This window comes from Ochotona princeps, chromosome 3, assembly GCF_030435755.1.
Source record: "Ochotona princeps isolate mOchPri1 chromosome 3, mOchPri1.hap1, whole genome shotgun sequence".
Taxonomy (NCBI): Eukaryota; Metazoa; Chordata; class Mammalia; order Lagomorpha; family Ochotonidae; genus Ochotona; species Ochotona princeps.
The window spans coordinates 121,311,885-121,383,973 of NC_080834.1; positions in this window are offsets into that span (position 1 = coordinate 121,311,885).

A 72,089-nucleotide genomic window follows, 5' to 3' on the forward strand; every position below is an offset into this window, starting at 1 on the left:
ACTATGGTGACCCACTTACATGACACTGGACTGCACTAGGGAAACTTCACTGAGAGCCGTGACAGGAAATGGAATGTAAGGTCTGCCTATGGAAATAAGCTTGGCTTGGCTCTTCCACATTACATAGCTTATTCCACACACTACCTCTAATGGAGAACTAGGATTAGATTGGCTCCTTGAAGAGACACAAGGATTCTCATCGACGGAAAATGGGAATGCTTTCATAGTATCGGTGTTGAAAAGGTCCTAGGCTTCAACACATTGTCAGCGGATTTGCAAACTCACATTCAAGGGAAACCCAACCCCACACACTCACGCTCTGCTGGCTTCCATGGAGTCTGCACGTATTCTCTGCTAGGGCCTGTGGCGAGAAGGAACAAAGAAAGCAGAGCTTGAAGCACTCACCATCTTTCTCTGCTTCACAGAGGAGACTGCCTGTCACCATGGCTTTTCTAGAATGCTGAGGCTACAGGATTCCGGGCTGCTATGACCAGGCAGCTGCTGATTGGACAGCTTGTAGGGCCACACAGTCCTGTGAGGTCTTAGAGATGCAGCCAATCAGAATGCTCCCTGTCATCAGGACAGCCACAGGGAGTGACGTGAGTGAAGCAAGAGTGATGCCCGAGCGTGTGCTGGGCAGAATCAGGCTGGACTGCAAGACGCATTGGTTCCAGTGGAAGACAGGCCTGCAAACACAACCAACCCAGCAACTGCAACAACCAGCTGAATGGGCTGATGGGCTGTGCCGGGCCCTCGACTTGCTAGTATAGACAGAATCCGGACTGAGAATACCTCAGACACAGAGGAGATCTTTGGGGATCTCCCCATTGAAACTGCTGCACTCAGAACCCTAACCATGAGAAGACAGAGGACACAACAAGTCAATCACCCACTTCAGCCACGTATTGGCAGAGAAAACCTGGGCAAACGCAGACTCTACGACGGACTGTGTCAATCAGTGTATGCTGCAGAGACCTCATCGTGCTTGCAGTTGCATGATTGGCAGCAATTCATGACTATCAAAACCACTTGAGAAACAAAGAAACAAATAAGAAACCCACTTGAGCAGGACTCTCGCAGCATGCCCCACATCAGGGTCCTGGGGTCGGGAGGAGACTGGGTGGGGCTTCTTTCTTTATCTCCCTCCTCACTTACCCCCAGATACAGTCAAAGAAGAGGATGTGGAAATAATAGCCTTACTCACTGTCCTGTAGCCCTTGAACCTTTTGACCCAAATCAACTATGTAAAGATTGTTAACAATAGAATTCAACAAAAACAAAAGGAGTTAGGGTTAGCTTTAGGAGTCTGATTTGTGTTTGAGCTAGGGAAGCACTTAGTAGTAGTAGTAGAAATCGGGTCATGATTTGGTCTAGGGGTATGATCAGGTAAAGTCTCGGGCTTGGCTTAGAGTTACAGAAAGGGCTAGCCTCAGGGAAGATTAGTTTCAGGAAGCCGGCTGGTTCAGGATGAAGGGAATCTTTAGTGTTGTTTTTGACACTTGGGGCTATGACTCTGCTTGGCTTTCTGTTGAGCTTGAATGCTCTTGTTTCAGTTAGATTGTTGCAAAAATGTTGGGATTACAATTGGCGTAGGACTAAGGTTAGGGCGAGGAGTAGAGATGGACAAGGATTAAGGTTAGTATTTGGGACAGGGTTAAGTCAAAGCAGAGGTCGGTGAGAGTAGCGCTAGGTGTAAGATTAGAATTAGGGCTACTTCTACAGGAAGAGTTGAGACTAACCCTGCCTGTAAGGCTGACTGAGTCGCTTGATTTTTCATAGATATAATCAGCAGACAGGCTATAGGCCTAATCCTAAACCTCACGTTGACCCTTGTCATAATTTCAAACAAGAGTAGCCGTAAATCTTATGCTTTGAAGAATTACGATGTTTCATTGGAAAGATATACAGCACTTACCCAACCCCTATTTCAAAGACTACCACGAATGCTAATTACAACCTAGAGCACACCCAAAGCCAGACAGGTTGATCTCCAACCCTGGCCATCATCCTAACCTGCATGCTGATACTAGCTCTAGCTCTAGCCCCGATCCTAAAAGTGATCCTAGCCCTAAACCCAAACAAATCACTAACCCCAACACCAACTCCAACCCTGACACAGATGGAGACATCACTGTCATACTAAGCCTAGCCCTAACACGGAACCCAATCCTAGCAACTTTTCTAAACCTAAACTGCAATGCTAATTTGAATCATCACCCTCATTACAACACTAAGCCTAAATCCAACTCTAGCCTAAACCTTCACCACAAGATTTGATCCTAACACTAGATTTGGACCTAACCTTAATCCTACAACAACTTTCACACTAGCATTAGCCCACACCCTAACATGAACTCTAGCTCTAAGCATAATCATTCGGACATAGACTAGAACCTCACCATGATACTCAAATTCACACAAAACAACCTCTTCATCCTCAATGGAGCCACAGCTTTCATCCTAACCTCAAGAGTAACCCTAACTGTATTCTGAATCCACACAGTCCTTTCCACAGTCCTAACAATAACCCTCAATCAAAGCACTAACTCAAACCAAGCCTGAACCAGAAATGGAACCCAAACTCTCTATCCAGCATTAATCCAAACACTATTCTTTACCTAGTACTAATCCTCACACAAATCCTACTTCATGCCACATACAAAACCTAAGTCTGGACCTAATCTTATTTGTCAGTTGAACCCTCACCCTCACCCTAATCCTAACCCTAACCCTAACCATTGGGATAACCATAACTCAAATCTCAAAACCTAACAGTAACCTCACTACTAGACTTGACCTTTAGCATTAGACCTAGCTCTCACCTTAATTCCACCTAAGCATAATCCTAGCTCTATTCCTACTAGTAACCCAAATCAGAAACCTCAATTGAACCTTTACACTCCACCTTGCCCTAACCTGAAATCTAGCCTTTGACATCACTGCAACCATAAGCCTAGATAGCATTCTAACCCTGATTCCAACCCTGTATGCAACCATGGTATTGATCCCAACCATCTCCCGCAAGTCATCTCTTTTACACTATGGTGACCCACTTACATGACACTGGACTGCACTAGGGAAACTTCACTGAGAGCCGTGACAGGAAATGGAATGTAAGGTCTGCCTATGGAAATAAGCTTGGCTTGGCTCTTCCACATTACATAGCTTATTCCACACACTACCTCTAATGGAGAACTAGGATTAGATTGGCTCCTTGAAGAGACACAAGGATTCTCATCGACGGAAAATGGGAATGCTTTCATAGTATCGGTGTTGAAAAGGTCCTAGGCTTCAACACATTGTCAGCGGATTTGCAAACTCACATTCAAGGGAAACCCAACCCCACACACTCACGCTCTGCTGGCTTCCATGGAGTCTGCACGTATTCTCTGCTAGGGCCTGTGGCGAGAAGGAACAAAGAAAGCAGAGCTTGAAGCACTCACCATCTTTCTCTGCTTCACAGAGGAGACTGCCTGTCACCATGGCTTTTCTAGAATGCTGAGGCTACAGGATTCCGGGCTGCTATGACCAGGCAGCTGCTGATTGGACAGCTTGTAGGGCCACACAGTCCTGTGAGGTCTTAGAGATGCAGCCAATCAGAATGCTCCCTGTCATCAGGACAGCCACAGGGAGTGACGTGAGTGAAGCAAGAGTGATGCCCGAGCGTGTGCTGGGCAGAATCAGGCTGGACTGCAAGACGCATTGGTTCCAGTGGAAGACAGGCCTGCAAACACAACCAACCCAGCAACTGCAACAACCAGCTGAATGGGCTGATGGGCTGTGCCGGGCCCTCGACTTGCTAGTATAGACAGAATCTGGACTGAGAATGCCTCAGACACAGAGGAGATCTTTGGGGATCTCCCCATTGAAACTGCTGCACTCAGAACCCTAACCATGAGAAGACAGAGAACACAACAAGTCAATCACCCACTTCAGCCACGTATTGGCAGAGAAAACCTGGGCAAACGCAGACTCTACAATGGACTGTGTCAATCAGTGTATGCTGCAGAGACCTCATCGTGCTTGCAGTTGCATGATTGGCAGCAATTCATGACTATCAAAACCACTTGAGAAACAAAGAAACAAATAAGAAACCCACTTGAGCAGGACTCTCGCAGCATGCCCCACATCAGGGTCCTGGGGTCGGGAGGAGACTGGGTGGGGCTTCTTCCTTTATCTCCCTCCTCACTTACCCCCAGATACAGTCAAAGAAGAGGATGTGGAAATAATAGCCTTACTCACTGTCCTGTAGCCCTTGAACCTTTTGACCCAAATCAACTATGTAAAGATTGCTAACAATAGAATTCAACAAAAACAAAAGGAGTTAGGGTTAGCTTTAGGAGTCTGATTTGTGTTTGAGCTAGGGAAGCACTTAGTAGTAGTAGTAGAAATCGGGTCATGATTTGGTCTAGGGGTATGATCAGGTAAAGTCTCGGGCTTGGCTTAGAGTTACAGAAAGGGCTAGCCTCAGGGAAGATTTGTTTCAGGAAGCCGGCTGGTTCAGGATGAAGGAAATCTTTAGTCTTGTTTTTGACACTTGGGGCTATGACTCTGCTTGGCTTTCTGTTGAGCTTGAATGCTCTTGTTTCAGTTAGATTGTTGCAAAAATGTTGGGATTACAATTGGCGTAGGACTAAGGTTAGGGCGAGGAGTAGAGATGGACAAGGATTAAGGTTAGTATTTGGGACAGGGTTAAGTCAAAGCAGAGGTCGGTGAGAGTAGCGCTAGGTGTAAGATTAGAATTAGGGCTACTTCTACAGGAAGAGTTGAGACTAACCCTGCCTGTAAGGCTGACTGAGTCGCTTGATTTTTCATAGATATAATCAGCAGACAGGCTATAGGCCTAATCCTAAACCTCACGTTGACCCTTGTCATAATTTCAAACAAGAGTAGCCGTAAATCTTATGCTTTGAAGAATTACGATGTTTCATTGGAAAGATATACAGCACTTACCCAACCCCTATTTCAAAGACTACCACGAATGCTAATTACAACCTAGAGCACACCCAAAGCCAGACAGGTTGATCTCCAACCCTGGCCATCATCCTAACCTGCATGCTGATACTAGCTCTAGCTCTAGCCCCAATCCTAAAAGTGATCCTAGCCCTAAACCCAAACAAATCACTAACCCCAACACCAACTCCAACCCTGACACAGATGGAGACATCACTGTCATAGTAAGCCTAGCACTAACACTGAACCCAATCCCAGCCACATTTCTAAACCTAAAACGCAATGCTAATGTGAATCATCACCCTCATTAGAACACTAAGCCTAAATCCAACTGTAGCCTAAAACTTCACCGCAAGATTTGCACCTAACACTAGATTTGGACCTAACCTTAATCCTACAACAACTTTCACACTAGCATTAGCCCACACCCTAACATGAACTCTAGCTCGAAGCATAATCATTCGGACATAGACTAGAACCTCACCATGATACTCAAATTCACACAAAACAACCTCTTCATCCTCAATGGAGCCACAGCTTTCATCCTAACCTCAAGAGTAACCCTAACTGTATTCTGAATCCACACAGTCCTTTCCACAGTCCTAACAATAACCCTCAATCAAAGCACTAACTCAAACCAAGCCTGAACCAGAAATGGAACCCAAACTCTCTATCCGGCATTAATCCAAACACTATTCTTTACCTAGTACTAATCCTCACACAAATCCTACTTCATGCCACATACAAAACCTAAGTCTGGACCTAATCTTATTTGTCAGTTGAACCCTCACCCTCACCCTAATCCTAACCCTAACCCTAACCCTAACCCTCACCCTAACCCTAACCCTAACCCTAACCATTGGGATAACCATAACTCAAATCTCAAAACCTAACAGTAACCTCACTACTAGACTTGACCTTTAGCATTAGACCTAGCTCTCACCTTAATTCCACCTAAGCATAATCCTAGCTCTATTCCTACTAGTAACCCAAATCAGAAACCTCAATTGAACCTTTACACTCCACCTTGCCCTAACCTGAAATCTAGCCTTTGACATCACTGCAACCATAAGCCTAGATAGCATTCTAACCCTGATTCCAACCCTGTATGCAACCATGGTATTGATCCCAACCATCTCCCGCAAGTCATCTCTTTTACACTATGGTGACCCACTTACATGACACTGGACTGCACTAGGGAAACTTCACTGAGAGCCGTGACAGGAAATGGAATGTAAGGTCTGCCTATGGAAATAAGCTTGGCTTGGCTCTTCCACATTACATAGCTTATTCCACACACTACCTCTAATGGAGAACTAGGATTAGATTGGCTCCTTGAAGAGACACAAGGATTCTCATCGACGGAAAATGGGAATGCTTTCATAGTATCGGTGTTGAAAAGGTCCTAGGCTTCAACACATTGTCAGCGGATTTGCAAACTCACATTCAAGGGAAACCCAACCCCACACACTCACGCTCTGCTGGCTTCCATGGAGTCTGCACGTCTTCCCTGCTAGGGCCTGTGGCGAGAAGGAACAAAGAAAGCAGAGCTTGAAGCGCTCACCATCTTTCTCTACTCCACAGATGAGGCTGCCTGTCACCATGGCTTTTCTAGAATGCTGAGGCTACAGGATTCCGGGCTGCTATGACCAGGCAGCTGCTGATTGGACAGCTTGTAGGGCCACACAGCCCTGTGAGGTCTTAGAGATGCAGCCAATCAGAATGCTCCCTGTCATCAGGACAGCCACAGGGAGTGACGTGAGTGAAGCAAGAGTGATGCCCGAGCGTGTGCTGGGCAGAATCAGGCTGGACTGCAAGACGCATTGGTTCCAGTGGAAGACAGGAATGCAAACACAACCAACCCAGCAACTGCAACAAGCAGCTGATCGGGCTGATGGGCTGTGCCTGTTCCTGGACTTGCTAGTATAGACAGAATCAGGACTTGGAATGTCTCAGACACAGAGGAGATCTTTGGGGATCTCCCCATTGAAACTGGTGCACTCAGAACCCTAACCATGAAGAGAGAGGACAGAAGAAGTCAATCACCCACTTCAGCCACGCATTGAAAGGACAGCTGATGGCATGTGAAGTTGATGAGGCAGGTGGAGTTGTTTTGGCACTGGAAGAGCTGTGTTGCTGCTTCGGACAGTTGAAATTCTCCACCAAACTAACTTCCTTAGGTGTCATATCCACTTAGAGACATATATGCTGCCAGAGCACTTGGTTTCCACAGAAACGGGAAATGGCTTTGGCGCTGAAATTGTCTTTGGCTGTGCAGTTTTGAGCGCCTTCAGTGAGGTGTTACATGTTAGTTGTGTGTGGGTGCTCAACATGCTTGATTCCATTCTACTGGGCTCAAAGGGAATTGGGCCAGAAGATACCAAAGAGGGTTTCCTTGATAGCTGCCAGGACAGCTGATGGTATATGAAGTTCATGAGCCAGGTGGAGTTGCACATGGTCTCCATGGTAACGGGTAATAGTTTTACACTGAACTCGTCTTTGTTGATGGGTTTTTGAGCGCCTTGAGTGAGGACCACCATGATAATTTTGTGTGGGTGCTCAACATGCTTGATTCAATCCCACTGCTCTCAATAGGCTTTGGACCGCAAGTGACCACACAGCGTTTGCTATATACTTGCCAGGTCATCTGATGGTATGTGAAGATGATGAGCCAGCTGGAGTGGTTTTGGCACTGGAAGAGCTGTACTGCTGCTTCGGTCAGTGGATATTCACTACCACACTTCCTTCCATAGGTGTCATATCCACATACAGACGTATGTTCTGCCACAGTACTTGGTTTCCACAGCAACGGGAAATGGATTGGGCACTGAACTTGTCTTTGACTAAGGGATTTTGAGCGCCTTGAGTGGGCAGCTCCATGTTAGTTGTGTGTGGGTGCTCAACATGCTTGATTCCATTCTACTGGGCTCAAAGGGAATTGGGCCGCAAGTGACCAAACAGGGTGTCCAAAAAGCTGCCAGGACAGCTGATGGTATATGAAGTACATGAGCCAGGTGGAGTTGTTTTGGCGCTGGAAGAGCTGTGCTGCTGCATCGGGCAGTTGCCATTCATCATCACACTACCTTCCTTAGGTGTCATATCCACTTACACACATATGTGCTGCCAGAGTACTTGGTTTCCATGCCTATGGGAAATGGCTTGGGCGCTAAACTTGCCTTATGCTGTGGAGTTTTGAGCGCCTTGAGTGAGGAGCTCCATGTTAGTTTTGAGTGCGTTCTCAACCTGGTTGATTCCATCCTACTGGGCTCAATGGGCATTGGACCAGAAGTGACCAAACAGGGTTTCCTAGATTGCTGCGGGGACAGCTGATGGTATGTGAAGTTCATGTGCCAGGTGGAGTTGTTTTGGCACTGGAAAAGCTGTTCTGCTTCTTCGGACAGTTGAAATTCACTACCACACTGTGTTCTCTATGTGTCACATCCACTTTCACACATATGTGCTGCCAGAGCACTTGGTTTCCATGCCTACGGGAAAAGGCTTTCGGCGATGAACTTGTCTTTTGCTGTGGAGTTTTGAGCGCCTTGAGTGAGCAGCTCCATTTTAGTTGTGTTTCGGTGCTCCACATGCTTGATTCAATCCCATTAGGCTCCATGGGCATTGGGACACAAGTGACCAAACATGGTCTCCGAGATAGCTGCCAGGACAGCTGGTGGTATGTGAAGTTGATGAACCAGGTGGAGTTGTTTTGGCACTGGAAAAGCTGTGCTGCTGCTTTGGGCTGTTGCCATTCATCACCAAACTACCTTCCTTAGTTGTCATATCCACTGTTCCACATATGTGCTGCCAGAGCACTTGGTTTCCATGGCAATGGGAAATGGCTTGGGCGCTGAACTTGTCTTTGGCAATGGAGTTTTGATGGCCTTGAATGAGCAGCTCCATGTTAATTTTCTGTGGGTTCTCAACCTGGTAGATTCCTTCCTTCTGGGCTCAATGGGCATTGGACCGCAAGTGAGCAAACAGGGTTTCTAGATAGCTGCCAGGACAGCTGATGGTATGTGAAGTTCATGAGCCAGGTGGAGTTGTTTTGGCACTGGAAGTGCTGTGCTACTTCTTCGGGCAGTGGCCATTCATCACCGCACTACCTTCCTTAGGTGTCATATCCACTGTTCCACATATGTGCTGCCAGAGCACTTGGTTTCCATGGCAACGGGAAATGGATTGGGAGCTGAACTTGTCTTTGGCTGTGGAGTTTTGAGCGCCTTGAGTGAGGAGCTCCATGTTAGTTGTGTGTGGGTGCTCAACATGCTTGTGTCAATCCCACTGGTCTCAAAGGGCAGTGGAGCGCAAGTGACCAAACAGGGTTTCCTAGATAGTTGCCAGGACAGCTGATGCTATGTGAAATTCTTCAGCCAGGTGGAGTTGTTTTGGCACTGGAAGAGCTGTGTTGCTTCTTCGGGCAGGTGAAGTGAAGTTCACCACCACACTACCTTCCCTATTTGTCATATCCACTTACAGACCTATGTGCTGCCAGAGCACTTGGTTTCCATGGCATCGGGAAATGGCTTGGGAGCTGAACTTGTCTTTGGCTAGGAGCTTTTGAGCGCCTGGAGTGAGGATCTCCATGTTAGTTTTGTGTGGGTTTTCAACCTGGTTGATTCCATCCTACTGGGCTCAATGGACATTGAAGCGCAAGTGACCAAACAGGGTTTCCTAGATAGCTGCCAGGACAGATGATGGTATGTGAAGTTCATGAGCCAGGTGGAGTTGTTTTGGCACTGGAAGAGCTGTGCTACTGCTTCTGGCAGTGGCCCTTCAACACCACCATACCTTCTCTATTTGTCATATCCACTTACACACATATGTGCTTCCAGAGCACTTGGTTTCCATGGCAACGGGAAATGGTTTGGGAGATGAACTTGTCTTTGGCTGTGAGATTTTGAGCGATTTGAGTGGGCAGCTCTATTTTAGTATTGTTTCGGTGCTCAAGCTGCTTGGTTCCATCACACTGAGCCCAATGTGCATTTGACCAGAAGTCACCAAACAGGGTTTCCTAGATAGCTGCCAGGACAGCTGATGGTATGTGAAGTTCATGAGCCAGGTGGAGTTGTTTTGGCAGTGGAAGAGCTGTGCTGCTGCTTTGGGCAGTTGCCATTCATCACCACACTACCTTCCTTAGGTGTGATATCCACTTACACACATATGTGCTGCCAGAGCTCTTGGTTTCCATGGCAACGGGAAATGGCTTGAGCGCTGAACTTGTCTTTGTCTGTGGAGATTTGAGCACCTTGAATGGGCAGCTCCATGTTAGTTTTGTCTGGGTTGTCAATCTGGTTGATTCCATCCCACTGGTCTCAAAGGGCATTGGAGCGCAAGTGACCAAACAGGGTTTCCTAGATAGCTGCCGGGACAGCTGATTGTATGTGAAGTTCATGAGCCAGGTGGAGTTGTTTTGGCACTGGAAGAGCTGTTGCAGCTTCGAGCAGTTGAAATTCCCCACCACGCGGTGTTTTCTATGTGTCACATCCACTGATCCACATACGTACTGCTAGAGCACTTGGTTTCCATGGCAACGGGAAGTGGCTTGGGCACTGAACTTGTCTTTTGCTGTGGAGTTTTGGGCACCTTGAGTGAGGAGCTCCATGTTAGTTTTGTTGGGCGCTCATCATGCTTCATTTCATCACACTGGGCTCCATGGGCATTGGAGCGGAAGTGACCAAACAGGGTTTCTTAGATAGCTGCCTGGATAGCTGATGGTATGTGACGTTGATGAGCCAGGTGGAGTTGATTTGAACTGGACGAGGTGTGCTGCTACTACAGGCACTGGTCATTCACCACCACACTACCTTCCTTAGGTGTCATATCCGCTGTTCCACATATGTGCTGCCAGAGCACTTGGTTTCCATGGCAACGGGAAATGGCTTGGGCGATGAACTTGTCTTTTGCTGTGGAGTTTTGAGCGCCTTGAGTGAGCAGCTCCATTTTAGTTGTGTTTGGGTGCTCAACATGCGTGATTATATCCCACTGGGCTCCATGGGCATTGGGACACAAGTGACCAAACAGGGTCTCCGAGATAGCTGCCAGGACAGCTGATGGTATGTGAAGTTCATGAGCCAGGTGGAGTTGTTTTGGCACTGGAAGAGCTGTGTTGTAGCTTCGAGCAGTTGCCATTCACCACCACATGGTGTTTTGTATGTGTCACATCCACTGTTCCACATATGTGCTGCCAAAGCACTTGGTTTCCATGGTAACGGGAAATGGCTTAGGCGCTGAACTTGTCTTTGGCTGTGAGGTTTGAGCGCTTTCAGTTCGCAGCTCCATCTTAGTTTTGTTTCGGTGCTCAAGCTGCTTGTTTCCATCACACTTAGCCCAATGTGCATTTGAGTGCAAGAGACCAAGCAGGGCTTGCTAGATAGCTGCCAGGACAGCTGATGGTATGTGAAGTTCATGAGCCAGGTGGAGTTGTTTTGGCGCTGGAAGAGCTGTGCTGCTGCATCGGGCAATGCCATTCATCATCACACTACCTTCCTTAGGTGTCATATCCACTGTTCCACATATGTGCTGCCAGAACACTTGGTTTCCACGGCAATGGGAAATGGCTTGCGCGCTGAACTTGTCTTTGGCAATGGAGTTTTGATGGCCTTGAATGAGCAGCTCCATGTTAATTTTCTGTGGGTTGTCAACCTGGTTGATTCCTTCCTTCTGGGCTCAATGGGCATTTGACCGCAAGTGAGCAAACAGGGTTTCTAGATAGCTGCCAGGACAGCTGATGGTATGTGAAGTTCATGAGCCAGGTGGAGTTGTTTTGGCACTGGAAGAGCTGTGTTGTTTCTTCGGGCAGGTGAAGTTCACCACCACACTACCTTCCCTCGGTGTCATATCCACTTACAGACTTATGTGCTGCCAGAGCACTTGGTTTCCATGGCAACCGGAAATGGCTTGGGCGATGAACTTGTCTTTGGGTAGGAACTTTTGAGCGCCTTGAGTGAGGAGCTCCATGGTAGTTTTGTGTGGGTTTTCAACCTGGTTGATTCCATCCTACTGGTCTCAATGGACATTGAAGCGCAAGTGACAAAACAGGGTTTCCAAAACAGCTGCCAGGACAGCTGATGGTATGTGAAGTTCATGAGCCAAGTGGAGTTCTTTTGGCACTGGAACAGCTGTGCTGCTGCTTCGGGCAGTGGCCACTCACACCACACTGTGTTCTCTTCGTGTCACATCCACTGTTTCACATATGTGCTGCCAGAGCACTTGGTTTCCATGCCTACCGGAAATGGCTTGGGCACTGAACTTGTCTTTGGCTGTGGAGTTTTGAGCACCTTGAGCAATGAGTGACATGTTAGTTGTTTGTGGGTGCTCAACATGCTTGATTCCACCACACTGGGGCCAATGGGCATTGGACCGCAAGTAACCGAACAGGGTTTCCTAGATAGCTGCCAGGACAGATGATGGTATGTAAAGTTCATGAGCCAGATGCAGTTGTTTTGGCACTGGAAGAGCTGTGTTGCTGCTCGGGCAGATGAAATTCACCACCACACTACCTTCCTTAGGTGTCATATCCACTTACAGACATATGTGCTGCCAAAACACTTAATACTCTGCTAGCTCTGTCTTCAGACCAGAGAGGGTATACCTAAGAAGACTTTGAACTTGACTGGACAATAAGATGCTGGACTCTATGTTTTGTGTATGCTTGCAATGGGGGAATCTCAACTGAACTTGAGCTTGATTCCATCACCCTGTGATAAATGGGCTTTGAAGCGGAAGTGACCAAACAGGGTTTCCTAGAAAGCTGCCAGGAGAGTTGATGGTATGTGAAGTTCATGATCCAGATAGAGTTGTTTTTTCACTGGAAGAGCTGTGTTGCTATTTCGGGCAGTGGCCATACACCAACACATTTCCTATCATAGGTGTCATATCCACTGTTCCACATATCTTCTGCCAGAACACTTGGTTGCCATGGCAATGGGAAATGACTTGGGCACTGAACATGTCTTTGGCTGTGGAGTTTTGGGCGCCTTGAGAGAGGAACTCCATGTTAGTTTTGTGTGAGTGCTCAAGCTGCTTGATTCCATCCCACTGGGCCCAAAGGGCATTTGACCTCAAGTGACCAAACAGGGTTTCCTAGATAGCTGCAAGGACAGCTGATGGTATGTAAAGTTGATGAGCTAGGGGGAGTTTTTTGCCACTGGAACAGCTGTGTTGGAGCTCGAGCAGTTGAAATTCCCCACCACACTGTGTTCTCTATGTGTCACTTCCACTCTTCCACATCTGTGCTGCCAGAGCACTTGGTTTCCATGGCAATGGGAAATGGTTTGGACGATGAACTTGTCTTTGGCTGTGGGGTTTTGAGCGCCTTGAGTGAGCAGCTCCATGTTAGTTTTGTGTGGGTGCTCAAGCTCCTTGATTCCATCACACTTGGCTCAATGGAAATTTGACCTCAAGTGACCAAACAGGTTTTGCTAGATAGCTGCCAGGACAGCAGATGGTATGTGAAGTTGATGAGCTAGGGGGAGTTGTTTTGGCACTGGAAGAGCTGTGCTGTTGCTTCGAGCAGTTGCCACTCCCCTCCACACTGTGTTCTCTATGTGTCACATCCACTGTTCCACTTATGTGCTGCCAGAGCACTTGGTTTCCATGGCAACGGGAAATGGCTTGGGCGCTGAACATGTCTTTGGCTGTGGAGTTTTGAGCGCCTTGAGTGAGCAGCTACATGTTAGTTGTGTGTGGGTGCTCAACATGCTTGATTCCATCACATTGGTCTTAAAGGGCATTGGAGCGCAAGTGACGAAACAGGGTTTCCTAGAGAGCTGCCAGGATAGCTGATGGTATGTGAAGTTCATGAGCCAGGTGGAGTTGTTTTGGCACTGGAAGAGCTGTGTTGCTGCTCGGGCAGATTAAATTCACGACCACACTACCTTCCTTAGGTGTCATATCCACTTACAGACATATGTGCTGCCAGAATTCTTGGTTTCCATGGCAACAGGAAATGGCTTAGACGCTGAACTTGTCTTTGGCTGTGAAGTTCGGGCGCTTTGAGTGAGGAGCTCCATGCTAGTTTTGTGTGGGTTCTCAACCTGGTTGATTCCATCCCACTGGGCTCAATGGGCATTGGACCAGAAGTGACCAAACAGGGTTTCCTAGATAGCTGCCAGGACAGATGTTGGTATGTGAAGTTCATGAGCCAGGTGGAGTTGTTTTGGCAGTGGAAGTGCTGTTGCAGCTTCGAGCAGTTGAAATTCCCCACCACACTCTGTTCTCTATGTGTTACATCCACTGTTCCACATATGTGCTGCCAGAGCACTTCGTTTCCTTGGCAACGGGAAATGGCTTGGGCGCTGAACTTGTCTTTGGCTATGAGGTTTTGTGCGCCTTGAGTGTGGAGCTCCATGTTTGTTTTGTGTGGGTTTTCTACCTGGTTGATTCCATCCTACCTGTCTCCATGGGCATTGGAGCGGAAGTGACCAAACAGGGTTTCCTAGACAGCTGCCAGGACAGCTGATTGTATGTGAAGTTCATGAGCCAGGTGGAGTTTTTTTGGCACTGGAAGAGCTGTGCTGCTACTTTGAGCACTTGCCATTCACCACCACACTGTGTTCTCTTTGTGTCACATCCACTGTTCCACATATGTGCTGCCAGAGCACTTGGTTTCCATGGCAATGGGAAATGGTTTGGGCGCTGAACTTGTCTTTGGCTGTGGAGTTTTGGGCGCCTTGAGTGAGGAGCTCCATGTTAGTTTTGTGTGGGTGCTCAACCTGCTTAATTCCATCCCACTGGGCTCAATGTGCATTGGATCGAAAGTGATCAAACAGTGTTTCCTCGATAGCTGCCAGGACAGCTGATGGTATGTGAAGTTCATGAGCCAGGTGGAGTTGTTTTGGCACTGGAAGTACTGTGCTACTTCTTCTGGCAGTGTCCATTCACCACCACACTACCTTCCCTATTTGTCATATCTATTTAAACACATATGTGCTGCCAGAGCACTTGGTTTCCATGGCAACGGGAAATGGTTTGGACGCTGAACTTGTCTTTGGCTGTGAGGTTTTGAGCGCCTGGATTGGGCAGCTCCATCTTAGTTTTGTTTCGGTGCTCAAGCTGCTTGATTCCATCACGCTGGGATAGATGGGCTTTGGAGCGGAAGTGACCAAACAGGATTTCTTAGATAGCTGCCTGGATAGCTGATGGTATGTGACGTTGATTAGCCAGGTGGAGTTGTTTTGGCAATGGAAAAGCTGTGTTGCTGCTTCGGACAGTAGCCATTCACCACCACACTTCCTTCCATAGCTGTCATATCCACTGTTCCACATATCTGCTGCCAGAGCACTTGGTTTATATGCCAACGGAAAATGGCTTGGTTCGATGAACTTGTCTTTGGCTGTGAGGTTTTGAGCGCCTTGAGTGAGGAGCTCCATGTTAGTTGTGTTTGGATGATCATTCTGCTTGTTTAAATCACACTTGTCTCTATGGGCATTGAACCGCAAGTGACCGAACATTGCTTCCTAGATAGCTGCAAGGACAACTGATGGTATGTGAAGTTCATGAGCCAGGTGTTGTTGTTTTGCCACTGGAAGAGCTGTGCGTCTTCCTCGGACAGTTGAAATTCAGCACCATACTACCTTCCTTAAGGGTCATATCCACTGTTCCACACATATGTGCTGCCAGAGCACTTGGTTTCCATGGCAATGGGAAATGGCTTGGGTGCTGAACTTGTCTTTGGCTGTGGAGTTTTGAGCGCCTTGAGTGAGGAGCTACATGTTAGTTGTGTGTGGGTGCTCAATATGCTTGTTTTCATCCCACTGGTCACAAAGGACATTGGACCAGAAGTGACCAGAAAGGGTTTCCTAGATAGCTGCGAGGAGAGATGATTTTATGTGAAATTCATGAGCCAGGTGGAGTTGTTTTGGCACTGGAAGAGTTGTGTTGCTGCTTCTGGCATTGGCCATTCACCACCACACTAACTTCCTTAAGGGTCATATTCACTGTTCCACACATATGTGCTGACAGAGCACTTGGTTTCCATGGCAACGGAAAATGGCTTGGGCGCTGAACTAATCTTTGGCTGTGGAGTTTTGAGCGCCTTGAGTGAGGAGCTCCATGTTAGTTTTGTTTCCGTTCTCAACCTGGTTCATTCCACCACACTGGGGCCAATGGGCATTGGACCGCAAGTAACCGAACAGGGTTTCCTAGATAGCTGCCAGGACAGATGATGGTATGTAAAGTTCATGAGCCAGGTGGAGTTATTTTGCCACTGGTAGAGCTGTGTTGCAGCTTTGAGCAGTTGAAATTGCCAAACACACTGTGTTCTCTATTGGTCACATCTACGGTTCCACATATGTGCTGCCAGAGCACTTGGTTTCCATGGCAACGGGAAATGGCGTGGGCACTGAACTTGATTAGGCCGTGGAGTTTAGAGTGCCTTGAGCTGGCAGCTCCATGTTAGTTTTCTGTGAGTGCTCAAGCTGCTAAATTCCATCCCACTGGGCTCCATGTGCATTTGACCGGAAGTCACCAAACAGGGTTTCCTAGATAGCTGCCAGGACAGCAGATGGTATGTGAAGTTCATGAGCCAGGTGGAGTTGTTTTGGCACTGGAAGAGTTGTGTTGCAGCTTTGAGCAGTTGCCATTCACCACCACATTGTGTTTTGTATGTGTCACATCCTCTGTTCCACATATGTGCTGCCAGAGCACTTGGTTTCCATGGCAACGGGAAATGGCTTGGGCGCTGAACTTGTCTTTTGCTGTGGAGTTTTGAGCGACTTGAGTGATCAGCTGCGTGTTAGTTTTATGTGGATGCTCAAGCTGCTTGATTCCATCACCCTGTGATAAATGGGCTTTGAAGCGGAAGTGACCAAACAGGGTTTCCTAGATAGCTGCCAGGATAGCTGATGGTATGTGAAGTTCATGATCCAGGTAGAGTTGTTTTTTCACTGGAAGAGCTGAGTTGCTGCTTCGGGCAGTGGCCATACACCAACACACTTCCTGTCATAGGTGTCATATCCACTGTTCCACTTATCTTCAGCTAGAACACTTGGTTTCCATGGCAACGGGAAATGGCTTGGGCGCTGAGCATGTCTTTGGCTGTGAGGTTTTGAGCGCATTGAGTTAGCAGCTCCATGTTAGTTTTGTGTGGGTGCTCAAGCTCCTTGATTCCATCACACTTGGCTCAATGGACATTTGACCTCAAGTGACCAAACAGGGTTTCCTAGATAGCTGTCAGGACAGCTGATGGTATGTGTAGTTGATGAGCTAGGTGGAGTTGTTTTGGCACTGGAAGAGCTGTGCTGCTGCTTCGAGCAGTTGCCACTCCCCTCCACACTGTGTTCTCTATGTGTCACATCCACTGTTCCACTTATGTACTGCCAGAGCACTTGGTTTCCATGGCAATGGGAAATGGCTTGGACGCTGAACATGTCTTTGGCTGTGGAGTTTTGAGCGCCTTGAGTGAGCAGGTGCATGTTAGTTGTGTGTGGGTGCTCAACATGCTTGATTCCATCACATTGGTCTTAAAGGGCATTGGAGCGCAAGTGACCAAACAGGGTTTCCTAGATAGCTGCCAGGATAGCTGATGGTATGTGAAGTTCATGAGCCAGGTGGAGTTGTTTTGGCACTGGAAGAGCTGTGTTGCTGATTCGGGCAGATGAATTTCACCACCACACTACCATCATTAGGTGTCATATCCACTTACAGACATATGTGCTGCCAGAACACTTGGTTTCCATGGCAACAGGAAAAGGCTTTGGCGCTGAACTTGTCTTTGGCTGTGAAGTTTGGGCGCCTTGAGTGAGGAGCTCCATGGTAGTTTTGTGTGGGTTCTCAACCTGGTTGATTCCATCCCACTGGGCTCAATGGGCATTGGACCAGAAGTGACCAAACAGGGTTTCCTAAATAGCTGCCAGGACAGATGATGGTATTTGAAGTTCATGAGCCAAGTGGAGTTGTTTTGGCACTGGAATTGCTGTTGCAGCTTCGAGCAGTTGAAATTCCCCACCACACTCTGTTCTCTATGTGTTACATCCACTGTTCCACATATGTGCTGCCAGAGTGCTTGGTTTCCTTGGCAACGGGAAATGGCTTCGGCGCTGAACTTGTCTTTGGCTATGAGATTTTGTGCGCCTTGAGTGTGGAGCTCCATGTTTGTTTTGTGTGGGTTTTCTACCTGATTGATTCCATCCTACCGGTCTCAATGGGCATTGAAACGCAAGTGACCAAACAGGGTTTTCTAGACAGCTGCCAGGACAGCTGATTGTATGTGAAGTTCATGCGCCAGGTGGAGTTGTTTTGGCACTGGAAGAGCTGTGCTGCTACTTTGAGCAGTTGCCATTCACCACCACACTGTGTTCTCTATGTGTCACATCCACTGTTCCACATATGTGCTGCCAGAGCACTTGGTTTCCATGGCAATGGGAAATGGTTTGGGCGCTGAACTTGTCTTTTGCTGTGGAGTTTTGAGCGCCTTGAGTGAGCAGGTACATGTTAGTTTTGTGTGGGTGCTCAAGCTGCTTGATTCCATCACACTGGGCTCCATGTGCATTGGATCGAAAGTGACCAAACAGGGTTTCCTAGACAGCTGCCAGGACAGCTAATTGTATGTAAAGTTCATGAGCCAGGTGGAGTTGTTTTGGCACTGGAAGAGCTGTGCTACTTCTTCTGGCAGTGTCTATTCACCACCACACTACCTTCTCTATTTGTCATATCTACTTAAACACATATGTGCTGACAGAGCACTTGGTTTCCATGGCAACGGGAAATGGTTTGGGCGCTGAACTTGTCTTTGGCTGTGAGGTTTTGAGCGCCTGGATTGGGCAGCTCCATCTTAGTTTTGTTTCGGTGCTCAAGCTGCTTGATTCCATCATGCTGGGATAGATGGGCTTTGGAGCGGTAGTGACCAAACAGGGTTTCTTAGATAGCTGCCTGAATAGCTGATGGTATGTGACGTTGATGAGCCAGGTGGAGTTGTTTTGGCAATGGAAAAGCTGTGTTGCTGCTACGGACAGTAGCCATTCACCACCACACTTCCTTCCATAGCTGTCATATCCACTGTTCCACATATCTGCTGCCAGAGCACTTGGTTTATATGCCAACGGAAAATGGCTTGGGCGATGAACTTGTCTTTGGCTGTGAGGTTTTGAGCGCCTTGAGTGAGGAGCTCCATGTTAGTTGTGTTTGGATGATCATTCTGCTTGTTTAAATCACACTTGTCTCTATGGGCATTGGACCGCAAGTGACCGAACATTGCTTCCTAGATAGCTGCAAGGACAACTGATGGTATGTGAAGTTCATGAGCCAGGTGGTGTTGTTTTGCCACTGGAAAAGCTGTGCGTCTTCCTCGGACAGTTGAAATTCACCACCATACTTCCTTCCTCTGCTGACAGAGCACTTGGTTTATATGCCAACGGGATATGGCTTGGGTGCTGACCTTATCTTTGGCAGTAGAGTTTTGAGCGCCTTGAGTGAGGAGCTCCATGTTAGTTTTGTTTGCGTTCTCAACCCGGTTGATTCCACCACACTGGGCCAATTGGCATTGCACCGCTAGTAACCGAACAGGGTTTCCAGGATAGCTGCCAGGACAGCTGATGGTATGTAAAGTTCATGAGCCAGGTGGAGTTATTTTGCCACTGGAAGAGCTGTGTTGCAGCTTTGAGCAGTTGAAATTGCCCAACACACTGTGTTTTCTATAGGTCACATTTACGGTTCCACATATGTGCTGCCAGAGCACTTGGTTTCCATGGCAACGAGAAATGGCTTGGGCGTTGAACTTGTCTTTGGCTGTGGAGTTTTGAGTGCCTTGAGCGGGCAGCTCCATGTTAGTTTCCTGTGGGTGCTCAAGCTGCTAAATTCTAACCCACTTGGCTCCATGTGCATTTGACCTGAAGTCACCAAACAGGGTTTCCTAGATAGCTGCCAGGACAGCTGATGGTATGTGAATTTCATGAGCCAAGTGGAGTTGTTTTGGCACTTGAAGAGCTGTGTTGCTGCTCGGGCAGATGAAATTCACAACCACACTACCTCCGTAGCTGTCATATCCACTTACAGACATATGTGCTGCCAAAACACTTGGTTTCCATGGCAACGGGAAATGGCTTTGGCGCTGAACTTGTCATTGGTATTGAAGTTTGGGCGCCTTGAGTGAGGTGCTCCATGTTAGTTTTCTGTGGGTGCTCAATCTTGTTAATTCCATCCCACTGGGCTCCATGGGCATTGGGACCCAAGACACCAAACAGGGTCTCCTAGATAGCTGCCAGGACAGCTGATGGTATGTGAAGTTCATGAGCCAGGTGGAGTTGTTTTGGCACTGGAATAGCTGTGTTGCAGCTTCGAGCAGTTGCCATTCACCACCACATTGTGTTTTGTATGTGTCACATCCACTGTTCCACATATGTACTGCCCGAGCACTTGGTTTCCATGGCAACAGGAAATGGTTTGGGCGCTGAACTTGTCTTTTGCTGTGGAATTTTGAGCGCCTTGAGTGAGCAGCTGCGTGTTAGTTTTATGTGGGTGCTCAAGCTGCTTGATTCCATCACCCTGTGATAAATGGGCTTTGAAGCGGAAGTGACCAAACAGGGTTTCCTAGAAAGCTGCCAGGATACTTGATGGTTTGTGAAGTTCATGATCCAGATAGAGTTATTTTTTCACTGGAAGAACTGGGTTGCTGCTTCGAGCAGTGGCCATACACCACCACACTTCCTATCATAGGTGTCATATCCACTGTTCCACATATCTTCTGCCAGAACATTTGCTTGCCATGGCAACGGGAAATGGCTTGGGCGCTAAACTTGTCTTTGGGTGTGGAGTTTTTAGCGCCTTGAGTGAGCAGCTACATGTTAGTTGTGTTTCGGTGCTCAACATGCTTGATTCCATCACATTGGTCTTAAAGGGTATTGGAGCGCAAGTGACTAAACAGGGTTTCCTAGATAGCTGCCAGGACAGCAGATGGTATGTGAAGTTCATGAGCCAAGTGGAGTTGTTTTGGCACTGGAAGAGCTGTGTTGCTTCTTCGGGCAGATGAAACTAACCACCACACTACCTTCCTTAGGTGTCATATCCGCTTACAGACATATGTTCTGCCAGAACACTTGGTTTCCATGGCAACAGGAAATGGCTTTGGCGCTGAACTTGTCTTTGGCTGTGGAGATTTGAGCGCCTTGAGTGAGGAGCTCCATGGTAGTTTTGTGTGGGTTCTCAACCTGGTTGATTCCATCCCACTAGGCTCAATAGGCATTGGACCAGAAGTGACCAAATAGGGTTTCCTAGATAGCAGCCAGGACAGCTGATGGTATGTGAAGTTCATGAGCCAAGTCGAGTTGTTTTGGCACTGGAATTGCTGTTGCAGCTTCGAGCAGTTGAAAGTCCCAACCACACTCTGTTCTCTATTTGTTACATCCACTGTTCCACATATGTGCTGCCAGAGCACTTGGTTTCCTTGGCAACGGGAAATGTCTTGGGCGCTGAACTTGTCTTTGGCTATGAGGTTTTGTGCACCTTGAGTGTGGAGCTCCATGTTTGTTTTGTGTGGGTTTTCTACCTGGTTGATTCCATCCTACCGGTCTCAATGGGCATTGAAACGCAAGTGACCAAACAGGGTTTCCTAGATAGCTGCCAGGACAGCAGATGTTATGTGAAGTTCATGAGCCAGATGGAGTTGTTTTGGCACTGGAAGAGGTGTGCTGCTACTTCGAGCAGTTGCCATTCACCACCACACTGTGTTCTTTATGTGTTACTTCCACTGTTCCACATATGTGCTGCCAGAGCACTTGGTTTCCATGGCAACGGGAAATGGCTTGGGCGCTGAACTTGTCTTTGGCTATGAGGTTTTGTGCGCCTTCAGTGTGGAGCTCCATGTTTGTTTTGTGTGGGTTTTCTACCTGGTTGATTCCATCCTACCGGTCTCCATGGGCATTGAAACGCAAGTGACCAAACAGGGCTTCCTAGATAGCTGCCAGGACAACTGATGGTATGTGAAATTCATGATCAGGTGGAGTTGTTTTGCCACTGGGAGAGCTGTGCGTCTTCCTCGGCCAGTTGATATTCACCAGCACACTACCTTCCTTAAGGGTCATATCCACTGTTCCACACATCTGTGCTGCCAGAGCACTTGGTTTCCATGGCAATGGGAAATGACTTGGGTGCTAAACTTGTGTTTGTGGAGATTTGAGCGCCTTGAGTGAGGATGTCCTTGTTAGTTTTGTATGGGTGCTCAATATGCTTGATCCCATCACACTGATCTCAAAGGGCATTGGACCACAAGTGACCAAACAGGGTTTCCTAGATAGTTGCCAGGACAGCTGAAGGTATGTGAAGTTCATGAGGCAGGTGGAGCTGTTTTTTCACTGGAAGAGCTGTGCTGCTGCTTTGGGCAGATTCCATTCACCACCACACTACCTCCATAGCTCTCATATCTACTGATACACATATGTGCTGCCAGAGCACTTGGTTTCCATGGCAGAGGGAAATAGTTATTGTGAAGATCTGTCTTTGGCTGTGGAGTTTTGAAGGCCTCGAGTGAGGAGCTCATGTTAGTTGTTCTTCGGTGCTGAAGCTGCTTGATTCCATCATACTGAGCCCAATGGGGATTTGAGCACAAGTGATCAAACAGGGTTTCCTAGATAGCTGATGCGACAGCTGATGGTATGTGAATTTGATGAGCCAGGTGGAGTTGTTTTGGCACTGGGAGAGCTGTGCTGCTGATTCGGATAGTTGAAATTCACCACCACCCTCTGTTCTCTATGTGTCACATCCACTGTTCCACATATGTGCTGCCAGAGCACTTGGTTTCCATGGCAGCGGGAAATGGCTTAGGGGCTAAACTTGTCTTTAGCTGTGGAGTTTTGAGCGCCTTGAGTGAGGAGTTACATGTTAGTTGTGTTTGGGTGCTCAACATGATTGTTTCCATCCCACTGATCTCAAAGGGCTTTGGACCGCAAGTGACCAAACAGGGTTTCCTAGTTAGCTGCCAGGACAGCTGATGGTATGTGAAGTTCGTGAGCCAGGTGGAGTTGTTTTGGCACTGGAAGAGCTGTTCTGCTTCCTCGGACAGTTGCCATTCACCACCACACCACCTTCTTTATGACGGGATATCCACTTACACACATATGTGTTGCCACAACAGTTGGTTACCATGGCAACGGGAAATGGCTTGGGCTCTGAACTTGTCTTTGTCTGTGGTGTTTTGAGCGCCTTAAGTGAGGAGCTACATGTTAGCTTTGTGTGGGTGCTCAAGCTGCTTGATTCCATCAAACTGAGTCCAATGGGCATTGGGCCACCTGTGACCAAACAGCGTTTCCTAGATAGCTCGCAGGACAGCTGATGGTATGTGAATTTTAGGAGGCAGGTGGAGTTGTTTTGGCTTGGGAAGAGCTGTGCTGCTGCTTCGAGCAGTTGCCATTCACCACCACACTACTTTTCCTAGGTGTCATATCCACTTTAAGATATATGTGCTGCCAGAGCACTTGGTTTCCATGGCAACGGGAAATGGCTTGGGCGCTGAAGTTGTCTTTGGCTGTGGACTTTTGAGCGCCTTGAATGAAGAGATACATGTTAGCTTTGTGTGTGTGCTCAATATGCGTGATTAAATCACACTGGGCTCCATGGGCATTGGACCACAAGTGACCAAATATGGTTTCCTAGATCGGTGCTAGGACAACTGATTGTATGTGAAGTTCCTGAGCCAGGTGGAGTTGTTTTGGCCCTGGAAGCGCTGTGCTGCTGCTTCGGGCAGTTGCCATTAACCACCACACTACCTTCCTTATGGGGGCATATCCACTTTCACACATATGTGCTGCCAGAGCACTTCGGTGCCATGGCAACGGGAAATGGCTTTGGGGCTAAGCTTGTCTTTGGCTGTGGAGTTTTGAGCACCTTGAGTGGTGAGCTACATATTAGTTGTGTTTGGGTGCTCAACATGCTTGACTCCATCAAACTGATCTTAAAGTTCTTTGCAGCGCAAGTGACCAAACAGGTTTCCTAGATAGCTGTCAGGACAGCTGATGGTATGTGAAGTTGATGAGCCAGATGGAGTTGTTTTGGCACTGGAAGAGCTGTGCTGCTGCTTTGGGCAGTGGACATCAACTAACAAACTACCTTCCCTTGTTGTCATATCCACTTTCACACATATGTGCAGCCAGAGCTCTTGGTTTCCATGGCAGAGGGCAATGGCTTGGGCGTTGAACTTGTCTTTGGCTGTGGAGTTTTGAGCACCTTGAGCGGGCAGCTCCACGTTAGTTTTGTTTGGGTGCTCAATATGCTTGATTCTATCACATTGAGCCCAATGATCATTTGACCAGAAGTGACCAAACAGGGTTTCCTAGATAGCTGCCAGTACACCTGATAGTATGTGAAGTTGATGAGCCAGGTGGAGTTGTTTTGGCACTGGAAGAATTGTGCTGCTGCTTCGGTCATTGCCATTCCCCACCACAATACCTTCCCTGGCTGTCATATCCACTTTCACACATATGTGCTGTCAGAGCACTTGGTTTCCATGGCAACGGGATATGGCTTGGGCACTGAACTTGTCTTTTCCTGTGGAGTTTTGAGCGCCTTGAGTGGGGAGCTACATGTTAGTTTTGTTTGGGTGCTCAACATGCTTGATTCCATCACACTGGGCTCCGTCGGCATTTGGAGTGGAAGTGACCAAACAGTTTGTTCTAGATAGCTGCCTGAACAGCTGATGGTATGTGAAGTTGATGAGCCAGGTGGAGTTGTTTTGGCACTGGAAGAGCTCTGCGTCTGCCTCGGAGAGTTGAAATTCACCACCACACTACCTTCCTTAAGGGGGCATATCCACTCTTCCACAAATATATGCTGCCATAGCACTTGGTTTCCATGCCAATGGGAAGTGGCTTGGGCGCTAAAAATGTCCTTGGCTGTGGAATTTCGAGCACATTGAGTGAAGCAGCTCCATGTTAGTTTTGAGTGCGTGCTCAATATGCTTGATTCCATCACACTAGTCTTAAAGGGCATTGGACAGCAAGTGACCAGGCACTGTTTCCTAGATAGCTGCCATCACAGCTGATGGTATGTGAAGTTCATGAGCCAGGTGGAGTTGTTTTGGCACTGGAAGAGCTTTGTTGCTGCTTCGAGCAGTTTCCATTCACCACCACACTGTGTTCTCTATGTGTCACATCCACTGTTCCACATATGTGCTGACAGAGCACTTGGTGTCCATGGCAATGGGAAATGGCTTGGGGGCTGAACTTCTCTTTGGCTGTGGAGTTTTGAGCGCCTCGAATGAGGAGCTACATGTTAGTTGTGTTTGGGTGCTCAACATGCTCTTTTTCATCCCACTGGTCTTAAAGGGCATTGGACCAGAAGTGACCAAACAGTTTTCCCAAATAGCTGCCAGGACAGCTGATGGTATGTGAAGCTCATGATCCAGGTGGAGTTGTTTTGGCACTGGAAGAGCTGTGTTGCTGCTTCGAGCAGTTGTCATTCACCACCACACTACCTTCCATAGCTGTCATATATACTTACACACATATGTGCTGCCAGAGCACTTGGTTTCTATAGCAACGGGAAATGGCTTGGGCGCTGAACTTGTCTTTGGCTTTGGAGTTTTGAGCACCTTAAGTGAGGATCTCCATGGTAGTTGTCTTTGGGTGCTCTATATGCTTGTTTGCATTACATTAGGCTCAATGGGTATTGGACCGGAAGTGACCAAACAGGGTTTCCTAGATAGCTGCCAGGACAGCTGATGGTATGTGACGTTGATGAGCTTGGTGGAGTTGTTTTGGCACTGGAAGAGCTGTGTTGCTGCTTCGGGCAGTTGCCATTAACCACCACACTACTTTCCCTAGGTGTCATATCCACTTAGAGACATATGTGCTGCCAGAGCACTTGGTTTCCGTGGCTGCAGGAAATGGCTTGGGCGCTGAACTTGTCTTTGGCTTTGGAGTTTTCAGCGCCTTGAGTGAGGATCTACATGTTAGCTTTGTGTGGGTGCTCAACATGCTTGATTCCATCACACTCGGCTCCATAAGCATTTGGAGCGGAAGTGACGAAACAGGGTTTCCTAGATAGCTGCCAGGACAGCTGATGGTATGTGAACTTCATGAGCCAGGTGGAGTTGTTTTGTCACGGGAAGAGCTGTGCCGCTGCTTTGAGCAGTGGCCTTTCACCACCACACTACCATCCCTAGGTGTCAAATCCACTTAGACACATATGTGCTGCCAGAGCACTTGGTTTCCATGGCAACCGGAAATGGTTTGGGCGATGAAACTGTCTTTGGCTGTTTAGTTTTGAGCGCCTTGAGTGAGCAGTTCCATGTCAGTTGTGTGTTTGTAATCATCCCGCTTGTTTCCATCACACTGGGCACGCGGGCATTTCGACCGAAAGTGACCAAACAGGGTTTCTTGATAGCTGTCAGGACAGCTGATGGTTTTTGAAAATGATGAGCCAGGTGGAGTTGTTTTGGCACTGGAAGAGCTGTGCTGCTGCTTTGGACAGTTGCCAATCACCACCACACTACCTTCTTTAAGTGGGCATATCCAGTTTCACACATATGTGCTGCCAGAGCACTTGGTTTCCATGGCAGCGGGAAATGGCTTAGGGGCTGAGCCTGTCTTTTCCTGTGGAGATTTGAGCGCTTTGAGTGGGGAGCTACATGTTAGTTGTGTGTGGGTGCTCAACATGCTTGATTCCATCCCACTAGTCTTAAAGGGCATTGAACCTCAAGTGACCAAACAGTTTGTTCTAGATAGCTGCCTGGACAGCTGATGGTATGTGAAGTTCATGATCCAGGTAGAGTTGTTTTGGCACTGGAAGAGCTGTGTTGCTGCTTTGGGCAGTTGCCATTCACCACCACACTACCTTGCCTAGGTGTCATATCCACTTTCACACATATGTGCTGCCAGAGCACTTGGTTCCCCTGGCAACGGGAAATGGCTTTGACGCTGATTTTGTCTTTGGCTGTGGAGTTTTGAACGCCTTGAGTGATGAGCTCCATGGTAGTTGTCTTTGGGTGCTCAATATGCTTGATTGCATTACACTGGGCTCAATGGGCATTTGAGCGGATGTGTCCAAACAGGCTGTGCTAGATAGCTGCCAGGACACCTGATGGTATGTGAAGTTGATGAGCCAGATGGAGTTGTTTGGGCATTGGAAGAGCTGTGCTACTGCTTCGGGCAGTTGCCATTAACCACCACACTAATTTCCCTAGGTGTCATATCCACTTACAGACATATGTGCTGCCAGAGCACTTGGTTTCCACCGGATCGGGAAATGGCTTGGGCGATTAACTTGTCTTTTGCTGTGGAGTTTTGATCGCCTTGAGTGGGGAGCTCCATGTTAGTTGTGTTTGAGTGCTCAACCTGTTTGATTCCATCACACTGGGCTCAATGGGCATTGTACCGGAGGTGACCAAATAGGGTTTCCTAGATAGCTGTCAGGACAGCTGATTGTATGTGAAGTTGATGAGCCAAGTGAAGTTGTTTTGGCACTGGAAGAGCTGTGCTGCTGCTTCGAGCTGTTGCCTTTCACCACCACACTGTGTTCTCTCTGTGTCACATCCACTGTTCCACTTATGTGCTGCCAGAGCACTTGGTTTCCATGGCAACGGGAAATGGCTTAGGCGCTGAACTTGTCTTTGGCTGTGGAGTTTTGAGCGACTTGAGAGAGGAGCTCCACGTTAGTTTTGTTTGGGTGCTCAACATGCTTGATTCCATCCCAGTGGTCTTAAAGCACATTGGACCACAAGTGACCAAACAGTGTTTCCTAGATAGCTGCCAGGACAGCTGATGGTTTGTGCAGTTCATGAGCCAGGTGGAATTGTTTGCCACTGGTAGAGCTGTGCTGCTGCTTCGGGCAGTGGACATCAACTAACAAACTACCTTCCCTTGTTGTCATATCCACTTTCACACATATGTGCAGCCAGAGCTCTTGGTTTCCATGGCAACGCGAAATGACTTGGGAGCTGAACTTGTCTTTGGCTGTGGAGTTTTGAGCGCTTTGAGTGAGGAGCTCCATGTTAGTTTTTTGTGGGTGCTCAACATGCTTGATTCCATCACACTGCGCTCCATGGGCATTGGGCCACAAGTGACCAAACAGTGTTTCCTGGATAGCTGTCAGGACAGCTGATGGTATGTGAAGTTGATGAGCCAGGTGGAGTTGTTTTGGCACTGGAAGAGCTGTGCTGCTGCGTCGAGCAGTTGCCATTCACCACCACACTGTGTTCTCCATGTGTCACATTCAGTGTTCCCCATACGTGCTGCCAGAGCACTTGGTTTCCATGGCAGAGGGCAATGGCTTGGGCGTTGAACTTGTCTTTGGCTGTGGAGTTTTGAGCACCTTGAGCAGGCAGCTCCATGTTAGTTTTGTTTGGGTGCTCAATATGCTTGATTCTATCACATTGAGCCCAATGATCATTTGACCAGAGTGACCAAACAGGGCTTCCTAGGTAGCTGCCAGTACACCTGATAGTATGTGAAGTTGATGAGCCAGGTGGAGTTGTTTTGGCACTGGAAGAATTGTGCTGCTGCTTCGGTCATTGCCATTCCCCACCACAATACCTTCCCTGGCTGTCATATCCACTTTCACACATATGTGCTGTCAGAGCACTTGGTTTCCATGGCAACGGGATATGGCTTGGGCACTGAACTTGTCTTTTCCTGTGGAGTTTTGAGCGCCTTGAGTGGGGAGCTACATGTTAGTTTTGTTTGGGTGCTCAACATGCTTGATTCCATCACACTGGGCTCCGTCGGCATTTGGAGTGGAAGTGACCAAACAGTTTGTTCTAGATAGCTGCCTGAACAACTGATGGTATGTGAAGTTGATGAGCCAGGTGGAGTTGTTTTGGCACTGGAAGAGCTCTGCGTCTGCCTCGGAGAGTTGAAATTCACCACCACACTACCTTCCTTAAGGGGGCATATCCACTCTTCCACAAATATATGCTGCCATAGCACTTGGTTTCCATGCCAATGGGAAGTGGCTTGGGCGCTAAAAATGTCCTTGGCTGTGGAAGTTCGAGCACATTGAGTGAAGCAGCTCCATGTTAGTTTTGAGTGCGTGCTCAATATGCTTGATTCCATCACACTAGTCTTAAAGGGCATTGGACAGCAAGTGACCAGGCACTGTTTCCTAGATAGCTGCCATCACAGCTGATGGTATGTGAAGTTCATGAGCCAGGTGGAGTTGTTTTGGCACTGGAAGAGCTTTGTTGCTGCTTCGAGCAGTTTCCATTCACCACCACACTGTGTTCTCTATGTGTCACATCCACTGTTCCACATATGTGCTGACAGAGCACTTGGTGTCCATGGCAATGGGAAATGGCTTGGGGGCTGAACTTGTCTTTGGCTGTGGAGTTTTGAGCGCCTCGAATGAGGAGCTACATGTTAGTTGTGTTTGGGTGCTCAACATGCTCTTTTTCATCCCACTGGTCTTAAAGGGCATTGGACCAGAAGTGACCAAACAGTTTTCCCAAATAGCTGCCAGGACAGCTGATGGTATGTGAAGCTCATGATCCAGGTGGAGTTGTTTTGGCACTGGAAGAGCTGTGTTGCTGCTTCGAGCAGTTGTCATTCACCACCACACTACCTTCCATAGCTGTCATATATACTTACACACATATGTGCTGCCAGAGCACTTGGTTTCTATAGCAACGGGAAATGGCTTGGGCGCTGAACTTGTCTTTGGCTTTGGAGTTTTGAGCACCTTAAGTGAGGATCTCCATGGTAGTTGTCTTTGGGTGCTCTATATGCTTGTTTGCATTACATTAGGCTCAATGGGTATTGGACCGGAAGTGACCAAACAGGGTTTCCTAGATAGCTGCCAGGACAGCTGATGGTATGTGACGTTGATGAGCTTGGTGGAGTTGTTTTGGCACTGGAAGAGCTGTGTTGCTGCTTCGGGCAGTTGCCATTAACCACCACACTACTTTCCCTAGGTGTCATATCCACTTAGAGACATATGTGCTGCCAGAGCACTTGGTTTCCGTGGCTGCAGGAAATGGCTTGGGCGCTGAACTTGTCTTTGGCTTTGGAGTTTTCAGCGCCTTGAGTGAGGATCTACATGTTAGCTTTGTGTGGGTGCTCAACATGCTTGATTCCATCACACTCGGCTCCATAAGCATTTGGAGCGGAAGTGACGAAACAGGGTTTCCTAGATAGCTGCCAGGACAGCTGATGGTATGTGAACTTCATGAGCCAGGTGGAGTTGTTTTGTCACGGGAAGAGCTGTGCCGCTGCTTTGAGCAGTGGCCTTTCACCACCACACTACCATCCCTAGGTGTCAAATCCACTTAGACACATATGTGCTGCCAGAGCACTTGGTTTCCATGGCAACCGGAAATGGTTTGGGCGATGAAACTGTCTTTGGCTGTTTAGTTTTGAGCGCCTTGAGTGAGCAGTTCCATGTCAGTTGTGTGTTTGTAATCATCCCGCTTGTTTCCATCACACTGGGCACGCGGGCATTTCGACCGAAAGTGACCAAACAGGGTTTCTTGATAGCTGTCAGGACAGCTGATGGTTTTTGAAAATGATGAGCCAGGTGGAGTTGTTTTGGCACTGGAAGAGCTGTGCTGCTGCTTTGGACAGTTGCCAATCACCACCACACTACCTTCTTTAAGTGGGCATATCCAGTTTCACACATATGTGCTGCCAGAGCACTTGGTTTCCATGGCAGCGGGAAATGGCTTAGGGGCTGAGCCTGTCTTTTCCTGTGGAGATTTGAGCGCTTTGAGTGGGGAGCTACATGTTAGTTGTGTGTGGGTGCTCAACATGCTTGATTCCATCCCACTAGTCTTAAAGGGCATTGAACCTCAAGTGACCAAACAGTTTGTTCTAGATAGCTGCCTGGACAGCTGATGGTATGTGAAGTTCATGATCCAGGTAGAGTTGTTTTGGCACTGGAAGAGCTGTGTTGCTGCTTTGGGCAGTTGCCATTCACCACCACACTACCTTGCCTAGGTGTCATATCCACTTTCACACATATGTGCTGCCAGAGCACTTGGTTCCCCTGGCAACGGGAAATGGCTTTGACGCTGATTTTGTCTTTGGCTGTGGAGTTTTGAACGCCTTGAGTGATGAGCTCCATGGTAGTTGTCTTTGGGTGCTCAATATGCTTGATTGCATTACACTGGGCTCAATGGGCATTTGAGTGGATGTGTCCAAACAGGGTGTGCTAGATAGCTGCCAGGACACCTGATGGTATGTGAAGTTGATGAGCCAGATGGAGTTGTTTGGGCATTGGAAGAGCTGTGCTACTGCTTCGGGCAGTTGCCATTAACCACCACACTAATTTCCCTAGGTGTCATATCCACTTACAGACATATGTGCTGCCAGAGCACTTGGTTTCCACCGGATCGGGAAATGGCTTGGGCGCTGAACTTGTCTTTTGCTGTGGAGTTTTGATCGCCTTGAGTGGGGAGCTCCATGTTAGTTGTGTTTGAGTGCTCAACCTGTTTGATTCCATCACACTGGGCTCAATGGGCATTGTACCGGAGGTGACCAAATAGGGTTTCCTAGATAGCTGTCAGGACAGCTGATTGTATGTGAAGTTGATGAGCCAAGTGGAGTTGTTTTGGCACTGGAAGAGCTGTGCTGCTGCTTCGAGCTGTTGCCTTTCACCACCACACTGTGTTCTCTCTGTGTCACATCCACTGTTCCACTTATGTGCTGCCAGAGCACTTGGTTTCCATGGCAACGGGAAATGGCTTAGGCGCTGAACTTGTCTTTGGCTGTGGAGTTTTGAGCGACTTGAGAGAGGAGCTCCACGTTAGTTTTGTTTGGGTGCTCAACATGCTTGATTCCATCCCAGTGGTCTTAAAGGACATTGGACCACAAGTGACCAAACAGTGTTTCCTAGATAGCTGCCAGGACAGCTGATGGTTTGTGCAGTTCATGAGCCGGGTGGAATTGTTTGCCACTGGTAGAGCTGTGCTGTTGCTTCGGGCAGTGGACATCAACTAACAAACTACCTTCCCTTGTTGTCATATCCACTTTCACACATATGTGCAGCCAGAGCTCTTGGTATCCATGGCAACGCGAAATGACTTGGGAGCTGAACTTGTCTTTGGCTGTGGAGTTTTGAGCGCTTTGAGTGAGGAGCTCCATGTTAGTTTTTTGTGGGTGCTCAACATGCTTGATTCCATCACACTGCGCTCCATGGGCATTGGGCCACAAGTGACCAAACAGTGTTTCCTGGATAGCTGTCAGGACAGCTGATGGTATGTGAAGTTGATGAGCCAGGTGGAGTTGTTTTGGCACTGGAAGAGCTGTGCTGCTGCGTCGAGCAGTTGCCATTCACCACCACACTGTGTTCTCCATGTGTCACATTCAGTGTTCCCCATACGTGCTGCCAGAGCACTTGGTTTCCATGGCAGAGGGCAATGGCTTGGGCGTTGAACTTGTCTTTGGCTGTGGAGTTTTGAGCACCTTGAGCGGGCAGCTCCATGTTAGTTTTGTTTGGGTGCTCAATATGCTTGATTCTATCACATTGAGCCCAATGATCATTTGACCAGAGTGACCAAACAGGGCTTCCTAGGTAGCTGCCAGTACACCTGATAGTATGTGAAGTTGATGAGCCAGGTGGAGTTGTTTGGGCATTGGAAGAGCTGTGCTGCTGCTTCGGTCATTGCCATTCCCCACCACAATACCTTCCCTGGCTGTCATATCCACTTTCACACATATGTGCTGTCAGAGCACTTGGTTTCCATGGCAACGGGATATGGCTTGGGCACTGAACTTGTCTTTTCCTGTGGAGTTTTGAGCGCCTTGAGTGGGGAGCTACATGTTAGTTTTGTTTGGGTGCTCAACATGCTTGATTCCATCACACTGGGCTCCGTCGGCATTTGGAGTGGAAGTGACCAAACAGTTTGTTCTAGATAGCTGCCTGAACAGCTGATGGTATGTGAAGTTGATGAGCCAGGTGGAGTTGTTTTGGCACTGGAAGAGCTCTGCGTCTGCCTCGGAGAGTTGAAATTCACCACCACACTACCTTCCTTAAGGGGGCATATCCACTCTTCCACAAATATATGCTGCCATAGCACTTGGTTTCCATGCCAATGGGAAGTGGCTTGGGCGCTAAAAATGTCCTTGGCTGTGGAAGTTCGAGCACATTGAGTGAAGCAGCTCCATGTTAGTTTTGAGTGCGTGCTCAATATGCTTGATTCCATCACACTAGTCTTAAAGGGCATTGGACAGCAAGTGACCAGGCACTGTTTCCTAGATAGCTGCCATCACAGCTGATGGTATGTGAAGTTCATGAGCCAGGTGGAGTTGTTTTGGCACTGGAAGAGCTTTGTTGCTGCTTCGAGCAGTTTCCATTCACCACCACACTGTGTTCTCTATGTGTCACATCCACTGTTCCACATATGTGCTGACAGAGCACTTGGTGTCCATGGCAATGGGAAATGGCTTGGGGGCTGAACTTGTCTTTGGCTGTGGAGTTTTGAGCGCCTCGAATGAGGAGCTACATGTTAGTTGTGTTTGGGTGCTCAACATGCTCTTTTTCATCCCACTGGTCTTAAAGGGCATTGGACCAGAAGTGACCAAACAGTTTTCCCAAATAGCTGCCAGGACAGCTGATGGTATGTGAAGCTCATGATCCAGGTGGAGTTGTTTTGGCACTGGAAGAGCTGTGTTGCTGCTTCGAGCAGTTGTCATTCACCACCACACTACCTTCCATAGCTGTCATATATACTTACACACATATGTGCTGCCAGAGCACTTGGTTTCTATAGCAACGGGAAATGGCTTGGGCGCTGAACTTGTCTTTGGCTTTGGAGTTTTGAGCACCTTAAGTGAGGATCTCCATGGTAGTTGTCTTTGGGTGCTCTATATGCTTGTTTGCATTACATTAGGCTCAATGGGTATTGGACCGGAAGTGACCAAACAGGGTTTCCTAGATAGCTGCCAGGACAGCTGATGGTATGTGACGTTGATGAGCTTGGTGGAGTTGTTTTGGCACTGGAAGAGCTGTGTTGCTGCTTCGGGCAGTTGCCATTAACCACCACACTACTTTCCCTAGGTGTCATATCCACTTAGAGACATATGTGCTGCCAGAGCACTTGGTTTCCGTGGCTGCAGGAAATGGCTTGGGCGCTGAACTTGTCTTTGGCTTTGGAGTTTTCAGCGCCTTGAGTGAGGATCTACATGTTAGCTTTGTGTGGGTGCTCAACATGCTTGATTCCATCACACTCGGCTCCATAAGCATTTGGAGCGGAAGTGACGAAACAGGGTTTCCTAGATAGCTGCCAGGACAGCTGATGGTATGTGAACTTCATGAGCCAGGTGGAGTTGTTTTGTCACGGGAAGAGCTGTGCCGCTGCTTTGAGCAGTGGCCTTTCACCACCACACTACCATCCCTAGGTGTCAAATCCACTTAGACACATATGTGCTGCCAGAGCACTTGGTTTCCATGGCAACCGGAAATGGTTTGGGCGATGAAACTGTCTTTGGCTGTTTAGTTTTGAGCGCCTTGAGTGAGCAGTTCCATGTCAGTTGTGTGTTTGTAATCATCCCGCTTGTTTCCATCACACTGGGCACGCGGGCATTTGGACCGAAAGTGACCAAACAGGGTTTCTTGATAGCTGTCAGGACAGCTGATGGTTTTTGAAAATGATGAGCCAGGTGGAGTTGTTTTGGCACTGGAAGAGCTGTGCTGCTGCTTTGGACAGTTGCCAATCACCACCACACTACCTTCTTTAAGTGGGCATATCCAGTTTCACACATATGTGCTGCCAGAGCACTTGGTTTCCATGGCAGCGGGAAATGGCTTAGGGGCTGAGCCTGTCTTTTCCTGTGGAGATTTGAGCGCTTTGAGTGGGGAGCTACATGTTAGTTGTGTGTGGGTGCTCAACATGCTTGATTCCATCCCACTAGTCTTAAAGGGCATTGAACCTCAAGTGACCAAACAGTTTGTTCTAGATAGCTGCCTGGACAGCTGATGGTATGTGAAGTTCATGATCCAGGTAGAGTTGTTTTGGCACTGGAAGAGCTGTGTTGCTGCTTTGGGCAGTTGCCATTCACCACCACACTACCTTGCCTAGGTGTCATATCCACTTTCACACATATGTGCTGCCAGAGCACTTGGTTCCCCTGGCAACGGGAAATGGCTTTGACGCTGATTTTGTCTTTGGCTGTGGAGTTTTGAACGCCTTGAGTGATGAGCTCCATGGTAGTTGTCTTTGGGTGCTCAATATGCTTGATTGCATTACACTGGGCTCAATGGGCATTTGAGCGGATGTGTCCAAACAGGGTGTGCTAGATAGCTGCCAGGACACCTGATGGTATGTGAAGTTGATGAGCCAGATGGAGTTGTTTGGGCATTGGAAGAGCTGTGCTACTGCTTCGGGCAGTTGCCATTAACCACCACACTAATTTCCCTAGGTGTCATATCCACTTACAGACATATGTGCTGCCAGAGCACTTGGTTTCCACCGGATCGGGAAATGGCTTGGGCGCTGAACTTGTCTTTTGCTGTGGAGTTTTGATCGCCTTGAGTGGGGAGCTCCATGTTAGTTGTGTTTGAGTGCTCAACCTGTTTGATTCCATCACACTGGGCTCAATGGGCATTGTACCGGAGGTGACCAAATAGGGTTTCCTAGATAGCTGTCAGGACAGCTGATTGTATGTGAAGTTGATGAGCCAGGTGGAGTTGTTTTGGCACTGGAAGAGCTATGCTGCTGCTTCGAGCTGTTGCCTTTCACCACCACACTGTGTTCTCTCTGTGTCACATCCACTGTTCCACTTATGTGCTGCCAGAGCACTTGGTTTCCATGGCAACGGGAAATGGCTTAGGCGCTGAACTTGTCTTTGGCTGTGGAGTTTTGAGCGACTTGAGAGAGGAGCTCCACGTTAGTTTTGTTTGGGTGCTCAACATGCTTGATTCCATCCCAGTGGTCTTAAAGGACATTGGACCGCAAGTGACCAAACAGTGTTTCCTAGATAGCTGCCAGGACAGCTGATGGTTTGTGCAGTTCATGAGCCAGGTGGAATTGTTTGCCACTGGTAGAGCTGTGCTGCTGCTTCGGGCAGTGGACATCAACTAACAAACTACCTTCCCTTGTTGTCATATCCACTTTCACACATATGTGCAGCCAGAGCTCTTGGTTTCCATGGCAACGCGAAATGACTTGGGAGCTGAACTTGTCTTTGGCTGTGGAGTTTTGAGCGCTTTGAGTGAGGAGCTCCATGTTAGTTTTTTGTGGGTGCTCAACATGCTTGATTCCATCACACTGCGCTCCATGGGCATTGGGCCACAAGTGACCAAACAGTGTTTCCTGGATAGCTGTCAGGACAGCTGATGGTATGTGAAGTTGATGAGCCAGGTGGAGTTGTTTTGGCACTGGAAGAGCTGTGCTGCTGCGTCGAGCAGTTGCCATTCACCACCACACTGTGTTCTCCATGTGTCACATTCAGTGTTCCCCATACGTGCTGCCAGAGCACTTGGTTTCCATGGCAGAGGGCAATGGCTTGGGCGTTGAACTTGTCTTTGGCTGTGGAGTTTTGAGCACCTTGAGCGGGCAGCTCCATGTTAGTTTTGTTTGGGTGCTCAATATGCTTGATTCTATCACATTGAGCCCAATGATCATTTGACCAGAAGTGACCAAACAGGGCTTCCTAGGTAGCTGCCAGTACACCTGATAGTATGTGAAGTTGATGAGCCAGGTGGAGTTGTTTGGGCATTGGAAGAGCTGTGCTGCTGCTTCGGTCATTGCCATTCCCCACCACAATACCTTCCCTGGCTGTCATATCCACTTTCACACATATGTGCTGTCAGAGCACTTGGTTTCCATGGCAACGGGATATGGCTTGGGCACTGAACTTGTCTTTTCCTGTGGAGTTTTGAGCGCCTTGAGTGGGGAGCTACATGTTAGTTTTGTTTGGGTGCTCAACATGCTTGATTCCATCACACTGGGCTCCGTCGGCATTTGGAGTGGAAGTGACCAAACAGTTTGTTCTAGATAGCTGCCTGAACAGCTGATGGTATGTGAAGTTGATGAGCCAGGTGGAGTTGTTTTGGCACTGGAAGAGCTCTGCGTCTGCCTCGGAGAGTTGAAATTCACCACCACACTACCTTCCTTAAGGGGGCATATCCACTCTTCCACAAATATATGCTGCCATAGCACTTGGTTTCCATGCCAATGGGAAGTGGCTTGGGCGCTAAAAATGTCCTTGGCTGTGGAATTTCGAGCACATTGAATGAAGCAGCTCCATGTTAGTTTTGAGTGCGTGCTCAATATGCTTGATTCCATCACACTAGTCTTAAAGGGCATTGGACAGCAAGTGACCAGGCACTGTTTCCTAGATAGCTGCCATCACAGCTGATGGTATGTGAAGTTCATGAGCCAGGTGGAGTTGTTTTGGCACTGGAAGAGCTATGTTGCTGCTTCGAGCAGTTTCCATTCACCACCACACTGTGTTCTCTATGTGTCACATCCACTGTTCCACATATGTGCTGACAGAGCACTTGGTGTCCATGGCAATGGGAAATGGCTTGGGGGCTGAACTTGTCTTTGGCTGTGGAGTTTTGAGCGCCTCGAATGAGGAGCTACATGTTAGTTGTGTTTGGGTGCTCAACATGCTCTTTTTCATCCCACTGGTCTTAAAGGGCATTGGACCAGAAGTGACCAAACAGTTTTCCCAAATAGCTGCCAGGACAGCTGATGGTATGTGAAGCTCATGATCCAGGTGGAGTTGTTTTGGCACTGGAAGAGCTGTGTTGCTGCTTTGAGCAGTTGTCATTCACCACCACACTACCTTCCATAGCTGTCATATATACTTACACACATATGTGCTGCCAGAGCACTTGGTTTCCATGGCAGCGGGAAATGGCTTAGGGGCTGAGCCTGTCTTTTCCTGTGGAGATTTGAGCGCTTTGAGTGGGGAGCTACATGTTAGTTGTGTGTGGGTGCTCAACATGCTTGATTCCATCCCACTAGTCTTAAAGGGCTTTGAACCTCAAGTGACCAAACAGTTTGTTCTAGATAGCTGCCTGGACAGCTGATGGTATGTGAAGTTCATGATCCAGGTAGAGTTGTTTTGGCACTGGAAGAGCTGTGTTGCTGCTTTGGGCAGTTGCCATTCACCACCACACTACCTTGCCTAGGTGTCATATCCACTTTCACACATATGTGCTGCCAGAGCACTTGGTTCCCCTGGCAACGGGAAATGGCTTTGACCCTGATTTTGTCTTTGGCTGTGGAGTTTTGAACGCCTTGAGTGATGAGCTCCATGGTAGTTGTCTTTGGGTGCTCAATATGCTTGATTGCATTACACTGGGCTCAATGGGCATTTGAGCGGATGTGTCCAAACAGGCTGTGCTAGATAGCTGCCAGGACACCTGATGGTATGTGAAGTTGATGAGCCAGATGGAGTTGTTTGGGCATTGGAAGAGCTGTGCTACTGCTTCGGGCAGTTGCCATTAACCACCACACTAATTTCCCTAGGTGTCATATCCACTTACAGACATATGTGCTGCCAGAGCACTTGGTTTCCACCGGATCGGGAAATGGCTTGGGCGATTAACTTGTCTTTTGCTGTGGAGTTTTGATCGCCTTGAGTGGGGAGCTCCATGTTAGTTGTGTTTGAGTGCTCAACCTTTTTGATTCCATCACACTGGGCTCGATGGGCATTGTACCAGAGGTGACCAAATAGGGTTTCCTAGATAGCTGTCAGGACAGCTGATTGTATGTGAAGTTGATGAGCCAGGTGGAGTTGTTTTGGCACTGGAAGAGCTGTGCTGCTGCTTCGAGCTGTTGCCTTTCACCACCACACTGTGTTCTCTCTGTGTCACATCCACTGTTCCACTTATGTGCTGCCAGAGCACTTGGTTTCCATGGCAACGGGAAATGGCTTAGGCGCTGAACTTGTCTTTGGCTGTGGAGTTTTGAGCGACTTGAGAGAGGAGCTCCACGTTAGTTTTGTTTGGGTGCTCAACATGCTTGATTCCATCCCAGTGGTCTTAAAGGACATTGGACCACAAGTGACCAAACAGTGTTTCCTAGATAGCTGCCAGGACAGCTGATGGTTTGTGCAGTTCATGAGCCAGGTGGAGTTGTTTTGGCACTGGAAGAGCTGTGCTGCTGCTTCGGGCAGTGGACATCAACTAACAAACTACCTTCCCTTGTTGTCATATCCACTTTCACACATATGTGCTGCCAGAGCACTTGGTTTCTATGGCAACAGGAAAGGGCTTGTGTCGCTGTCCCGCAGCGATGGACTTGGTGCACGGAGCCGATAATAACAAGCATGGACCCTGACTGATGGTCAAAAGCCGTAGTTTATTAGTGGCATCAGACTTTATACACTGAGGGTCATACAGGATAAGGGAGCAAGTATTGAGCTCATCAACAAAACCATCAACTATTTCTATGCCTGTGTTTTGAAGTCCTTTTCTCTTGTATATTACTTTCCACTCAACTGTTCTTATACAAATGATATCTCATCAGGTATACAAAAGGTAGTCATTCAGTTCTCATGCAAAGGATATCCAATCAGTCACACCCATTCAGTTGTTTATCATACAAATATTGTCCAATCAACTGTAATCCTGTGCTCACTGACCTTCTAGGGTCACAATGTCCTCCTACAGCTTGGGCACTGAACTTGTGTTTGGTTATGAAGTTTTCAGCGCCTTGAGTGAGGAGCTCCATGTTAGTTGTGTGTGGGTGCTCAACCTGGTTGATTCCATCCCACTTGGATCAATGTGCATTTGACCGCAAGTGATCAAAAAATGTTGCCTAGATAGCTGCCAGGACAGCTGATGGTATGTGAAGTTCATGATCCAGGTAGAGTAGTTTTGGCACTGGAAGAGCTGTGCTGCTGCTTCGAGCAGTTGTCATTCATCAGAAAACCTATATTCGCTTGTGTGTCACATTCAGTGTTCCACGTATGTGCTGCCAGAGCACTTGGTTTGCATGTCTGTGGGATATGGCTTTGGCTTTAAACTTGTGTTTGGCTGTGGAGTTTTGAGCGCCTTGAGTGAGGAGCTCCAAGTTAATTGTGCGTTTGTAATCATCCCGCTTGTTTCCATCACACTGGGCTCCATGGGCATTTGCACCACAAATGACCAAAAAGGGTTTCTTGATAGCTGTCAGGACAGCTGATGGTATGTGAAGTTGATGAGCCAGGTGGAGTTGTTTTGGGACTGGAAGAGCTGTGCTGCTGCTTCGGACAGCTGAAATTCACCACCACACTACCTTCCATAGCTGTCATATCCACTTAGACACATATGTGCTGCCAGAGCACTTGGTTTCCATGGCAACGGGAAATGGCTTGGGCGCTGAACTTGTCTTTGGCTGTGGAGTTTTAGGGCGTTGAGTGAGAAGTTACGTGTTAGTTGTGTTTGGGTGCTCAAAATGCTTGGTTCCATCCAACTAGTCTTAATGGGCATTGGACCAGAAGTGATCAAACAGGGTTTTCTAGATAGCTGCCAGGACACCTGATGGTATGTAAAGTTGATAAACCAGGTGGAGTTGTTTTGGCACAGGAAGTGTTGTATTGCTGCTACTGGCAGTTGGCATTAACCACCAAAGTACCTTCCCTGGTGTCATATCCATTTTCAGACATATGTGCTGCCAGAGCACTTGCTTTCCATGCAGCGGGAAATGGTTTGGGCGATGAAACTGTCTTTGGCAATGGAGTTTTGAACGCCTTGAGTGGGCAGCTTCATGTTATTTTTGTTTGGGTGCTCAATATGCTTGATTCCATCAAACTGAGCCCAATGGGCATTTGACCGGAAGTGACCAAACAGAGTTTCCTAGATAGCTGCAAGGACAGCTGCTGGTATGTGAGGTTGATGAGCCAGGTGGAATTGTTCTCCACTGGTAGAGCTGTGCTGCTGCTTTGGGCAGTGGACATCAACTAACAAACTAACTTCCCTTGTTGTCATATCCACTTTCACACATATGTGCTGCCAGAGCACTTGGTTTCTATGGCAACGGGAAATGCCTTGGGCGCTTAACTTGTCTTTGGCTGTAGAGTTTTAAGCGCCTTGAGTGAGGAGCTCCATGTTAGTTGTGTGTGTGTGTTCATCCTGCTTGTTTAAATCACACTGGGCTCAATGGACTTTTGGACTGCACGTGACCAAACAGGGTTTCCTAGATAGCTGCCAGGACAGCTGATAATATGTGAAGTTCATGAGCCAGGTGGAGTTGTTTTGGCACTGGAAGAGCTGTACTGCTGCTTCGGGCGGTTGTCATTCATCAGAGAACCTAAATTATCTTGGTGTCACATTCACTGTTCCATATATGTTTTGCCAGAGCACTTGGTTTCCATGGCAGCGGGAAATGGCTTTGGCGCTGAACTTGTCTTTGGCTGTGGAGTTTTGAGCGCTTTGAGTGAGGAGCTCCATGTTAGTTTTTGTGGGTGCTCAACCTGGTTGAATTCTTCACACTGTGCTCGATGGGCATTGGACCACAAGTGACCAAACAGGGTTTCCTAGATAGCTGCCCGGACAGCTGATGGTATGTGAAGTTCATGAGCCAGGTGGAGTTGTTTTGGCACTGGAAGAGCTGTGCTGCTGCTTCGGACAGTTGAAATTCACCACCACACTACCTTCCATAGCTGTCATATCCACTTACACACATATGTGCTGCCCGAGCACTTGGTTTCCATGGCAGCGGGGAAATGGTTTGGGTGATGAAACTGTCTTTGGCAATGAAGGTTTGAGTGCCTTGAGTGGGCAGCTCCATGTTAGTTTATTTTGCTCAAGCTGCATGATTCCATCACCCTCAGCCCATGGGCATTGGAGCGCAAGTGACCAGGCACTGTTTCCTAGATAGCTGCCAGGACAGCTGATGGTATGTGAAGTTCATGAGCCAGGTGGAGTGGTTTTGGCACTGGAAGCGCTGTGCTGCTGCTTCGGGCAGTTGACATCAACCAACAAACTACCTTCCCTTGGTGTCATATACATTTTCAGACATATGTGTGCCAGAGCACTTGGTTTCCATGGCAACGGGAAATGGAATCGGCGATGAAACTGTCTTTTGCCATGGAATTTTGAGCGCCTTGAGTGGGCAGCTCCATGTTAGTTTTGTTTGGGTGCTCAAGCTGCTTGATTCCATCAAACTGAGCCCAATGGGCATTTGACCGGACGTGACCAAACAGGGTTTCCTAGATAGCTGCCAGGACAGCTGATGGTATGTGAAGTTGATGAGCCATGTGAAGTTGTTTTGGCACTGGCAGTGCTGTGCTGCTGCTTCGAGCAGTTGTCGTTCATCAGAGAACATACATTTCCTTGGTGTCACCTTCAGTGTTCCATACAAATGTGCTGCCAGAGCACTTGGTTTCCTTGGCAACGGGATATGGCTTAGGCGTTGAACTTGTTTTTGGCTGTGGAGTTTTGAGCGCCTTGAGTGAGGAGCTCCATGTTCATTGTAGGTTTGTAATCATCCCGCTTGATTCCATCACACTGGCCTCAATGGGGATTGGACCACAAGTGACCAAATAGGGTTTCCTAGATTGCTGCCAGGACAGCTGATGATATGTGAAGTTCATGAGCCAGGTGGAGTTGTTTTGTCCCTGGAAGAGCTGTGCTGCTGCTTCGAGCAGTTGCCATTCACCTACACACTCTGTTCTCTCTGTGTCACATCCACTGTTCCACATATGTGCTGCCAGAGCACTTGGTTTCCATGGCAACGGGCAATGGCATGGGCGTTGAACTTGTCTTTGGCTGTTGAGTTTTGAGCGCCTTGAGTGAGGAGCTATATGTTAGTTGTGTTTGGGTGCTCAACATGCTTGATTCCATGAAATTGGTCTTTAACGGCATTGGACCGGGAGTGACCAAACAGGGTTTCCTAGATTGCTGCCAGGACAGCTGATGGTATGTGAAGTTCATGAGCCAGGTGGAGTTGTTTTGGCACTGGAAGAGCTGTGCTGCTGCTTAGAGCAGTTGCCATTCACCACCACACTACCTTCCTTAGGTGTCATATCCACTTACACACATATGTGCTGCCAGAACACTTGGTTCCATGACAACGGGAAATGGCTTTAGCGCTGAGCTTGTCTTTTTTGTGGAGTTTTGAGCACCTCGAGTGAGGAGCTCCATGTTAGTTTTGTTTGGATGCGTAATATGCTTGATTCCATCACACTGTGCTCAATGGGCATTGGAGCAGATGTGACCAAACAGGGTTTTCTAGATAGCTGCCAGAACAGCTGAGGTATGTGAAGTTCGTGAGCCAGGTGGAGTTGTTTTGGCACAGGAAGAGCTGTGCTGCTGCTTCGGGCAGTGGCCATTCACCACCAAACTACTTTCCTTACGTGTAATATTCACTTTAAGAAATATGTACTGCCAAAGCACTTGGTTTCCATGGCAATGGGAAATGGCTTTGGCGCTGAACTTGTGTTTGGCTGTGTTGTTTTGAGTGCCTTGAGTGAGCAGCTCCATGTTAGTAGTTGTGTGTGTGATATCCTGCTTGTTTAAATCACACTGGGCCCATGGGCATTTGGAGCGAAAATGACCAAAGAGAGTTTCCTAGATAACTTTCAGGACAATTGATATACCATCAGCTTCACATACCGTGAAGTTGATGAGCCAGGTGGAGTTGTTTTGGAACTGGAAGAGCTTTACTTCTGCTTCGCACCGTGGCCATTCTCCAACACACTATCTTCTATAGGTTTCATATCCTCTTAGAGACATATATGCTGCCAGAGCACTTGGTTTCCATGGCAACGGGAAATGGCTTAGGCGCTGCACTTGTCTTTGGCTGTGGAGTTTTGAGCGCCTTGAGTGAGGAGCTCCATGTTAGGTTTATTTCGCTGCTTCTGCAGTGGCCATTCACCACAACACTACTTTCCATAGGTGTCATATCCACTTACACACATATGTGCTTCCAGAGCACTTGGTTTCCAATGCAGCAGGAAATAGCTTAGGCGCTGAACTTGTCTTTGGCTGTGGAGTTTTGAGTGTCTTCAACAAGCAGCTCCATGTTAGTTGTGTGTGTGTGATCATCCTGCTTGTTTAAATCACACTGGGCTCAATGGGCATTGGACAGCAAGTGACCAAACAGGGTTTCCTAGATAGTTGCCCGGACAGCTGACGGTATGTGAAGTTCATGAGCCAGATGGAGTTGTTTTGGCACTGGAAGAGCTGTGCTGCTGCTTCGAGCATTTGCCATTCACCACCACACTACCTTCCTTATGTCTCATATCTACTTACACACATATGCGCTGCCAGAGCACTTGGTTTCCATGGCAACAGGAACTGCCTTGGGTGCTGAACTTGTCTTTGGCTGTTTAATTTTGAGCGCCTTGAGTGAGGAGCTCCATGTTTGTTTCGTTTGGGTTCTCAACATGCTTGATTCCATCATACTGGACCCAATGGGCATTAAAGCGGAAGTGACGAAACAGGGTTTCCTAGATAGCTGCCAGGACAGCTGATGGTATGTGAAGTTCATGAGCCAGTTGAAGTTGTTTTGGCACTGGAAGAGCTGTGCTGCTGCTTCGGGCAGTTGACATCAACCAACAAACTACCTTCCCTTGGTGTCATATCCATTTTCAGACATATGTGTGCCAGAGCACTTGGTTTCCATGACAGCAGGAAATATTTTGGGCACTTTACTTGACTTTGGCTGTGGTTTGCTCAGCGCCTTGAGTGAGGAGCTACATGTTAGTTTTGTTTGGGTGCTCAACCTGTTTGATTGCATCACACTTGGGAAAATGGTCATTGGACCCGCAAGTGACCAAACAGGGTTCCCTAGAGAGTTGCCAGGACAGCTCATGTTACGTGAAGTTCATGAGCCAGGTGGAGTTGTTTTTGCACTAGAAGAGTTGTGCTGCTGCTTCGGGCAGTTGCCCTTCACCACCACACTACCTTCCTTAGGTGTCATACTCATTGTTCCACGTATGTGCTGCCAGAGCAGTTGATTACCATGGCTGCGGGAAATGGCTTTGGCGCTTAACATGTGTTTGGCTGTGGAGTTTTGAGCGCCTTGAGTGAGGAGCTTTATGTTATTTTTGTGTGGGTGCCCAAGCTGCTTTTTTCCATTACACTGGACAAAATTGTCTTTGGATCACAGTGATCAAGCAGGGTTTCCTAGATAGCTGCCAAGACAGCTGATTTTATGTGAAGTTCATGAGCTAGTTGTGGTTGTTTTGGCACTGGAAGAGCTGTGCTGCTGCGTTTGGTAGTTGCCATTTAACAATGAACCTATATTCGCTTTCTGTCACAGCCAATATTCCACATATGTGCTGCCAGAGCACTTGGTTTCCATTGCAGCAGGAAATGGCTTGGGCTCTGAACTTGTGTCTGCTGTGGACTTTTGTTCACTTTGAATTAGGAGCTCCCCGTTTGTTTTGTGCGGGTGTTCAACCTCCTTCATTACTTCCCTCTGGTCTACATTTGCATTGGACCGGAAGTGACCAAACAGGGTTTCCTAGAGAGCTGCCAAGACAGCTAATGATATGTGAAGGTCATGAGCCAGGTGGAGTTGTTTTGGCACTTAAAGAGCTGTGCTGCTGCTTCAAGCAGTTGCCCTTCACCACCACACTCTGTTCCCCAGGTGTAACATCCACTTTCACACATATGTGCTGCCAGAGCACTTGGTTGCCATATCAGCTGGAAATGGATTATGCCCTGAACATGTTTTGGCTTGGAGTTTCGAGCGCCTTGAGTGAGGAGCTCCATGTTAGTTTTGTTTCGGTGCTCAACATGCTTGATTCCATCCAACTGGGCTCAATCTGCATTGGACAGCAAGTGACCAAACAAGATTTTCCTGATACCTTGTTGACCGGTGATGGTATGTGAAGTGAATGAGCCTGATGGATTTGTTTTGGCATCGGAAGTCCTTTTCTGCAGCTTCTGGCAGTTGCGATACACCACCACACTGAGTTCTCTAAGTGTCCCATCCACTATCATACGTATCTGCTGCCACAGCGCTTGATTTCCGTGTCAGCTAGAAATGGCATGGGCGATGAAATTCTCTCTGGTCGTTCAGGTTTTCATGCCTTGAATGAGGATCTCCATCTTTGTTTTGTGTGGATATTTAACCCTCTTGATTCCGTCAACCTGGACTCAGTTGACATTGGATAGGAAGTAACCAAACTTGGTTTTTGGGAGACCTGCCAGGACAGATGATGGTATGTGAAGTGAATGAGGCAGGTGGAATTGTTTTGACTCCGGGAGAGCTGTCCTGTTGATTAGGGCAATTGTGATTCACCAACACACTGAGTTCCTCAGGTGTCATGTCGACTTTCAGATATATGTGCTGCCAGAGCACTTGGTTGCCATGGCAGGTGGAAATGGCTTTTGCGCTGAAATTGTTTCTGGGTGTCGACTTTGTCATGCCTTGAGTGCGGAACTCCATCTTTGTTTTGTGCTGTTGCTGAGCCTACACTTTCCATCAGCCTGGGCTCAATGAGCATTGGAGAGGAAGTGAGCAAACAAGATTTCGTGGAGACCTGTTTGGACAGCTGATGGTATGTGAAGTTCATGAGCCAGGTGGAATTGTTATGGCACTGGACGTGTTGTACTGCTTCTCCAGGCAGTTGCCATTCACCAACACACTGAGTTCGCCAAGTGTCATGTCCACTTTCATATATATGTGCTGTGAAAGCACTTGGTTTCTTTTTTTTAAACATATTTTTATTGCCTTTCATTTTTTAATTAATTACATTTCATTATGTGATACATTTTTTATGTACTGGGATTCCCCCCGCCCCTACCCACACCCTCCCCTAGGACGAATTGCTCCACCTTGTTGCATTTCCATAATTCAAATTCAGTTGACATTCTTTCATTGGAGGTATTTACCAAGCATAAAGTCCAGCATCTTATTTTCTTGGTAAGTTCCATGGTTTGTTTGTGAGACCATCACTGGTCTGATGGTAGAGCCGGCAGAGTATCATCCCAATCCATTAAAAGCCCCAACATAATATTTCCAACCATTTACAACATTGTGCCAATAATTGACATGGTATTGATTAACTAATATATTACTAGGAAAATGCAGGTTCTCAACCACAACCTGTGGCTTCTTCTTAGACATTTCAATTTTGCTTTATATTCAACCATGCTCTATACACATTAAATGGCTATAGATTGCTATTCAGCTGTCTCATGCGTATTTTAATTTTAGTCTTTAGCAGTTTCTAGCATTGAAGCATGTTTTCGCCAAACCTGGCTGTTTTTCAGGTGGTCTAACTCTATGATTCCAATGGGGTATAAGTCAACTGTTTAGGTGAGCATGTTTAGGAGGGGTGTGCAGAGAAATCATCCATACCCCAGTGAGGAGTAACCTATCTTTGTGTCCCACCCAGTGAGTTATAAGTGCATCTCCGCTGAATGTTTCCTGTCAGTTTCTAAGCTTTCCTTGTTGTTCTCTATCTATTCTAGTTTTGTTTGTTTGTTTGTTTTGAGGGGTTTCTGGAATGCTCCTGATGGTTATAATGAGAGGGGGTGGGAACCCAAAATTGGAAGCAGAAAAGGACCAGAGAAAGCTCCTCTCCCTAGTCCCGAAGGAAGTTTACTGTTCTTCTGTTTCTGCGGACCACTCAGGGATACTGCTTGTTGTTTCAATGACCTTGGATCCTGCAAGGTAGGATTTGGGCTTCTTCCATCCTATGTGGTAGATCCAAATGGGGGTGGACCTAAGAGTTCTTGGTCTCCGAAGGCACTCCATTTCCCCGTGGTCTCCTTGGCAGTAGGGATGTAGTCCTCGGTGCTCATACTGATAGTCCTTGGTGAGGATCTAGGAGTCTTCAGGTTTGGGATCAAAGCCTCCTTCTGTCCACCTGCCCCACTCTGGGGACCCCTCCCTGCCCTAAGGGTATGACCTCCTGTTGAGAGGTTGTTAGGATTACGCTTGATTCCCCCATTTGCCTTTGTAATTTTGCTATTGTCTAATGCTAATTCGAGTCTGTTGTCTATGAGTTACCAGTTATGATCCTGATAGGTTATATTTCCCGTCTTCCTCACACCTTCTGGGTGATGCAAGATTTCTCTGCTCTTCATCCCCATTTCCAAGTATCGTGGGTTCTTACAAGTACATTAGGTTTTACAATTCTTTGATGTAGGTCATAAGCAATCTGCCTCATATCATTGGTTGCTTCACAAAATCTTATTGCATGAGATACAGGCTGTTTGTTGTTGAGTTTTTATTACTGGTTTTGGATTGACATCATTTCATAACAGCCACATCGATCACAATAACAACAACAACAGCAACAACAAATTGTAGCACCCTGCGAAAATCATGTGCCACTGAGTATGCAACACATGCTGAACCAAAAGGAAACACAGGAGTCTTTTGGGAAATGTGATGCCCTCGTATACTTCATGAGCACTTGATGAATTCTACTAGAGAATAGAGATTATTTGGAAGCAAACAAACTGACATAAAAACATCAAAACATATGTGATACAGCCAAAAGAGCAAACAGATAATCACCGAAAAAAAAAGTATAGATTGGACTGTTGGAGTTACACTTTCCATGTTGGCCTCCTTATATGAAAGAGAATGTATGGTATTTGTTCTCTTGTGAATGACTCATTTAACTTCTAGTTGGGACCACCTGGATTTAAATAGAATAATGTCATTCTTCTTAATAGCTGAATGATATTCCATAGAGTAGACGTACCACAGTTTCTTTAACCACTCTTCCTTGGACGCACATCTGTTTTGTTTCCATTACTTTGCTAATGTAGATTGTGCTGCTGTAAATATAGGATTAAAGATCCCCTTCTCATATGCAGATTTCACTCCTTTTGGGTATATTCCTAAGAGTGGGATTGCTGGGTCACATGGCAGGTTTATTTGCAATTTTCCAAGCACTCTCCATACTGATTTCCACAGTGCTTATACTAGCCTACACTCCCACCAGCAGTGAAGGAGGGTGCCGGAGTCCAGCTCTGGCTGAGTTTGGAGCTCGGGAAGGGTGCGTGGATGAGGCATGAAGAGAGAAAGAAAGGAGACGGACCACCAGGATTCCTTGAACATAGTGGATAAAGCGAGAAAGCTGTCTGCTTTATTTATACAGAAGCAGTACAAAGTTTTTTTCTTAGGGCATATTGACATAGCTTCAGGGGGGCACAATTTACAACTTCTTGAGAAATGATTGAGGAAGGATTCCATAATCCTTGCTTATCTTGGCTTGCCAGTCTTCGTCTGCTCTCCTCAGGTCTGGACTATAACCTAGGCGCCGCCTGTGTCAACCAGACCCCTATCTTGTATGAGTTAAAAGGTCTGGGCCTTGGTCTATGGGGATTGGGATTATTGGCATTAGTTGGCTATTAGGTCTGTAAGCTCACACAGTTTGTTGACCAAACAAGTAAAGCAAGGATTATAACGGCGGAAAAAATTGCAGTTAGCAATGAGCTAAGTTACTCTATTTAAGTTTCAACTCTACAATGGATGAGTGAGTGTTTCCAAAGACAATTCTACAAATTATTTCAGTATTAGACAAGGCATTATCCATTCCAACGTTGCAGCCAAGAGTTTCTCAGTAGACAACACATCTTATGCAGTAATACACTCCTACTACAATTCTTATTCTACAACTTAGCTATCACGAAATGGGAGAAATACATCAAGAGAGAAAAAACATGAAGATCTAAGACAAAAAGCTTTAAACATTACATTCCTCTACAACCGCAGGCTCTACAACTTCATAAGTGATCAAACAATAATCAAAAATATATCTTTATGATATTAGTGAAATCACTCTGTATTTCTTCTAGCTAAAAATTTGTGAAAACAACTACAACAAATACATTTTCTATATTCTAAAGAATTGCAAGGACAGGTTAACCTTTTAAGACCACAGTGACTATATTTTTTGCCTTAGCAGGAAAGCCTTCACAGTTACAGTAGCTATATTCTTCGTCATAGCAGGATGGCCTTTAGGGTCACAGTAACTATATTCTTTGTCATAGCAGGATGGCCTTTAGGGTCACAGTAACTATATTTTTATCATAGCAGAATGACCTTTAGGGTCACAGTAACAGGATAACTTTTAGGGTCCCTCTTATCAAGCCATTTCCTAGAAAGCATGATAAATATCTGGGCCAGATTTTCTGGCAATGGGTAAACAGCACAGACTTAATTATACTCCTGTGTGTAGTTAAAGGCCCACTCACCAGGACATCCTCAGTCACATTAACTCTTAACCTCATGTTGGTTGTAAAAGCCATCTCACAGGGGCAGACAATGCATCAATAGATTACAAAATTCTTAGTGGGGTGATTGAGTGCCCATGCGATGGGGGGTGAAAACTGCGTCAAGGTGGTCAGAAATGAATCCACTTAGTCCTGCTAAGCAGCTGGGAGCTCCATGGGCCCTGCCAGTCAGGGAGCTGTTCTCTTCACACCTTCATGTTATTCACACCTACTGCATGTACCCCATCAGGAGTGTGCCTTTCTCCCCACATCCACGCCAGCAGGTGTTGTTTTTTAAGTTCTGAATGTAGGCCAGTCTCACTGGAGTTAGGTGGTACCTCAAGGTGGTTTTCATTTGTATCTCTCTGATGGCTAGAGAGCCTGAGCATCTTTTCATATGTCTGTTAGCCATTTGAACCTGTTCTTTTGAGAAATGCCTGTTCGTTTCTTTTGCCCATTTTGCTACAGGGTTGGTTTATTTTACTGTCCCTGTGTTTCTGAAGCTCTTTGTAGATTCTGGATGTTAGTCCCCTATCACTCATGGAGAATGCAAACATTTTCTCCCATTCTGTTGGTTGCTTCTTCACTTTGTTAATTGTTTCTTTTGCTGTACAGAAGCTTTTTAGTTTGATGTATTCCCATTTGTTCATTTTGGATTTGATTGCCTTTGCTTTAGGCGTCTTTTCGAAGAACTCTTTCCCTCCTATATCTTGGAATGTGTTTTCTATGTTTTCCTTTAATAGTTTGATGGTTTCCGGGTGTAGATTTAGGCCCTTGAGCCAGTTAGAGCTGAGTTTTGCATAGTGCGACAGGTGCGGGTCTTGCTTCTTTATTTTGCAAGCTGCTATCCAGTTGTCCCAACAGCATTTGTTGAATAGACCAGGGTTTTTTTTTACCTGGATTGTTTTCCATTTTCTTGTCAAAGATTAGTTGACTATACATGTGTGGATCCCTTCTGGTGTTTCTATTCTGTTCCACTGATCTTCTCTGTTTCTGTACCAGTACCAGACTGTTTTGATAACCACTGCTCTGTAATATGTCTTGAGGTCTGCAATTGTGATTCCTCCAGCTTGATTTCCATTTTTCAGGACAGCTTTAGCTATTCGTGGTCTTTTGTGATTCCAGATGAACTTCTGCATCATCTTTTCTATTTCTGAGAAGAATGTTACTGGGATTATGATTGGGATTGCGTTGAATCTATATATTGCTCTTGGTAATACAGCCATTTTGATAATGTTGATCCTGCCAATCCAAGAACATGGTAAGGTTCTCCATTTTCGTGGTCTTCTTCTATTTGTTTTTTAAATTATTCATAGTTTTCATCATAGAGGTCTTTCACATCTTTAGTTAGCTTAATTCCTAGGTATTTAAGATTCCTTTCCTTTATTTTAAAGGGAACTGTACTTACAATTTCTTTCTCAGCAGTGGAATTATTTGTGTACACTAGTGTCATCGATTTGTGTTAATTAATTTTGTATCATGCTACTTTGCCAAAGTCTCTTATGAGTTTCAACAGTCTCTTGACTGAGTCTTTTGGTTCTCCTATGTAGATAATCATGTCATCTGCGAATAGCGATAATTTCAATTCCTCATTTGCAAGTAGCATTCCTTTAATTGCTTTATCTTGCCTAATAGCTCTGGCAAGGACTTCCAAAACTACATGGAAGAGTAGCGGTGAGAGTGGACATCCCTGTCTACTTCCAGATTTTAGCGGGATGACTTCCAGTCTTTCCCCATTTAGTATGATACTGGCATTGGGTTTATCGTAAATTGCTCTGATTGTGTTATAGATTGTTCCTTCTATGCCTATCTTGTTTAGGGTTTTTAACATGAAGTCGTGTTGGGTTTTATCAAATGCCTTCTCTGCATCTATTGAGAGGATCATATGGTTTTTATTTGTCAATTTGTTGATGTGATGTATCACATTTATTGTTTTGCGAATGTTGAACCATCCCTGCATGCCTGGGATGAATCCCACCTGGTCCGGGTGAATGATCTGCCTGATGTGTTGTTGGAGCCTGTTGGCTAGTATTTTATTGAAGATCTTTGCATCTGTGTTCATCAAGGATATCAGTCTGTAGTTCTCTTTTTCTGTTGTTTCTCTCTCTGGCTTTGGTATTTTTTTTCCATTTTTTAAATTTTTAATTAATATTTAGCATTATGTGACAGTTTTATAGGCTTTGGGAATCCCCCACCCCCTCCCCCTCCCCTCCCCCCTTGTGGATTCCTCCACCTTGATGCAGCATTGCAGTTCAAATTCAATCAAGATTCTTTCCTTGCAAACATATATTAATCATGGAGTCCAGCTACTTATTGTCCAGATGGGTTGAACAGTTTCTTGGGGAGACCATTTCTGGTCCGAAGTCAGAGCTGGTATAATATCGTCACAGTCAATTAAGAGTCCCAATACAACATCAACAGCAATTTGCAATATTATGGAACTGACATAGTGTTGAGTAACCAGTATGAAAGGTGATATTAGCTTCATAGAAAGAGCTTGGAAGGATTGCCTCTTTTTCTATTGTTTGGAAAAGCTTGTGTAGGATTGGGGTAAGTTCCTCTTAGAATGTTTGGTAGAATTCAGCAGTGAAGCCATCTGGTCCTGGACTCTTCTTGGTTGTGAGGGCTCTAATTACTGATTCAATCTCAGTATATGTTATTGGGCTGTTTAGATTGTTAATTGCTTCTTGACTCTATTTTTTCTGTTTTGTTCGCATATAGTTGCTTGTAATAGTTCCAGATGATTCTTTGTATTTCTGAGGTATCTGTTGTTATATCTCCTTTCTCATCTCGGATGCTATTGATGTGTATTTTCTCCCTCCTTTTTTTAATTAGTCGAGCTAGTGGGGAGTCTATTTTGTTGATTTTCTCAAAGAACCAGCTCTTTGATTGATTGATCTTGGTCTCTGTTTGGTTTATTTCCTCCCTTATTTTGATGATTTCTTTTTTCCTACTCATCTTGGGATTGCTTTGTTGTTGTGTTTCTAGTTCCTTCAACTGTAAGGTTAGCTGATTTACTTGGTGCTTTTCTTGTTTCTTGACATAAGCACTGATTGAAATGAACTTTCCTCTCAGCACCGCCTTGATTGCGTCCCATAAGTTTTGATAAGTTGTGTTGATGCCTTCATTTGTTTCCAGCAATTTTTTAATTTCCCCTTTGATTTCCTCTCTAACCCATTGCTCATTTAGTAACATATTATTCAGCCTCCATATGTTTGTAAGTCTTCCTTAGTGTTTTGAATTCTTGGTCTCAAGCTTCACTCCTTGGTGGTCTGAGAAGATGCATGGTATGATTTCCACTTTTTTAAATTTGCTGAGGCTTGTTTTATGGCTTATAACATGATCAATTCTGGAGAAAGCTCCATGTACTGATGAAAAAAAGGTGTATTCTCTGTCTGTAGGATGAAAGGTTCGATAGATGTCAACTAAGTCCATTTGCTCTAGAGTTTGGGTGAGTTCTATCGTTTCTTTGCTGAGTTTCTGGATTTTTTGATCTGTCCATTTGCGTTAATGGGGTATTATGGTCTCCCACTATGATCGTATTGGAGTCTATTTCTCCCTTTAAGCCCGGTTAATATTTGTTTCATGTAGCTAGATGTTTTGGCATTTGGAGCGTAAACATTTATTATGCTGATCTCTTCCTGCTGGAGGCTTCCTTTGATCATTATGTGGTATCCTTCTTTGTCTCTTTTGAGGCTCTTCACATCAAAGTCTATGTCATCTGATGTAAGAATGGCTACACCTGCTCATCTTTCTTTATCATTAGCTTGAAATATCTTTTTCCATCCTTTGACTTTCAATTTTTTCTGATCTTTGTTGGTGAGATGTGTCTCCTGTAAGCAGCAGATAGTTGGGTTTTGTTTTTTGATCCAATCCTCCAATATATGGCGTTTGACTGATGAGTTTAAGCCATTTAGATTCAGCATTATTATGGATAAGGGGCAGTTTGGTCCTGTCATTTTGGCGATGTGTTGTTCTATGATTGGGTCTTCTGTTAGCCTTTTAGTGGGATGTTCTCCACATTTGCCTTTGTTTCTGGTGGTTGCTGTTTCTTTTTTTCTTTCATGGGAACATCCTTGAGTATCATTTGTAGCGCAGGTTTAGATGAGACAAAATCTTGAAGTTTTTCTTTATTGTGGAAGAATTTTATTTCATTTTCAAAAACAAAGGAGAACTTTGCAGGGTAAGTTATTCTGGGTTGAAAAGTTTTCTCTTTTAGAATCTGGAATATGTCACTCTAGTCTCTTCTGGCCTGTAGTGTTTCCTCTGAAAGGTCAGCTGTGAGTTTGAATAGGGTTCCCCTATATGACACCTGATTTTTTTCTCGTGCACATTTAAGGATTTTTTCTTTTTGTTCAAAAGAAGAGAGCTTGATTATCATGTGTCGTGAGGAAGTTTGTTTTTGGTCAACTCTGTTGGGAGTTCTGTAGCCCTCCTGTATATTACTTTCTAATTCTTTGCTCAGATTAGGGAAGTGTTCCTGTATTATTTCACTGAATAGGCCTCTAATCCCAGCTTCTCTTTCTGCACCTTCTGGAACTCCCATAACTCTTATGTTAGACCTTTTAAGTATATCTTTTAATTCTTGGATACTTTTTTTAGCTTGATCTAGCTCTGCTTCCAGCTTTTTGCTTGTTTCTTCATGGTGACAGAAACTATCTTCTAATTCTGAAATTCTTTCTTCTGCCTCATTCATTCTGTTGTTGAGACACTCCACTGTATTTTTATTTTGCTCTAATGTATTCTTCATTTCTGATATATCAGCCTTAATTTGATATATTACTGCTATTTCTTCTTTGAACTCTTGTTTGTACTTCTCATTGTTGACCAGCAGTTTTGCAATGAGTTTTCTGAGTTCTTTGTCCCCCATTTTCTCAATGTCTTCCTCAGTTAACTCTGGGAGTGGGCGAAGCTTTTGCTCCTTTGTTGGAGAGACTTCAGTAACATTTATAGTGCTTTTGTCTTGTCTTTTACCTTTTGCAGTTGCCAATCTGGTTGATGAAATCATCTCTATGGTGTATTACCTACAGGTCTGTAAGTTGATTGTCATGTTCCATCAGTGCCCTGGGTTTGGGGAACACAGCTGCCAGGAATTATTGCTTCATCTGCAGCACTGATTTTGTAAGCAGCACTGAGCGTGTCGCCCCCTGCTGGCCAATAAGTCTAAGTACCTCCTGGGGTTATTTTGGGTGGAGTTGGAGGCGTGCCTTTTTGGGGCTGTTTTTTTCCGTGGAGCCTATGCAGTGCTCTAAGACAGAGGTATTTTTGTCCCCAGGTCAGCTCTTGAGTGATTCAGCTGACCTCCCTTCAGTGTAACAGCGTCTGCTCCCGTGACACTGTTATCTGAGAGTTGCTGAATTAGCGCATGCGCAGTTTGCCACTCCTCCTCTTGCAATTTATCAGTGTTTGGAGCACATGCGTCAGTGTCCAAGATGGCACCTGTATGAGGCAACAGTAAAGATCAGGGGGCTGAAGCCATCAACTCCAAGGACCACACAGACCCCACAGGCTGCAAGGCTGTTGCCGTGGGCTCAGCTCCGTGCAATTAACCAGCAACACGCCCACTCTGGATCTCCACTTAGGGTTCACACCTGCTGCCCTACCACCCAATATGGCTTCAGGTGGAGAACTGCTGCTGCTGTCTTTCAGTTCCACGGACCACACAGACCCTGCAGGGAGCAAAGCTGGTGCTCCCCTCCACCCTTGGATCAGTTCCGTATGAACAGCCAGAAAGGAGCCTGTGTGTTGCTCTGTCAACTCCGTGTTCTGTCTCTCCACACAAGATGGCACCCTCAGTCCCCGACTTTCTCTGCCTGCAGCTAGTCCCAGTCACTCAGCTTGTCTGTCTGCTCCCAGACCACACTCACTTTCCTAGCTCACCACGTGGACACAGGCTCTCACCTGGCGGTCACAACGTCTGTGTGGAGGCCACTGCTGGATGTTTGGCTGGCGCCGGAAACAGATTGCTGGAGCCTGGATAACCAGAGCCTAGATCGTTGGAGACCAGATCACTGGGATTTGACTTGCTGCGTGCCAATTGCTGGTGGGAACTTCGATCCACTACAACACTGCTGTCTCATTTCCGCAGCTTCCCTGTGTCCAGGGCGGTTCCTGGTAACACTGCTTACTGCCTGAGCCCTACTTATCCCCTGTAATCTGCTTATTGTACTACTCCCTGCCTAAAGATTCTTCACCTTATCAAATGTGCTGAACTCTATGCCGACATCTTGGTTCCTCACACTTGGTTTCAATGGTAGCTGGAAATGGCTTGGTATTGAAATTCTCCCTAATATTGACTTTTGCAAGAATTCTATAAGGATCTCCATCTTTGTTTTGTGCGGTTGCTGAACCTATCAATTATATTACACTGGGCTCAATGGGCATTGGACAGGAAATGACCAAACAAAATTTCCTGGAGACCTGACAGGATAGCTGATGGTATGTGAAGTGAATGAGCCAGGTGGAGTTGTTCTGTTACTGGAGGAGCTGTCCTGCTGCTTTCCGCAGTTGCCATTCATCAACACACTGAGTTCCTCAAGTGTCACGTCCACTTTCAGAAATATGTGCTGCCAGAGCACTTGGTTTCCATGGCAGCTGGAAAAGGCTTGGGAGCTGAACTCGTCTTTGGCTGTCAGTTTTACATGTGCTCAGCCTGCTTGATTCTCTCCCACTGGGCTCAATGGGCATTGGAACTGAAGTGACCAAACAGGTTTCCTAGATAGCTGCCAGGACAGCTATGGTATGTGAAGTGAATAACCCAGGTGCATTTGTTTTGGCACTAGAAGAGCTGTGCTCCTGCTTTGGGCAGATGCCATTCACCACCACAAGCAGTTCCTCAAGTTCACCTCCCAGCCACTTTCAGAAATATGTGCTGCCAGAGTTCTTAGTTTCCACAGCAGCGTGAAATGACTTGGGCGCTGAAATTCACTCTGGCTTTGGAGTTTTGAGTGCCTTGAGTGAGGATCTCCACCTTTGTTTTTTGTGGGTGCTCAACCTGTTTGATAACATCACACTGGGTTCAATGGACATTGGACTGGAAGGGATCAAACCGGGTTTCAGAAGACCTGCAAGGACAGCAGTTGGTATGTGAAGTGAATGAGTCAGGTGGAGTTGTTTTTCCCTGGATGAGCTGTGCTGCTGCTTCGGGCAGTTGCTATTCACCAACACACAGAGTTCCCCAAGTGTCACCTCCCAGCCACTTTCAGAAATATGTGCTGCCAGAGCACTTGGTTTCCATGGTAGCTGGAAATAGCTTGGGTGATAAACTTCACCCGGACTGTGGAGTTTTGAGCGCCTTGAGGGAGTATCTCCATTTTTTATTTCTGTGTGTACTTATCCTGCTTGATTACATCCCCTCGGGATAAATAGCATTGGATAGGAAGTGACCAGACAGGGCTCCGAGAGACCTGCAAAGACAGCTGATGATATGTGAAGTGAATGACTCAGGTGGATTTGTTTTTTTCCCTGGACGAGCTGTGCTGCTGCTTCATGTGGTTGCCATTCACCAACAAACTGAGTTTTTCAAGTGTCACGACCCAGCCACTTTCAGACATATGGGCTGCCAGAGCACTTGGTTTCCATGGCAGCTGGAAATGGCTAGGGCACTCAACTTCTCTCTCGCTGTGAAGTTTTGAACGCTTTGAGTGAGGATCTCCATATTTGTGTTTGTGGGTGCTCAACCTGCTTGATTCTATCCCCCTGTGTTCATTGGGCATTGGACAGGATGTGACCAACTACGGTTCCAGGAGAACTGCAAAGAGAGCTGACGGTATGTGAAGTGAATCAGCCAGGTGGAGTTGTTTTACCAATGGAAGATAGCTGCTGCTTCGGGCATTTGCCATTTACCAGCACACTGTGTTCCCTAGGTGTCACATCCACTTTCAGACATATGTGCTGCCAGAGCACTTGGTTTCCAAGGCAGCTGGAAATGGCTTGGGCACTGAAATTCTCTCTGGCTATCAAGTTTGTTATGCCTTGAGTGAGGATCTCCATCTTTGTTTTGTGCGGTTGTTGAACATACAGCTTCCATCATCTGGGGCTCAATTGGCTTTGGACAGAAAGTGACCAAACAAGATTTCCTGGAGACCTGTTTGGACAACTGATGATATGTGAAGTGAATAACCCATGTGGAATTGTTTTGGCACTGGAAGAGCTATACTGCTGGTTAGGGCAGTAGCCACTCACCAACAGACAGAGTTAAGCATGTGTCACGCCCACTTTCAGACTTATGTGCTGTCAGAGCTTTTTGTTTCCATGGCAGCTGGAATTGGCTTGGGCGCTTAACTTCTCTCTGGCTCTGAAGTTTTGAGTGCCTTTAGTTTGGATCTCCATCTATGTTATTTGTGTGTGTTCATCCAGCTTGATTCCATCCCCCTGGGCTCCTTGGGCATTTGAGAGGAAAGAACCAAACAGGGATTCCGGGAGACCTGCAAAGATTATTGATGTTATGTGAAGTGAATGACTCAGATGTAGTGGTTTTGGCACTGGAAGAGCTTTGCTGCTGCTTCAGGCAGTAGCCATTGATCAACATACTGAGTTCCCCAAGTGTCACGTCCACTTTCAGACATATGTGCTGCCAGAATTTTTGGTTTCCATGGCAGCTGGAAATGGTTTGGGCGCTGAACTTCTCTCTGATTGTGGACTATAAGCGCCAGTAGTGAAGAACTCCATCTTTGATTTGTGTGTGTGTGCTCAACATACAAATTCCACCTGCCAGGGCTCAATGGGCATTGGACATGCAGTGCACAAACAAGATTTCTGGGAGAATTGCTAGGACAACTGATGCTATCTGAGTGAATGTGCCAGATGGAGTTGTTTTGGCACTAGACGAGCGGTGCTGCTGCTTCGAGCAGTTGGAAGTCACCACCACACTGAGTTTCCTAGGTGCAATAACACTGCTAGATGTATGTGTTGCCACAGTTCTTGGTTTCCATGGCAGCTGAAATGTCATGGCGCTGAATTTCTTTCTGGCTGTGTAATTTGTCACGCCTTGAGTGAGTATTTCCATCTTTGTTTTTTGTGTGTGCTCAACCTGCTTGATTCCATCCCACAGGGCTCAAGGGGCATTGGACAAGAAGTGACAAAACAGGATTTTACATAAACGTCTTAGAAGGTTTCCTGAAAAGCATGTCTGGTCACTTCCTGTGCAATGTCGTTTGAGAGAAGGGGGAAGAAATCACCCTGCTTGACTCCATCCCACTGGCCTCAATGGGCATGGGGAGGGAAGTGACCAGATAGGTTTTCTGGGAGACCTGCAAGGTCAGCTGATGGTATGTGAATTGGAAGAGCCAGGTGGAGGTGTTTTGGCACTGGAAGACCTGTGCCGCTGCTTCGGGCAGTTGCCATTTACCAGCACACTGTGTTACTTAGGTGTCACATCCACTTCAAACAAATGTGCTGCCAGAGCACTTGGTTTCCATGGTAGGTGGAAATGACTTGGGCGCTGAAATTCTCTCTGACTGACTAGTTAGTCACGCCTTGAATGAGGATCTCCATCTTTGTTTAGCGGGGTTGCTGAACAAACATACTATATCACACTGCGCTCAATGGGCATTAGACAGGAAGTGCCCAAACAAGATTTCCCGGAGACGTGACAGGGCAGCTGATGATATGTGAAGTGAATGATCCAGATGGAGTTGTTTTGGCACTGGAGAGCTGTGCTGCTGCTTCGGGTAGTTGCCATTCACCAACACACTGAGTTCCCCAAGTGTTGCCTCCAAGCCACTTTCAGAAATATGTGCTGCCAGAGCACTTGGTTTCCATGGCAGCTGGGAATGTCTAGGGTGCTGAGGTTCTCCCTGGCTGTGTAGATTTGAGTGCCTTGAGTGAGTATCTCCATCTTTGCTTTGTGTGTGTGCTCAACATGCTTGATTCCATCCCCCTGGGCTAAATGGGCATTGGAAAGGAAGTGACCAAATAAGGTTTCCGGGAGGTCTGCAGGGACAGCTGATGGTATGTGAAGTGAAGGAGCGAGTTGGAGTGTCACGTTCATGTTCAGACATGTGTGTTGTCTGAGCACTTGGTTTCCATTGTATCTGGAAATTGCTGGGGCACCGAAATCTTCTCTGGCTTTGCAGTTTTATATGAATTCTGTGAGGATCTGCATAACACTGGGCTCAATAGGCATTGGACAGAAGGGACCAAACAAGATTTCCCAAAGACCTGATTGGACAGCTGATGGTATGTGAAGTGAATGACCCTGGTGGATATGTTTTGGCACTGGACGAACTGTTCTTCTGCTTTTTGGGGCAGTTGCCATTCACCACCACACTGATTTCCTCAAGTGTCACATCCAATTACAGACATATGTGGTGCACAGCAATTGGTTTCCATGTAAACTGGAAATGGCTTGAGTGCTGAATTCTTCTCTGACTGTTGAGTTTTACATGAATTCTGTGAGGATCCCCATCTTTGTTTTGTGAGTGTGCTCAAACTGCTTGATTTTATCCACCTGGGCTCAATGGGCATTTGACAGGAAGTGACCAACCAGGATTTGGGGGAGACCTGCAGAGACTGCTGTTGGTATGTGAAATGAATGAGTCAGGTTGAGCTGTTTTGGCACTGGAAAAGCCGTGATGCTGCTACGGGCAGTTGTCATTTAACAATCCAGTGTGTTCCCTAGGTGTGACAGCCACTTTCAGACATATGTGCGGCCAGAGCACTTGGTTTCCGTGGCAGCTGGAAATTGCTTGGGCACTGAACTTATATCGTGTTGTCGAGGTTGTCACGCCTTGACTGAGGATCTACTTCTTTGTTTAGTGCGGTTGCTGAAACTCCAGATTACATCACATTGAGCTCAATGGGCATTAGACAGGAAGTGACCAAAACAGGGTTTCCGGGAGATCTCACGGACTGCTGATGGTATATGAAGTGAATGAGCAAGGTGGAGTAGTTTTGGTACTGGAAATTCTGTGCTGCTGTTTCGGGCAGTTGCCATTCACCACCACACTGCTTTCCTAAGTGTCACGTCCCAGCCAGTTTCAGACAAATGTGTTGCCAGAGCACTTGGTTTCCATAGCAGCTGTAAATGGCTTGATCTCTGAACTTCTCCCTGGGTGTGGACTTTTGAGCGCCTTTAGTTATGATCTCCATCTTTGTTTTGTGCGGTTGCTGAACCTACAGATTCCATCACACTGTGCTCAATGATCATTGGACAGGACGTGATCAAGCAAGATTTCCTGGACACCTGCTGGACGACTGATGGTATGGGAGGTGAATGAGCTAGGTGGTGTTGTTTTGGCGCTGGAGAGCTCTGCTGTTGCTTTTGGCAGTTGCCATTCACCAACACAGTTTTCCATACGTGTCACATCCACTTTCTTTTTTGTTGCCAGAGCATTTGGTTTCCATGGCAGCTGGAAATGGTTTGGACGCTGACCTCTTGTCTGGCTGTGGAGTTTTACATGAATTCTGTGAGAATCTTCGTCTTTGTTTTGTGCGGATGATGAACCTAAATATTACATCACACTGGGTTCAATGGGCATTGACAGGAAGTGACCAAACAAGAAATCCTGGAGACCTGCAGGGACAGCAGAAGGTATGTGAATGAATGAGCCAGGTGGAGTTGTTTTGGCACTGGACAAGCTGTGTTGCTGCTTCGGGCAGTTGCCTTTCTCCACGACACTGATTTCTCCAAGTGTCATGTCCCAGGCTCTTTCAGAAATAGGTGCTGCCAGAGCACTTGGTTTCCGAAGCAGCTGGGAAATATCTTGTATGCTGATCTTCTCTCTGGCTGTGGAGTTCAGAGCACCTTGAGTGAGGATCTCCATCTTTGTTTTGAGTGTGTGCTCAACCTGTATGATTCCATCCCCCTGGGGCTTAATGGGCATGGACAGGAAGTGACCAAACAGTGTTTCCGGAAGACCTGCTAGGACAGCTGATGGTATGTAAAGTGAATGAGCCAGGTGGAGTTGTTTGGGTCCTGGAAGACATGTGTTGCTTCTTCAGGCAGTTGCCATATACCACCGCACTGAGTTCCTCAAGTGTCACCTCCCAGCCACTTTCAGAAATATGTGCTGCCAGAGCACTTGATTTCCATGACAGCTGGAAAAGGCTTGGGTGCCGAAATTCTCCCTGGCTGCGGAGATGTGAGTGCCTTGAGTGAGTATCTTCATCTTTGTTTTGTGTGCATGGTCAACCTACTTTATTGTACCCCCTGGGCTCAATTGGCATTGGACAGGAAGTGACCAAACACAGTTTCCTGGAGACCTGCCAGGACAGCTGATGGTATGTGAAGTGAATGAGCCAGGTGGAGTTGTTTGGGTCCTGGAGAGCTCTGCTGTTTCGAGCAGTTTCCATTCACCATCACATTTACTTCCTCATGTGTCACATCCGCTTTCAGACATATGTGCTGCCAGAGCACTTGGTTTCCATAGCATCTGGAAATTGGTTGGGGACTGAAATTCTCTCTGGCTCAAGAAATTTATGTGCATTGAGTGTTAATCTCCAACTTTGTTTTGTGTGTGTGCTCAACCTGATTGATTCCAACTGATTGAGCTCAATATGCTTTTGGGCAGGAAGTGACCAAACATGGATATCGGGAGACCTAAAAGGACAGCTGAGGGTATGGGAGTTGGATGATCCAGGTGGAGTTGTTTTGCAACGAATACCTGTGCTGCTGCTTTTGGCAGTTGCTATTCACAACCACAATATGTCCCTAGGTGTCCCATCCACTTTCAAACACATATGTTCTGCCAGAGGTTTTGGATACCATGGCAGCTGGAAGTGGCTTGGACGCTGAGCTTCACTATGGCTCTGGAGTTATTAGCGCCTTGAGTGAGGATCTCCATCTTTATTTTGTGTGTGTGCTCAACATTCGTGATCCCATTACCCTGGGCTCAATCGGCATTTAATAGGATGTGTCAAAACAGGGTTTTCTAGGAAACCCGGAAGGACAGCTGATTGTATGTGAAGTGAATTAGCCCGGAGGTGTTGTTTTGGCATTAGGAGGCCTGCACTGCTGCTTCGGGAAGTTGCCATTCACAAACACACTGAGTTCCCTAGGTGGCACATCCAGTGTCAGACATATGTGCTGCCAGAGCACTTGGTTTCCATGGCAGCTGAAACTGGCTTGGGCATTGAACTTCCCTCTGTCTGTGGAGTTTTGAGCACCTTGAGTGTGAATCTCCATCTTTGTTTTGTGAGTGTGCTCAACCTGCTTGATTCCATCCCACTGGGCTCAACGGGCATTGGACAGGAAGTGACCAAACAGGGTTTCCGGGAGATCAGCCATGATAGCTGAAGGTATGTGAAGTGAATGAGCCAGGTGGAGATGTTTGGCACTGGAAGGCCTGTGCTGCTGTTTCAGGCGGTTGCCATTCACCACTACACTGAGTTCCCTAGATGTCACATCCACTTTCAGACATATGTGCTGCCAGAGCTTTTGGTTGCCATGGCAGGTGGAAATGGCTTTGATGCTGAAATCCTCTCTGGGTCTGGAATTTTCAACGTTTTGAGTGGGGATCTCCATCTTTTTTCTGTGCGTATGCTGAACGTGCTTGATTCCATCACACAGGGCTCAATCGGCATTGAACAGGAATTGTTCAATCAGGGTCTCTGATAGACCAGTAAGGACATCCGATGGTATGTGATTTGACTAATGTGAGTCGAGTTATTCTGAAACTGGAAAAGCTGTGCTGCTACTTCTGGCAGTTGCAATTCACCACCACACTGAGTTCCCCAGGTGTCACATCCACTTTCAGATATATGTGCTGCCAGAGCACTTGGTTTCCTTGGCAGCTAAAAATGGCTTGGGCGCTGAATTTCTCTCTGGCTCTGGAATTTTTAGCACATTGAGTGAGGATATCCATCTTTGTTTTCTGTGGGTGTTCAATTTGCTTGATTCCGTTATCCTGGTTTCAATGGGCATTAAACAAGGGGTCCAAATAGGGTTTCTGGGAGACATACTAGGACAGCTGATAAAATCTGAAGTGAATGACTCAGGTGGAGTTGTTTTGGCACTGGAAGTCCTGTGCTGCTAATTCGGGCAGTTTCCATTCACCACCTCACTGAGTTTAATTCTTGTCACATCCATTTTCTGACATATGTTCTGCCAGAGCACATGGTTTCCATGGCAGCTGGAAATATCTTGGGTTCTGAACTTCTACCTGGCTGTGGAGTTTTACATTCCTTGAGTGAGGATCTCCACCTTTTTTTTAAGTGTGTGCTCCACCTACATCGTTCTATCATCTGGGCTATGGATTTGTAACATAAGTGTCCAAACAGGGTTTCTGGGTTCCCTGCTAGGGCAGCTGATGATATGTGAAGTGAATGAGTCAGATGGAGTTGTTTTGGCAGTTGAAGACCTGTGCTTCTGCTTAGGGCAGTTATCATTCAATACCACACTGCGTTCTCCAAGTGTCACATCCACTTTCAGATATATGTGCTGGCAGAGCACTTGGTTTCCATGGCAGCTATAAATGGCTTGAGTGCTGAACTTCTCTCTGGCTGTGGAGTTTAAGCGCCTTGAGTGAGGATCTACATCTTTGTTACGTGTGAGTGCTCAGTATGCCTCATTCCATCACACTGTACTCAATAGGCACTGGACAGCAATTGAGCAAACAGGGTTTTCGCGAGGTCTGCTATGACAGCTGATGGTAATTGAAGTGAATGAGGCATGTGGAGTTGTTTTGGCACTGGAAGAGTTGTGCTGCTGCTTTGGGCAGTTGCCATTCACCACCAAATTTAGATCCCCAAGTGTCACATCCACTTTCAGACATATGTGCTGCCAGAGCACTTGTTTTCCAAGGCAACTAGATCTGCTTGAGCAATTATCTCTCCAGCTGTGGCGTTTTCCTGCCTTGAGTGAGAAACTCCACCTTTATTTTCTGTGTCCTCCACCTACTTGATTCCATAACGCTGGGCTTTGAATATTGGAAAGCAAGTGACCAAACAGGGTTTCCTAGATAGCTGCCAGGACAGCTGATGGTATGGGAGGTGAATGAGCCAGGTGGAGTTGTCTTGGCCCTGGAAGACATGAGCTGCTGCTTTGAGCAATTACCGTTCAACACCACAATGAGTTGCCTAGCTTATTAGCCACTTTGAGACATTCATGCTTCCAGAACACTTAGTTTCCATGGCAGCTGGAAATGACTTGGGAGCTGAACTTCTCTCTGGCTCTGGAGTTATGAGCGCCTTGAGTAAGGAGCTCCATCCTTGTTTTGTTTGTGTGCTGAAACTGCTTGATTCTTTTTCACTGGTGTCAAAGGGTATTGGAGAGGAAGTGAGCAAACAGGGTTTCAGTAGACTTGCAAGGACAGCTGAAGGTAATTGATGTGAATGAGGCAGGTGGAGTTGTTTTGGCACTGGAAGACCTATCAGGCTGCCTTGGACAGTTGCCATTCAACAACACACTGAGTTTCCTAGGTGGCACATCCAGGGTTAAACATATGTGCTGCCAGAGTACTAGGTTTCCATAGCAGCTGAAATTGGCTTGGGCCTTAAACTTCCCTGTGAGGAATTTTGAGCACCTTGAGTGTGAATCTCCATCTTTGTTTAGTGTGGGTGCCCAATCTGCTTGATTTCATTCCACACGGCTCAACGGGCATTAGACAGGAAGTGACCAAACAGGGTTTCCGGGAGATCAGCCATGATAGCTGAAGGTATGTGAAGTGAATGAGCCAGCTGGAGATGTTTGGCACTGTAAGGCCTGTGCTGTTGCTTCATGCAATTGCCATTCACCACCACACTGAGTTCCCTAGGTGTCCCATCGACTTTCAGACATATGTGCTGCCAGAGCATTTGGTTGCCATGGCAGGTGGAAATGGCTTTGATGCTGAACTCCTCTCTTGCTCTTGAATTTTCAGCGTTATGATTTCTATTGCTTTTTGAGTCCTTTTTAGGAAGTAGGGGCCTACCCCTAGATCTTGCAGAGTATTTCCGTCATTTTCTTCCAAAAGTTTGAAGGTTTCTGGATGTAGGTTTAGATCTTTATCCATTTTGATTTGATCTTAGTGTATGGTGAGAGATGCGGGTCTAGCTTTTTGTTTCTGCAGGCTATCAACCAGTTGTCCCAATGGCATTTATTGAAGAGACCTTCCCATTTGCCTGGATTGTCGTTTGTCTTTTTGTCAAAGATTATTTGGCTGTATTTGTGTGGGTTCCCATCTGGTGTTTCTATTCTGCTCCATTGATCTTCTTCTCTATTTTTTCCAGTACCAGGCTGTTTTGATAATCACTGCCCTATAGTATGTCCAGAGGTCTGGAATTGTGATTCCCCCTGCTAACTTCCTGTTCTTGAGAACGGTTCTAACTATTCGTGGTTTTTTGTGTTTCCAAATGAACCATTGAATCATTGTTTCCAGATCTGTGAAGAACGTTTTTGGCAATTTGATTGGGTTTTCGTTGAATGTATATATTGCTTTTGGCAGTATATACATTTCAATGATATTGATTTTACCTATCCAGGAGCATGGGATGTTATTTCATCTTTTGAGGTCCTGCTTAATTTCTTTTTTAAGTAGTTTGCAGTTTTCTTCAAATAGGTCTCCTACATTTTTGGTTAGGTTTATTCCCAGATACTTCATACTTTTCTCTGTTATTTTGGACGGTATCTTGCTGGTTAGGTCTTTTTCCATCTTTGGGCTATTTGCATACACTATGGCTGCTGATTTTTGTTCATTAATTTTGTATCCTGCCACTCTTCCAAACTCTCATTTAAGATCTAGCAGTCTCTGTATTGAGTCTCTTGGGTCTTCTATCTAGAGAATCATGTCATCTGCGTGTAGTGAAAGCTTGACTTCTTCGATTCCCATTTGGATTCCTTTGATTTCTTTTCCTTGTCTTATGGCCTCAGAGAACCTCTAGGACTATGTTGAATAGCAGTGGAGAAAGCTGACATCCTTGTCTTGTTCCAGATTTCAGTGGGAAGGGTTCCAGTTTTTCTCCATTCAGTATGATGCTGGCGTTGGGTTTTTCATATATTGGTTTGATTATGTTGTGGATTTTTCCATCTATGCCTACCTTGGTTAGGGGTTTTTAGCAGGAAGTGGTGTTGGATTTTGTTGAAAGCTTTTTCTGCGTCTCTTGATACTATCATGTGGTACTTGTTTTGCAATTTTTGGATGTGGTGTATCACATTTATGCATTTCCGGATGCTGGAACATCCCTGCATTCCAGGGATGAATCCTACTTGATCTGGATGAATAATCTGTCTGATGTGTTTTTGAGATCCATTGCCTAGGATTTTGTTGAGAATCTTAGTGTCGATGTTCATCAGAGAGATAGGTCTGTAGTTTTCCTTCTCAGTTGGGTCTCTGTGGGATTTTGGGATTAAGGTGATGATGGCTTCATAGAATGAGTTTGGAAGAGTTGCATTTTTTTATTGTATTGAAGAGTTTGTAGAGGATTTGGGTCAGTTCTGTTCAGAATATTTTGTAGAATTCTGTAGTGAAGCCATCTGGGCCTGGGCTTTTCTTTGTTGGGAGATCTTTAATCACTGATTCAATCTCTGCTTCGGTTATGGGTTTTTTCAGTTCGTTTGTTGCCTCTGGGCTAAGTTTTGGCAGGTGGTAGAAGTCTAAGAACTTTTTCATTTCTTGGTGGTCTTCTGATTTGTTGGAGTACAGTGCTTTGTAGTAATATCTGATTATGTTCTTAATGGTTGCAGTGTCTGTTATTATGTTGCCTTTTTCATCTTTGATGCTGTTAATTCTTACTTTCTCTTATTTTTTTCTTTATCAGTCGGGCCAGCAGGGTGTCTATTTTGTTTATCTTTTCAAAAAACCAGCTTTTGGATTCATTGATTTTGTGTATAGTTTTTTTTGTTTCTATCTGATTAATTTCCTCCCTTGTTTTGATGATTTCTTATTTCTTGTTGTGTGTGTGGCTCTTCTGCTGTTGTTTTTCCAAGTCTTGGAGGTGTGTGTTTAGTTCCTGTATTTGGTGCCTCTCTTGGGCCTTGACATGGGCTGCAATTGCGATGAATTTACCCCGCAAAACTGCTTTGGCAGTGTCTCAGAAGTTTTGGAATGTTGTGTCAGAGTTTTCATTGGTTTCCATAAATTTTTTGATCTCATCTTTAATTTCTTCTCTGAAACATTGTTCGTTTAATAGCATATTTTTCAACCTCTAGGTGTTTCTGTATTTCCTGGGGCATTTTGAATTGCTGGGGAAGGTGCCATATACTGCTGAAAAAAAAATGTATAATCTGTGGCCTTGGAGTAAAAAGTTCTATAAATGTCTACCAAGTCCAGTTATTCCATTGTTTGTATGAGCTCTGTTGTCTCTTTTTTGAGTTTTTGTTTTGTTGATCTGTCTATTGTTGTAGGCGGGGTGGTAAGGTCACCCACTATTATTGTGTGCATATCTATGTCTCCTCTTAATTCTGTAGGAAATTGCTTCACGTAGCTAGGCACGTAGGACTTTGGAGCATATATATTCACAATGGTGATTACTTCCTGACGTATTAGTCCCTTCACCAATATATAATAACCTTCCCTGTCTTTTCTGAAGTCTGTCAGCTTGAAGTGTATATCATCCGAAATTAGAAAGGCTCCCCCTGCTTAGAGCTAGCCACAGATTATACATTTTTTCAGCAGTATATGGCACCTACCAAAGGATCAACCACATGATAGGACACAAAGCAAATATGATTAAATTCAAAAATATAGGAATCATAACATGAACCTTCACAGACCACCATGTAATAAAACTGGAAATCTAGTTCTAAGCATAATCATTTGGACATAGACTAGAACCACACCACAATATTCAAATTCACACAAAACAACCTCGTCACCCTCAATGGAGCCACAGCTTTCATTCTAACCTCAAGTGTAACCCTAACTGTATTCTGATTCCACACAGTCCTTTCCACACTCCTAACAATAACCCTCAATCAAAGCACTAACTCAAACCAAGCCTGAACCAGAAATGGAAACCAAACTCTCTATCTGGCATGAATCCAAACACTATTCTTTACCTAATACTAATCCTCACACAAATGCTACCTCATGCACATACAAAACCTAAGTCTGGACCTAATCTTATTTGTCAGTTGAACCCTCACCCTAACTCTAACCCTAACCCTAACCCTAAGCATTGGGATAACCATAACTCAAATCTCAAAACCTAACAGTAGTCTCGCTACTAGACTTGACCTTTAGTATTAGACCTAGCCCTCACTTTAATTCCACCTGAGCAGAATCCTAGCTCTATTCCTACTACTAACCCAAATCAGAAGCCTCAATTGAACCTTAACACTCCACCTTGCCCTAACTGGAAATCTAGGCTTTGACATCACTGCAACCATAAGCCTATATAGCATTCTAACCCTGATTCCAACCCTGTATCCAACCGTGGTATTGATGACAACCATCTCCTGGAAGTCACCTCTTTTACACTATGGTGACCCAGTTACATGACACTGGACTGCATTAGGGAAAATTCACTGAGAGCCATGACAGGAAATGGGATGTAAGGTCTGCCTATGGAAATCAGCTTGGCTTGGCTCTTCCACATTACATAGGTTTTTCCACACACTACCTCTAATGGAGAACTAGGATTAGATTGGCTCCTTGAAGAGACACAAGGATTCTCATCGAAGGAAAATGGAAATGGTTTCATAGTACCGGTGTTGAAAAGGCTCTAGGCTTCACTACATTGTCAGCAGTTTTGCAAACTCACATTCAAGGGAAACCCAACCCCACACACTCATGCTCTGCTGGCTTCCATGGAGTCTGCACGTCTTCTCTGCTAGGGCCTGTGGCGAGAAGGAACAAAGAAAGCAGAGCTTGAAGCACTCAGCATCTTTCTCTACTCCACAGAGGAGGCTGCCTGTCACCATGACTTTTCTAGAATGCTGAGGCTACAGGATTCCGGGCTGCTATGACCAGGCAGCTGCTGATTGGACAGCTTGTAGGGCCACACAGCCCTGTGAGGTCTTAGAGATGCAGCCAATCAGAATGCTCCCTGTCATCAGGACAGCCACAGGGAGTGACGTGAGTGAAGCAAGAGTGATGTCCGAGCGTGTGCTGGAAAGAATCAGGCTGGACTGCAAGACCCATTGGTTCCAGTGGAAGACAGGCTTGCAAGCACAACCAACCCAGCAACTGCAACAAGCAGCTGATCGGGCTGATGGGCTGTGCCGGGCCCTGGACTTGCTAGTATAGACAGAATCTGGACTGGGAATACCTTAGACACAGAGGAGATCTTTGGGGATCACCCCATTGAAACTGCTGCCCTCAGAACCCTAACCACGAGAAGACAGAGGGCAGAACAAGTCAATCACCCACCTCAGCCACGTATTGGCAGAGAAAAACTGGGCAAACACAGACTCTAAGATGGACTGTGTCAATCAGTGTATGCTGCAGAGACCTCATCGTGCTTGCAGTTGCAAGATTGGCAGCAATTGATGAGTATCAAAACCACTAGAGAAAAAAGAAACAAACAAAACCCACTTGAGCAGGACCCTCGCAGCATGCCCCACATCAGGGACCTGGGGTCAGGAGGAGACTGGGTGGGGCTTCTTCTTTTATCTCCCTCCCCATTTACCCCCAGATACAGTCAAAGAAGAGAATGTGGAAATAATAGCCTTACCCACTGTCCTGTAGCCCTTGAACCTTTTGTCCCAAATCAACTATGTAAAGACTGTCAACAGTAGAATTCAACAAAAACAAAAGAAGTTAGGGTTAGCTTTAGGAGTCTGATTTGTGTTTGAGCTAGGGATGCACTTAGTAGTAGTAGAAATCGGGTCATCATTTGTTCTAGGGGTATGATCAGGTAAAGTCTCGGGCTTGGCTTAGAGTTACAGAAAGGGCTGGCCTCAGGGAAGATTTGTTTCAGGAACCTGGCTGGTTCAGGATGAAGGAAATCTTTAGTGTTGTTTTTGACACTTGGGGCTATGTCTCTGCTTGGCTTTCTGTTGAGCTTGAATGTGCCTATTTCAGTTAGATTGTGGTAAAAAATGTTGGGATTCCGATTGGCGTAGGACTAAGGTTAGGGCGAGGAGTAGAGATGGACAAGGATTAAGGTTAGTATTTGGGACAGGGTTAAGTCAAAGCAGAGGTCGATGAGAGTAGCGCTAGGTGTAAGATTAGAATTAGGGCTACTTCTACAGGAAGAGTTGAGACTAACCTGCCTGTAAGGCTGACTGAGTCTCTTGACTTTTGATAGATGTAATCAGCACACAGGCTATAGGCCTAATCCTAAACCTCACGTTGACCCTAGTCATAAATTCAAGCTAGAGTAGCCATAACTCTTTTTGCTTTTAACAATTATGACGTTTTATTGGAAAGTAAGATATGCAGCACTTAACCAACCCATCTTCCAAAGCCTAGCACAAATACTTACTAAAACCAAGAGCACACTCAAGCCAGACAGGATGATCTCCAACCCTGGCCATCATCCTAACCCGCATGCTGATACTAGCTCTAGCTCTAGCTCTAGCCCCAATCCTAAAACTGATCCTAGCCCTAAACCCAAACAAATCCCTAGTCCCAACACCAACTCCAACCTGAGACACAGATGGAGACATCACTGTCATACTAAGCCTAGCCCTAACACGGAACCCAATCCTAGCGACTTTTCTAAACCTAAACTGCAATGCTAATTTGAATCATCACCCTCATTACAACACTAAGCCTAAATCCAACTCTAGCCTAAACCTTCACCACAAGATTTGCACCTAACACTAGATTTGGACCTAACCTTAATCCTACAACATCTTTCACACTACCATTAGCCCACACCCTAACATGAACTCTAGCTCGAAGCATAATCATTCGGACATAGACTAGAACCACACCACAATATTCAAATTCACACAAAACAACCTCTTCATCCTCAATGGAGCCACAGCTTCATCCTAACCTCAAGTGTAACCCTAACTGTATTCTGATTCCACACAGTCCTTTCCACAGTCCTAACAATAACCCTCAATCCAATAACTAACTCAAACCAAACCTGAACCAGAAATGGAAACCAAACTCTCTATCCGGCATGAATCCAAACACTATTGACCTAATACTAATCCTCACACAAATCCTACTTCATGCCACATACAAAACCTAAGTCTGGACCTAATCTTATTTGTCACTTGAACCCTCACCCTAACTCTAACCCTAACCCTAACCCTAACCATTGGGATAACCATAACTCAAATCTCAAAACCTAACAGTAACCTCACTACTAGACTTGACCTTTAGCATTAGACCTAGCCCTCA